Consider the following 72,089-nt stretch of genomic DNA (forward strand, 5'->3'; position numbering starts at 1 on the left):
TTTGTTGTAATTAAAATAGCTATTGACCGTATGGTGTTTGAAGTCCATTGTTTGCAATCTCTAACTTCATGTGAACCTAGTTATGTCCATCTGCCTACTGGTAACATTGTCCCAATCACCCATACTGGTAGTTTCCATTTTAACTCTGTTGATGTTATTCCAAATGTCATGTATGTTCCTAACTTTCATCATAACTTATTATCAATGTCAAAACTCACTAAAGACCTCAATTGTAGTATTACTTTTTACCCTCGTTTTTGCATTTTGCAAGATCTTTTAACTGGGAAGATGAGGGGGATTGGTAGGGAAGCTCGTGGTCTCTACTTGTTCAATTCTAAAGATCTTGTTTCTGGTTTGTCCTCTACAAATGTTACTTCTGATTTGCCTTCATATAAATGCAAAATTGGTTCTGGTTGTATGTTTGTTTCCTCTGATAATAATACAATGCTTTGGCATGCACGTTTAGGGCATGCCACTTCTGTTAAAATGCATAAAACTCCATTTTGTGTTCTATTCCATTAAATGAAAATTCTGTTAAACAATGTTCAGTCTGTCCACTTGCAAAACAATCTAGGTTACCCTTTCCAATTAGTTCATCTAGGTCACTTAAACCCTTTGACCTAATTCATATTGACTTGTGGGGTCTATATAGAATTTCAACACACAGTGGTCATAGATCCTTTTTTACTATTGTAGATGATCATACTAGGTTGTCTTGGGTTTACTTGTTAAGACTTAAGAGTGATGCAATTCTCTTTCTTAAACAATTTTTTACTCTTGTTCGAAATCATCATTCTGCTTTAGTTAAGTATGTTCGTAGTGATAATGGTGGTGAGTTTTTTAGTGACAACTGTGCTGAAATCTTCTCTTCTCTTCTCTTGGTATTATTCACCAAAGCTCTTGTATTCATACACCCTAACAAAATGGGGTTGTTGAATGAAAACACTAACATCTTTTAGAGGTAGCTCGTGCTCTTAGATTTCATTCTCATGTTCCTATCAAATTTTGGGGTGAGTGTATCTTAACAGCCTGCTATATCATTAACATGCTTCCTACTGCTGTTCTAAACTGGAAAAGTCCATTTGAAGTTTTCTATAAAAAAAAACCCTTAATATGTCTCATATGAGAGTATTTAGTTGCCTTTGTTATGCAACTAAAGTTAACTATAAGGACAAATTTTCTCCAAATGCCTTACCTTATGTTTTTATAGGTTATTCATCAACTCAAAACGGCTATCTACTTTTTGATCTTCAAAAAAAAAATCGTTCTTTATCAATCGTGATGTAGTTTTTCATGAGACTATATTCATTTTCTCATTTCTATTAAATGAGTCTTCCCCTTTTTTCCTACTCAGCCTTTCATTGATGATTCTGATTTTCTTACTCTTGAAATTTCTGCTAATTCTAATCCAGTAAATTATGTTTCACCTAGTTTATCTTCTTCTTCTTCTTCTTCTTCTTCTTCTTCTTCTTCTTCTTCTTCTTCTTCTTCTTCTTCTTCTGCATCACCTCAAGTTTCAACTGGTTTACCACTTCCATCTTCAATTCCATGTTCTAGTTCTCTTCCTCTATCTCAAAATCAGTGTCTACCTCAAAGAAGGTCTACTAGGATTATAAAACCCCCTAATTGGTTACATGACTATGTTCAATCCTACCAATCTTCATCTCTTCCAAGTAAGTATCATATTTCTAATTTCATTTCTTATTCTTATTTACCTTCTAAAACTCAGAGTTTTTTGTCTTCTACCTCTCACTTAAGTGAACCAAAAACCTATACTGAAGCCATCACCAACCCTCTGTGGATCCAAGTCATGAAAGAAGAGATTGATGCTTTGGAGTCAAACAACACATGGTCTATAGTTACTCTACCTTCAAGGAAAGTTCCAATAGGTTGTAAGTGGGTATACAGAATCAAGTACAAGGCTAATGGCAATGTTGAGCGTTTTAAAGCTCGCATTGTTCTAAAGGGTTCAATCAAAGAGAAGGAATTGACTTTATAGATACTTTCTCTTCAGTTGCTAAACTAGTCACTGTTCGAACTATTCTTGCTATTGCCTCCATTTTCTCTTGGCCTCTTTATCAAATGGATGTGTACAACGCATTTTTACAAGGTGACTTAGTTGAGGAAGTATATATGGTACTTCCTGATGGTTTTTGCAGCCAAGGGGAGTCTAAGGTCTGTAGGCTGCATAAATCACTTTATAGACTAAAATAAGCCTTCGGGCAGTGGAATTTGAAGCTATCATAAGCATTACTTACTGCTGGTTACATGCAAAGCAAGTATGATTATTCAATGTTCACAAAGCAAAAAAGGAGTGATATAGTTGTTTTATTGGTATATGTTGATGATCTTTTAATCACTGGGAGTAATAAGAAATTGATAGCAGAACTGAAGCACAATTTGAATAAGAACTTCAAAATGAAAGATCTTGGAGGGTTGAAATACTTTCTAGGATTAGAGGTTCTAAGATCAAAGGAGGGATGTAACACCCCAACCCGTACCCGACCTGAATACGAGTCCGAGATGTCACATTGACATTTTCAAAACCTTTGTTATTGTAAAATAACTGAACATTTGAAATTTATATTAAAAGAAAATACAATCATATATTATTCAATTGTGTTTGGTATAAAATTTTGAGATAAAAACGTGTTTATGAACGGTGAAATATGATATGAACAGTACTACAGTAACCTGCTACAGTGCTACAGTGATTTTCGTAAATTGTACATAACACTCGTAAAAATTTAACCGTTTATTTCTTTTCATTTATACTTATATAAATGTGTTTAAAATATTACAAAACTCGATCAGAGCATAAATACCTAATTTACCTATTTTATTTACATGCCAACCTATTTATCACATAATACTACATACTGTGTAATTTACTTCTGATCTGATCTTTGAGCAGAGATATGTTGTTACTTTGAACTTAGCTTTGATCCTTCTGCTTCTCAGTACCTACGTGTAAATCACTTACACGCTAAGTCATAGACTTAGTGAAGCAAAAACATAATAATAATAATGCATTTCTCATAAATATAAACAATCAATCTATGAATTCAATCGTGTCGCATATAATTCAGTATACATGATAACATAAGATAATACAAGTACTTTTAATACCTTTTATCGTATAAATATATATATATCGAACATTTCTCTATATACCATGGAACACATATACTACTTCACAACAAAACATACATAGTAGCAAATCAATTTATTTATTTACTCTCTGTAAAGACCATGTATTAGCCCATGTATACTTTTGAGAACTTAAGGTATGTGAGTACATTGAGGTTGTGCACACATATGCTGTCACCACAGCTCGATCAATGTCCCGAAGGACCAGTCCATAGATTCCGAAGAACCTAGGTAATCAGTCCATATGTCCCGAAGAACATAGGTAAACAGTCCATATGTCCCGAAGAACATAGGTAAACCCTCGACCCTTGGCATGCCAACTATACCCTAGCTCTCATATCACATAACATGGGCATTATCATTTAACAGTTCACATTACTTGTCATTTCTCTTCTTTCATATACCACATGTATGTGTAACCATATATTCCATATCATATCACATGTATCACGTATTGCCTATTCATATGTCATTTCATATAACATATATCATATGTGCATGTAATCACATAGATTGTATCATATAGCTTCATTCATATCACATATTCATATAAGCTCATAGTTCTTTCACATAGCTCACTATCTTATTTTCATATCATATATCTTATAATAGATTCTTATATCATCATTTGTTTCTTTTCTACCTATTCATAATCACATTAACATGTAATGCAAGCAATATGTATTAATACATACATGTAATCACATAACTTATACCACATGATTCATGTAGTCATTTAGATCATTGTCTTTTAACACATATCCCATAATCACACAAATCATCACATAAATTACCAATCAAATCGCATTTTAGGAGTTACTTCTTACCATAATAACTCCATCACTAGCTCATCGCAAGCCAATGTTTATTCAATAATATAAGTACAAATTAAATTGCACTCACCTTAGCCTTACTTTGATTCGATTATAATCCTTTGATTATTCCGAAACTTGTTTAGGCTCAATATCTACATAAATATATCATTTCAAAACAACTATCAGAAGCCTAAACTTTAAACTTGATGTTAATAACTTAAACCGGTTTAATGAATCAAATTCTATATTTTCATTTAGGGGGGAATCAATACCCCCCCAGGGGAATCGATACCCCTTGAACATACTGGAATTTTTCGTTCAAGAGGGGGAATCGATTCCCATTCATAGGGTATCGGTTCCCTCTACCCAGAAATTGTATTTTAAGCTCGAAAATCATCAATTTTTCCTTCAATTCTTCTATTTTAAACCCCTACCATGTCATTAAACTCAAATACCATTACTTAAACTAACTTATATCCATGAAAATCCTCTATGACTTCAAAATCCTATCCTTCATATGAAATTCAAGAATCATACTAAAATTTCAATATGTTCTAAATACAATTCTAACACTTCTATCTTCTTATTCTCATAGATGACAAGTCAAATTCAACTTAAAATTCAACTTATCAACTCTATTCCATGATTTCATATAAAAACTCATTTTCTTTAATCTATCATAACTCTTTTATCTTTTGCTTTTAAGATAACTTAAGCTTTCCTTAAGCTTAATTATCATCTAGTGATCATAACCCAACTTTTAAAACAACAAATAATTAACAAAATAGCAAACTCACATTTGATGTCTCTCTCTCTCGTGTGGAAGAACAAAGGAGATGAAGTGGAGAAAATATCTCCTCATCCTTATCCCACATGCCTATATATCATTTAATTATAATTTTCAAGTCAAATGACCATTTTGCCCTTTAATTCTTTGGATAATTACTATAAACTTTTAGGAAATATTTCCGAACAAATCATTAAACTATTAAACTATTCTACTTTAATCACCATATTCTAAAATTTTACAATTTTGGTCACTAACCCGTATTTTGGGATGTTACAAGGGAATTGTGCTGAATCAAAGAAAGTATGCTCTAGAGTTAATTGAATAAACTGGACTAGGGGAGCTAAACCAGCTTTGACCCCTCTTGAGCAAAACAAAAAGTTTACTACATCTGAGTATGATGAAGCAGTCTGTAGCAATGAACAACTATTGCAAGACAAGTCTATTTTTCAGATACTTATAGGTAGATTAATATACCTAACTCACACAAGACCAGATATTGTTTATGATGTTCACTTCCTCAGTCATTTCATGCATAAACCAAAAACAGTCGCATCTTGAAGCTGCATTGAGAGTGGTGAAATACATCAAGAAAAATCCAGGACAGGGGATTTTATTAAGTGTAGCAAGTGAGTGCAGGTTATTTGCCTATTGTGATTATGACTGGGTTGTCTGTCCTATGACCAGAAGGTCCATAACCGGTTTCTGTATTAGAAGTCTAAGAAGCAAAACACAATTGCGCTCTCTTCTGCAGAAGCAGAATATTAAAGCATGACAGGGACAGCTGCAGAAATTGAGTGGTTGAAAGGACTGTTGGCTGAATTGGGCTTGAAAAATATAGCACCAGCTAAACTAATGTGTGATAGCAAAGCAGCTTTGCAAATAACAGCTAACCCAGTTTTCCATGAGATAACTAAACACATTGAGATAGATTGTCACTTTGTCAGAGAGAAGATTCAAGAAGGCTTAATTCAGACTGAACATATCAAGACATGGGAGCAACAAGAAGATTTAATGACCAAAGCTTTGGGTGTACACCAACATGAATATCTAGTTTTCAAGTTGGGTTTTAAAGACATCTTTACAACCACCAACTTGAGGGGAAATGTAGAAAGTATTAACTAATTTTAAATACAGTTGCATAATATGTTAGTTTGTTAAGTTTGTTAGCTTTCAGTTATTGAGTTATTTATAGGAAGTTATTTGTATATAAATGACCTATTTGTTGTAATTGAAAGATCGAGGAATGAAATAATATTTTCCAGATACTCAGTTTCAACAGTTGTTTGAATGATGTGACGTGCAGTGCTGAAATTTAAAGAAATAACTAATGGAATTAGATATGAAAATCTAAAATTACGTAATGGTTGCCATCGATGAATTTATTGTGATTAAATAAATGACAATTAATATTGTGTTTGTGAATTCAACATCCCAATCCAATGTCATGTCACATTTTAATTCAACCGTACATTATACAACGTTTACGAGCATTTATTATGTTTAGAGAAGACAATAGGAGATTATTTCAACGTAATTATAAAAAAAAAAGATAAATTACATAAATGGTTGTTAATAATATTGATGTGACATATTAAACTAACTGACTTAACATTGTTTAACCATATAGGATACCTTTGATCAGGGCTGCGGTTGGCGCGAGAACCAGAAGCTCTGAACAAACATGGTCATGGCAACAAACCTCGATCAGAAACAAAGAACCTCGATGCTTGTTATATTGCCTCAATCAGAGAAATGTAGATTAATTCGTTGTTGTCATGACAACCCTTAATCTAAATAAACATAATTCGTTGGAAAATAATCTAAATGGCTATTTTCTTTATTACCAACTTTCACTTCCTAGTACTTCAGAATGTTATCTCTTTCTATATAATCGTATTTATCATGCAATTAACTCAAGACCCAGATTTTAACTTCAAGTTGTATCAAACGGAAGTGTCGAGCTTTCTCTTCTTCCTCTTTCTATCCCTTTCTCTTTTCCTTCCTGCTACCTCCCATGGCGGGAATGATTATGGAGCGGGTGATCGCCACGAGCGATATAACCTACGTTCCAAATCTACGTCTCACTTGCTGGAAGAATGAGAGAGGGAGAAGAAGATGAGTGTTTGTACCATGTGAACTTAACAGTGCGATCGCAATGTAAGTGGAAGCATTTTCATAGGTTGATTATATTCTGTGGTTTCTCTCTCTTCCTTCTACGTTAAACATCTATATTTTTTAACAAGGGCTACATTTTTTTATTTAAAAATACAAGGATAATATATTATTTGTTGCGGTGGCGGAGGGGTGTGACATTTGTGGTGATAGTGGTAGAAGAGAAAGGCAAGAATCATTGAAACTGAAGGTAAGACTAGATCTTGCTAAACTAGAACGAGTGCTAGAGCAAAGAAATGTTCTGTCAGTGGTGATGAAAGTGAAGCTGAAATCCAGATGGGTGTCTGCCGTTTGTTTAGCTTCTAGTTCTCGCGGCAACAATAGCCCCGGTCAAAGGACGTCCCGCAAGATCAAATATGTTAAATCAGCTAGTTTAATGTCCCACGTCAACATTTCATTACTATAATAACGACAATTAATGAAAAGTGATTGATTTGTTATAAATCGATAACGTTAGTGATCAATTTGTTATATTTGAAACTTTAGTAAAGAAAATAAAAACATATTCAAACATTAGTGATCATTTGTTTATTTTACCCCATAAAAATGGTTAAACCCCCCCCCCCCACCAAAAAAAAAAGGAAAAAGACTTAAAGCAACAAAATGTTGTATATACGTACATGCTAGTTTTAGCAAAACACATTTAAGTAGGTTGAAACGAGCAAAATAGTTTTATTGAAACAAAATTTAAATTATTAAGTACAATTTAGACCTAAAGAACGAGAGACCCATGTTTCTTTGGGAAAGCCAAATAAATTTAGTTGATAAAGATAAGATTCTTCATGAAACCTAAAATAAAAAAGAAAGAGGAAGACTAATCAGAAGATGAGATAAAGTATTCTCACGCTGGAATATACTTCATCACATGCATAGAGAAAGGAATCTTCAAAAACAAATAGCGAAACTCCAATGAGTGACCCAACCAAATAACTTCCACAAATATGTATTAAAAACCCTAGAATTTATATTCCATCAGTATTGATATTTTATACATTCACGACAATTTTTTATAAAAATCGTAGAAACTAAAAAAACGACATATACTTTTTTTTGTTATTTAAATATATTTTTCTTAAATTAATTAATATTTTATACAATTTTTTATGTTCTCTGTCTTTTGACACCTTACGTTTATTGAAGAGACTCTTGAAGAGACTAGAATGACCGTTTATTGAAGAGACTCTTAAAGCTTTTGGGTGCCAACGATGACCCGAAGACTTATTGTGAGCTGTGTCTCTACAGTTTCGACTTAAGTTTTATGGATTATGGAATGGAGCGCAATCTGAGGGATTTTAACCAACAAGGGGTATTCGGCAAGGGGACCCTATTTCACCTTATCTTTTTGTGTTATGCATGTAACGGATGGTGCTCGATATTAGGCAAGAAGTGGAGCAAGGAAGATGGAAACCAGTAAAGTTGAGTAGAAGAGGCCCTGCTATATCGCATTTGTTTTTTGTCGATGATTTTATTTTATTTGTGGAGGCTTCGATGGACCAGTTAGCGACAATTCAACTGGTGCTGAAGCAGTTCTGTAGTTGTTCGGGTCATAAGGTAAGTATTTCCAAAACAACTATTTTTTCTCCAAGAATGTTCTGAATGATGTAAGGAGAGATATTAGTCGGGGATTTCAGTTCATGGCCGTGGAAGATCTTGGGCGCTATTTGGGTGTTGCGTTACTTCATCAGCGGGTGTCGTATGGCACTTATAGTTATCTGGTACAAAAAGTGAGGGATAGGCTTGCAGGATGGCGTGCGAAGACCCTTTCGTTTGCCCGTCGGGTGGTAATGGCTAAGGCAGTTCTTTCTGTCCTCCCTTCGTATGCAATGCAATATTGTGTTTTACCCAAGAAGATTTGTGATGACATAGAACAATTGATCCATAATTTCGTATGGGACGTTCCGGACTCGATAAAAAAACAAAGCTGCTATCGTCTTTGGGCTGGAATCTCAACGTGTTGGGATAAAGTGAAAAGCAGTATTGTGTGGCTGCTAGGGAATGGTCGAAGGACGTACTTCTGGAAGGATATCTGGATTGATCAAATCGGACATTTTTAAGTGGTTAGAACAACTTCGGGTCAGGAAAATACGCAGACGGAGAGGGTCGCCAATATGGTAACTTCGTGGGGAGAGTGGAACTGGAGAGAGTTTCAATCAAAGTTGCCAATGGAGGTTTTGTTTTGTGCTGTGAAACCGCCTCTTCCTCATGGGGGTGAGGATCGACCAGGGTGGCTTTGGGAACATCATAGAAAATGCTCAGTTTCGAGTGCTTACAAACACATTGTTCAGAGCAGCTCCATCCGGGTGAGAAGGAAGTTTAGAAGATGATCTGGAGCTACAAAGTCTGCCGAGGGTTCATAATCTCCTTTGGTTAATTTGTTAAGGTCGCCTGATGACTAACGAGGAACGACTGAGACGTCATATGACAAATGACTCTAATTGTGGGAGTTGTGGGTTGGTTAATGAATCTCTCTCGCATGTGTTTCGAGGATGTGTGGAGGCTCGGATGGTGTGGGATGGGCTCATTAGACCGGAGAATAAGTAGGAGTTTTTTAATATGAATATGGTCAATTGGGTTGTCACGAATCTTAATCGGCCGGACTGGTTTCTGATTGCACCAGATGGTTGGGAGCTTTTGTTTGGTTCAATTATCTGGTGTTTATGGATAAGGAGGAATAATCGTATTTTCTCGCCAGAGATAAGTGGCTCGGAAAGCGTTTTTCATCAGGCTATGCGGTTAGTGACAGAGGAGGAGGAAGCTCGGAAGCTGTTCATAACTAGGACATCTCTTACAAGGCCCCTTCGACGTGATATTCGGTGGCAACCACCGAATCTGGGTTGGTATAAGGCTAATACTGATGGGGCGAGGGATTCGATGACTGGTATGACGGTTTGTGGAGGGATAATTTGAAATGCTGAGGGTGTTTGGATTGGTGGGTTTGCGAGGAATATTGGAGCTTGTTTAGTGCCCGAGGCTGAGTTGTGGGGTGTGTTGGATGGGTTGTTATCAGCATGGGACTGTGGTTTGAGGGAGGTTATCGTCGAGCTGAACAATAGAGACGCTTGGCATTTGCTTCAGTAAAGTGCAGCTATGAAGAGGGTATCCTCGTTGGTTGGCAGGTTTCAAATCACGGTTTGAAAACGTGATAGCGCTCGTGAAATAGCGGTTTCGTCGCTGTCCGAGTTACTCACTACACCCGTAATAGCGCCTAATAGCGCCCGCTGCGGCCACAATCACGGCTGTGATTGCGGTTTGAAACCCTACTCGTTGGTTCCGCATCTGGTGGAGTGCATGGCACGTAGCTCGCGACTGCAATTTGTTCATGTTGTTCGGGAAGGTAATCAAGCGGCCGATCACATGGCGAAGCTTGCTTGGGGTTGGCAGTATGGCTGTGGCTGGAAGGTTTCCACGACTTCGCCGACTGAGGTTCTGGCTATAGTGTAGGATAACTTCAAATAAATCTATATCCAAAACAAAATATCATTTTGAATACGCTAGCCGTTTTCTTCCTCTTCTCTCTCTCTCTCTCTCTCTTACAGCTTGTGTCAAATTTATTAATTAATTTAACTTTTTTTTTAATTTTATTTAACCAATGATGACATCGATTTTGATATTGATTGTCGTATATCGGTTATCTTTTTTCTTTGTTTTTTTAATTTTTAATAAGAATAATTATGTCTTTTTGACATGTTCTCTATCTTTGTAACACGTTTTTCTCTGTCTTTTGATAGCTTACGATTTTTGTTGTTGTTTTCACTAATCTTTTTTCTCAAGGTTAGATTTAACATCGCCATGACTGATCAAGATTCTGTTATCACGATGATTTTCCCTGCTTTGGACACTCGGATTGATTTGGATACGCGTTTTAAGCTCATTGATAGTTTTCTCACGTCGCTTGATTCTAATTTGCGCTTTGTCGGTGGTCTTTCGGTAGTTTCATCACTTTTTGTGATTCGTTTGCCGATGTAATAAGATTTATTTGTATCTTTATTTTGTTCAAGCATTGGTTAGTTTTTAACATTTTCCTTTTATGGTCTTTGTGTGATCTAGATAGTTAATTTTTGTGTCAATGGTTATATGAAAATGTCCTAATTATAATTTAGTTTACGTTTACGGTTATGCTTATAAATCTTCATTGTAATTCAGGATATTTTTCTATTTTTAATAAAACTAGCGGCTTTCTATCAAAAAAATGATATATTATTGGATTATCAATTGAAATATGCATTCGTAATAAGTATGAATAAAAATTGTCTATAATGAAATTTATGGTTTGTTTGTTTCTCTAAAAATAAATTCTGGAAAATGAATTATATTTTATTTTTTAAAACAATTTACGAAAATCATTTTCTGGTGTTTGGATGATGTTGTGTAAATTTTTTTTTGTTATTTGATAAATTTTTCTAAAAACATTTTCTGAAATCTATTTTTTTTAGCGAAACAAACACATTACAATTTATTTATTTTTATTTTATTTTTTATTAAGTTAATTTTATAACTATAAAATTATATTATTTTTATTTTTATTTTTATAAGTGTATAGTTTTATTAAGTAAGATTACAAATAGTATAACAAGTTAAGGAAGATAGTTACGAATTTATTTTTCTGGACAATACCAAGCACACTAGTGAATTTGTCTTCATCAACAAAATGTGGTTGAATAATGAGAACATACAAAGAATTTAAAATAAAATTTATGTCATACAAAGAATTTAAAATAAAATTTGTGTTATTTTATTGATATAACTTATAATGATCTTTAAAAATAAAGATCCAACTTAATTTTAATTCAAGAATTGTTAAAGACCATCAAATTGAGTTAGTACTAATAAAAGTCTTAACAACCTCTTTTCAACATAATGTAATGAATCATAAGTGAGTGTCTACTTCAAATTTGAAAGAAGTACAATAAATGTAAGGAAAATGACAGTTTGAAATTACATTGCTTCAATGAAACGCAAACACAAAAACAAGTATCGAAATACACCTGAAACAAGGACAAACAAAATACTTAGGTGTATTTGGTTCACGAAATGTAAGATTACCAATGGGAATGTAAGATTAACAGGGAATAAGATTACTAGAAATGTTGTATTTTGTGTTTGGTTAGCTTAGCAGGAATGTAAGATTATCGTGTTTGGTTAAATGAATAAAAGATTATTGAAATGTATATTTGACCAAATTGTACTTATTATATATTTATTTTTTTAACAAGTTGGAAAATATTTATATATTTTCTTTAAAAAAATTAAAATTCATAAAATTTATATAATTTTTTTTACAAAATTGAAAATATAAAAAGGTTTAATGAAAGGGTAAAATTTTATTTTAACTCCTGAACTTCATATAAAATTTTAATTATAGATTTTTTTTTAAAATCTAAAATAGTTTAAGAATAAATTTATAATTTAACCTTTGTAGAATTTTTATTATTTAATGACAAAAGAATGATATTTTTGAAAGAAAAAAATTAAGGGCATTTTAGTCCAAAACGCCGGTAATCCAACAATACCTAAGGAAATGAAGGTAACGATGTTCCCGGTAATATACCCCAAAAAATCTACTATTGGTAATCTTACATTACCAGGAATAGGATTTCCGGACTAACCAAACGGGGGAATGTGAATTCCATTCCCATGGAAATCCCACATTTCCCCATCCAAACACCCCATTAGCGTCATGAACACACTACCATAATAATCTATCTAAAAACTACATTGCTAACACCAAAACATAAAAAACAAAACAGTCTTGCTCTACCGCAATTAAGCAAAATCCTAACCTTTTCAGTCACTCTACGCACACTTGCATTATTATCATAACAAGATCACACATGAACAAATAACAAAACAACTGAATAGGTGGATTACAATACTCTTAATTATTCTTACTGCTAACTTACGAAAGGATAAGAGACTCAATAGATATTTAAAACATGCAGTTTGTAAACAATTGAAGCCATGTAAATTAACATATGAATATAAGTACTGGGCAGTGGAGTTTATCATCCACACCTAAGACAACCCTTCTTCTATGACATCCATCCAAGAATAGGTGGATCACCATACTCTTACGACACAATCTCTTCATATTTTTGAAAAAGTACGAAAGATTACAACACGGCTCTTTCTTGGTCATAATCACCATTGAAGCAAAAACAATTAAATTTTATCAACACTCCAACCTTGCAAATTCGACTACCACGTCCTGTTCATTGCCTTCAACACTAAAACTTCTTTGTAAATGTCAAGCTTGTTGTGTGTTATTCATAGTAAGTTTCTTCTGATTGTTGAAATCCGAGTCTAATAAAGAACCGATACACATACTCAATACTTTCATCTCTCGAGCCTTGCTTCATGAACATTTTTCAGAATTTACAGTCTCTAGATCGAGCACCAGCCAAGTTAAACATATTGTAAAAAAGAGAATACATTTACAAGCAATCGTCAATAGATTAACTGACTCTTGATCTTCAACAATCATTAATACATTTACCAGCCAATGCATAATCCTCATTCTAGCCAACAATTTATTTAGCAATTATCAATAGATTAACTAACTCTTGATCTTCAACAAAGTTATGAAAATTCATTCTATAGTTAAATACAACGCCTACTTTCAACATTTGATCTTATAAATTAAAAATTTAACCTAATAACACAAGGCCTAAAATTGACAAACAAGCATTAATCTCAGCTTATAAAATGATATGATCATCAAAAGTACAAGGATCATCCACTATCGTCAAATAATAATGCAAAATATGTTTAATGACTCATAACCCATACAACATTTACTGCTTTTTGTGTTAAAAAGTGTAAATTTCCACTACAATATCAACATGCAATACATGGTATATGTGTGTGTGGGTATCATATTCAATCATGTTAAAGAAACTGCAAACATAGAAAAAATAAATGAATTTAAGGGATAAAAAGACAAAAAAAGGAAAATAAGGGAGATTGCATACAAAAAAGGTGAAAAACGAACTTGAAGGAGAAATAATGAAATTCCTTAAAGTGGGAGTAGCAGAGCACGAAGAAGTTGGATTTGGCGAACAAAGGATTCAATACCCATTATTCATAGACGTCAATATTTTCTGATTGTGAACAGGGAGAATGTCGTCGTTATTTATTTTCTTTAAACAAAATATTAAGAAAAAATATACAGAAATAAAAGGAAAGAAGAACGGAGAAGAGACTTCAATATTATCCAACTGGACTCATACAAGCAAATATACCTACCAAATACCAACAAGAGGGTCGCTAGCCACGCAAAACTTACTACAAGAAATCCGTGCAAACCGTACCATCGAACACCCAACCGTAGCTGTTACTTTTGTTGGTGCCTCTGTAATAATTATTATTAAAAATTAGGGTTAACTACATAGATTATAATTTGTGTCTTGTTTACTTTTGATTATTGATTTAAAAAAGATAAGATATTATATTTTTGGTTTTATTTAATTAAGATGTGGTCACCCTAAGTTAACAGTCGTTAATAGCAGTTAAATATTTTTTATATAATTACACATTTGGTATTTGTTATTTATATATTCTCTCAATTTAGTTATACTTTTAATAAATTAAAGTAAATTTAATCATTCAATTGAATGATGTCACATGTCATACCAGTAAGGTTGTTCAAAAATATAACCCGATTGAGTTAACCTATTTAAAAAATATCGGTTATTTATAATAAAAATACCCGATTTTTTGAGTCAGGTACTGGTCGATTTCTAGGTCGAGCATGGGTCACAAAATATTAGTTAACTGGGTACCCTTCGACCCGGTAACCGATTTATTATATACTTTTTATTTTTCATTTTTATTTTTTATTAATTTTTTATTCATAATCCTTAGTCCTCAAATTATTTCACTCTAACATTCTAGAATCCTAATTTCTTAAATTTTACATCATAATGTTCTAAATTCTTTATTTCTTAAATTTTTTCATATTAACATTCTAAATTATTTTTTAAAATATTTATTTTAACTTCAAAACATTTGAAATTTAATTATATTTCTTTATTTGAAATTTTAATAAATTTTATTTCAATTGTGTAGTTTGAATTTTTAAAATTTATGTGTGGATTATATATATTATAGACTTTTAAATTTTAAATTTTAGAATTTTTCTATATAACTTTTCTAAAAAAATAATACAAGTTAAAGAAAAAATAAAAAAAATTAAGAACCGGGTACCCATGACCCGAATTATATAATATAATTTTATATATATTAACTTAAAATATTTTTATATCAATTTATAAAATATATTTTAATATTACCTTAATTTAAAAATATTTTATTTTTATTTTCATTTAAAAATATACAGTTTATTTTAATTTATTAAAAGTATGAATAAATTGAAAGAATATGTAAATATTAGTGACCAAATGTGTGAATATATCAAAATATTTAACTGCTGTTAAATAAACAAAAGATAAGTTATCATACATGTAATTAACCCTAAAAATTACTTAACGCTCATTCCTCATGAAACCGACATTTTTTGTCCGAAATTTCTCCACCTTGTCTTTTCTTTTTCGTCCTACAAATACGGGATGGGCATTAAATACAAGAAATTTAAACGTTTGTATTTTTAATAGTTTAGGGTAATCTACGTATTGGTCACTGAACTATGGATCAAATTTATTTATATCACTAAACAAAAAATTGTTCATTACGTCATTAAGCTTTAATTTTAGTTTCAACCAAGTCATGTCACCTTTAAATTAACAATGAGAAAACTGATATGACAGCTTTAAATTTGTATAATAATACATTTAATCCTCCATATTCATACATCTAATCAATTTAATTAAATTCTTTATGTTTAAAAAATCCATCAGTAAATATATTTTATTTTGAATTTCAATGCACACAAACTAATCACAATATAATAATATAAACCTAGTTTTCGATCTTCATTAGTCATTACCACAAATTATCAACCTAGGACGTGAAACTAAATCCAAGCTTCGAACTCCATTCATCATACTCAACTATCATCTCCATCACAACACCAAATGCCAACATTTTGGCCAAACCCTAAATTCATCATTAGCCAACCCAACACTGCCACCGTTGATCCTCACCATCATTGTTGCTCCACCATATCACAAACACAACCATCATCTCACATCCAACCATTCATAAACCCCAAATCATTTCCTATCAAACCCTACCCACTTTCAGTATCCTTAATTTGAAACGAAATAGTATGTAATTAGATATGAGTATGGATCGAATAAAATCCTACTCGAGAATTTCATACCTCCATATGGTATCCAACCTGACTCGACTTTAAAAAAGTCCCACCCATCCTAACCTGACCTAAAATTTAAGGGTCAAAAATTGTCTAGTCTCTATCGGGCCCAATATCACCATTCAAAACCCCAGGCATCCTGAACTTCACCTAAAAAGTAAAATTTTACAAAAATATATAAATAAATAAAACCTAAAAAATACCAAAAAGGGTTAGGAAAATGAAATAAACACCCCAAATAGAGAATAAATGAGAGAGAGAAAAGGATACGTATCTTCTTTACATTACATGGTGGTTTTTTATGATTTTTTTTTTGACGATTCTGATGGTAAATAGGCTCCTCTTGGTGTGAGAAGCAATATATTTCTATTTCTGTTTGATAGAATAACAAAGGAAGGAGATGAAAAATAAAGAAGTTAAACAATTTGATTTAGATTAATGGATACTGGGTACTTTTTGGTGAAATAGGCACCAAATTCAAAAATAAGAGGCTTGGAGGGGTTGTTAGAAAATTTGGGTGTTTAACGAAAATTGATAACGATATCCAATTAATGCGACATTCAGTGGTGATCGTTGCGGTTGTGGGTGATGATTTTAGGATTTTAATTTTTTTTAGAATAAAGAGAAATGAGAGAAATTGCAAGAGGGGAGAGTGAAGAAGGGGAAAAAGAGAATTTAAATTTAAAAAAATTATCTTATACTGTAAATTATTTTGGGTCAGGTGAAGTCAAATATTTTTTTATTTTAAATCTGATTATAGCACGAACCCGATTATTACTAGTCTAAATTACATGTCCCGACCCAAATCTATTTTTAAAAGAAGTAATTCGTCATATCCAAATCTCATACCATAAAAAAAGCCATAAAATAACAAACAACCACAAAACAAATGGAAAACAATAGTCAACAACAAAAATAAATATTAAAAAAATAGCAGAATGAAAGGTTGAGAAAAAAAGAAGAAGAGCAATAAAACTTTCCACTTTTTGTCCTTGATGTTTTGATGTCTTAAAGATCAACCCCAGCAATAAAAAGGTGGAGGAGACAATAAAGAAGCACATGTCTCAATTTCAAGCCGGTTTAATGGTGGATGGTGTATATTTGATATAAGAAAGATTTAAGTTTAAGGCTTGTTTTCATAGATCTCGAGTGGGTTCTGAATAAATCTAAACCAATAGAGGTGAAGATGATAGATAATATTTATTTTAATAAATACATCACTCATAGATAATATTATCGATAGAAGAGGTCAACGATAACAACAATGTATGTGGGTTTTGATTTACTTTAGATTAAATTAAACTTGATTAAGATTAAAAAGGGGATTTGGTGTGAGATTATACAAAAAAAAGTTTAATTTTGTTATAGGATCAAATTAACAGAGTTTGTAAATTTATTGATTCATATTCTCAAATTTTCTAGAATTAGCACTAAATTTATTAAATATGTAGTTATGGAGAATTGAATGTATTATTATATAAATTTTAAAACTATCATATCAGTTTCATCGTTATTGATTTTCCGAAAGGGAACTTGATTGAAAATGAAATAAAATTTAGTGACCTTTTTTATAATATTTATTGTTTAGTACTCAAAATAAAATTGACTCCATATTAGTTACCCAAAAAAATAAATTTACTTTCTTTAAGGGAACTCGAGCACCGCCTCGCTCAACTGGGGCTCCATCTTTTTTTCCCCAGTATTCAACCGAAAATATCGGGTCTACGGAATCTACGGTCTCAAAACCATCTCCTATACACTACGCATACCTTCACAAACTTGCTTTTGCAGGGGGAGGTAAATTCTCAAGAATTTTTATTTATTTATTTTTGGGTTTTACTTCCAATCATTTTTACCATCCCATCTACCCACAAAGAGATCCTGTCTTTGAAAAAAAAGGTTGGAACTTGAAAGAAATAGAGAGCGAGAGAATAAAAACATCAAAGAAGAGATTCCACCTTCTGTGTATTTGCCATTTACTTCTTAGCTTCATGGTAAAGGTATTGTCTCTGGATGCTTTTTTTGGTTTATGCTATCGTACGTACTAGTCTTAGTGCTTTGAGATCCTTTTAAATTTGCCTTGTTTGTGCATATCCGAACATATTTGAATCTGTTTTTTTTTTCAAAAAGAAGAAAATACAACGGGTTTTATGTTTGTTTTTGACACGAATGATTATTATTATTTCTTAGCGTAATGGGTATTATAATCATGTTTTTTTTCCCTTCATTTTCAATAACTAAATGGAGTATATGTATTTGTTTATTTGGGGTTTTGTTTTTTGTTTTACTTTTAGATTTCATTTTATTGGTCGGATGACTTGTTTATTTGGTTTGTGGGATTTCCAGGCATTCACGGAAGGTGGTGTTTTGACTTTTAAAGCCTAAAGAGAGAGAACATTTTTTCTATTAAAAAAATTCTTTTTTGATAGATTGAGAAAAGAAAAAAAAGGGGTATTTCAGCCTGAATAGATTAGATGGTTTTCAAGTGATTATCTTTTTCTTGTTTTTTTTTCAAAAAAAAAAAAAAAAAATGGAAAAGAGATCTAGGCTTGACAGAGTCTTATTCTTGATTGTTCTTCTTCTAGGATTTGATTGGTTTCTTGATTTTCAATGAAACCAAGTTTGATGTTTTAGCGGTCAATTGTTGATGAGCTTGAAGAATCTTTAGTTTCAGAGTAATTATTTCAGGAACAATCTCTTGATTGCGTCCCTTCTTCAAAGGAGGAAATCATACAAGGGAAGATAAAAAGGGGAAGCTTTTGGTTTAAGATTTTGCAGTGTTTAAAGTTTGTAAGTATTTGGAGTGAAATACAAAGATCATAAGAAATGTCAGGAGAGGCAAATTCATGGATTAGGAGAACCAAGTTTTCTCACACTGTTTGTCATAGGTTGGACTCATCTGGATTGGGTTCTTTTCCTTTGAATCTACAATCGGACAGGAAGCAAGAGCTGATCTTAGGATCCAAGCCGAGGTCAACTCTGTCTTCCCCTAATCCCAAACCAATTCGCAATGATCCCCAGATTCAGCCAAATCGGATCATGAACAAGCAAAGATCTTTATCCCCTGTCCCTCAGACTGTTCTGTCGGATACGTTCAAGGAAGCAAGGTCCGAGAGTAAGAGATTCTCAACCCCACACCCTCGAAGGAAAGAATCCGGCAAGCGACGGCTCGAAAAGTTCTTCCACAAAGAATCCCATGACAAGAAAGGGTCCAGTTCACCTGCACCATCAAATTCAAGCCCCCTTAGGCACTTGGGGTCCTTGAAGGTTTCAGATGGGACAAAGGGCAGGAAGGAATCTGCTTGGACCAAGTATTTTGACCATGCTGGTGTAAGGGTTAATGCTGTAGAAGCAGCTGATGAGCACACTGTTGATCTTTCCCAGCTATTTCTGGGGCTTAGATTCGCACACGGTGCGCATAGCCGTCTTTATCATGGCATATATAAGGAGGAAGCTGTTGCAGTTAAGATTATTAGGGTACCTGATGACGACAATGGAGACTTGGCCGATAGATTAGAGAAACAGTTCAATAGAGAGGTTAATCTTTTATCTAGACTGCACCATCAGAATGTTATAAAGGTAAAATTGCTTTTCCATATGTATCTTGTTGAGGTGATTTTTTTAATGGCATAATGTGTTACGATTCTCACTTTTACTCTTGATATGTTAACCAGTTTATAGCAGCATGTAGAAAGCCGCCTGTTTATTGTGTTATAACAGAATATTTATCAGAGGGTTCATTAAGGGCATACTTGCACAAGCTTGATGACAAGTCTCTTCCATTGAAGAAGTTACTTGTTATTGCTCTCGAAATCGCCTGTGGAATGGAATACATTCATTCTCAAGGAGTCATTCATCGCGATCTTAAACCAGAGAACATCCTAATTGATCAGGAATTCCACATGAAAATTGCTGATTTTGGTATAGCATGTGAGGAGGCGTATTGTGATCTACTGGCTGATGATCCTGGGACTTATCGTTGGATGGCACCAGAGATGATAAAAAAGAAATCATATGGAAGGAAGGTGGACGTGTATAGCTTCGGACTGATCTTGTGGGAAATGATTGCGGGAACGATCCCATATGAGGATATGAATCCCATGCAAGCTGCTTTTGCAGTTGTGAACAAGGTCTGTACCTAAATATCATCATTCTAGTCTAGTTAATATCTATGCATGATATGACTGTCCTCAGTTCGTTCAGGCCTTTGCTTATGAAAATTTTCCTTGAGAATGAACTTCCACACCCACTGTTGACATTTTTTAAATGGTATTTCATCTCCTTGATCATCTAATCAACTGAAGATTGGATTCTTGGTGCGCATAATATGGTATTAGACTGCATCTAAAATCATTACAGTTGAATTTTAGACTGCATTCGGAATATAGTATAAACTGAAGATTACAATCATATCAATATGCGGCTAATCTAAACACCATTGGGAGACAACAATAAATACTTAATATGAAGGCAGCGTCACAGTTTTCCAATCTTTGACTGTACATTGTTTGGATGACATTTGGGAAGTTGGGTACATGGCTATTAGCAGAGATAATTCTACTTGAATTTTTACTTGCATTACATGGGCGAACTGAAATATAATTGTGGCGTCTTTTTTAATGTGTTGACTTGGGAAGGTTTTATTTGATTATATCTGTAATTCTGATATCAGAAGTGTTTTTTCCTAGAATTTGAGACCTGTCATCCCCAAAGACTGTCCGCCCTCCATGCGAGCTTTAATCGAGCAATGTTGGTCATTAAACCCGGAGAAGAGGCCGGAGTTTTGGCAGATAGTGAAGGTGTTGGAGCAATTTGAGTCGTCGCTCAATCGTGATGGCACCCTGAATTTGGTAGCGAACCCAAGTTGCCAGGATCATAAGAAACGGCTGCTTCATTGGATTCAGAAGCTTGGTCCTGCACACAACCCTCACTTATATGTCTATGCTCCACCTATGCTTAAACCCAAGTTCTCATGAATATTTATTTGGACCTGGCTCTTCTAGTGCCATCAGGTCGTTTGTAATTAAAAGCTTCGTTTTCCAAGCCGGTGCTTCTTTATTTGTACCCCCCCCCCATATGTCACATTCTTGTGGGAGTGAATGAAATAGATTTGTAGGCGATGACATGCATCAAGTTGGGTTAGATTCATTGTCTTTCGTTATTTTATACGGTTTCTGAGATAGGCATAACCCTTTAGTCGGAGATAGTCGTTCAAGCACGATTGAATTCATGGTATTAATTAAATTAAGATATTATTTTAGGTAGATAGTATCTTATAAAATCATTAAAAGTTACTAGCTGTTTTATGATTGTCATAGTTAGTGTTAATCAAACTAAGATAACATTGTATAAAAAGTATATTGAAACACATTATTATAAAATATTTATCCATATAACATATATAAATGTTTATTGATATAATTATCAACTACCTTGTAGTAATATCTTCACCGAACAGTCAATTTTATTTACTGGAAAAGTGAACAGGGAAAAGTAAAAAAGCAAAACAAATTCTTTGAATTAGGCGGCCATGTCCCAATCTTGTGTAGGTACAATGTAACAGACGTGGTCTACATCAATTATTAAGCGGTTTGTAAGTAGACGGCTGGTTGTCCTATTCCCTGCCAAATATCAAATATCAGTGTCAATCAATGTCTTTTATTTTGACTCGTTCTTGTTGGCGGTTTTTATAACTAAAACTGTAAAAAAAAAAAATCAGTGAAGCCCATCTATCTGTGCTAGTTTGGGCCTATTTTAATACATTTTAATAAGTTACATTATTGATTACTTTTAAATTTTAAATTTTGTTTTTGATCATGAAATTAGATAAAAGAAATTGAATTAAACTTTTGAATTGTTTTTTTTATTATTAACTTTAAATCATAACGGTCAGCGTAGTTCTTATGCTTTTTTTATAAAATTATAAACGAATGTGGATGTGGTCATTAGTTGTATATCCTCGATCATCGATACTAACAAGGTTAACTAGACATAATTAAAATATGTTATTAGAATAGTTATTAGTTAAAGAAGATCATCAAAATTCTGCTTTTTTCCCTCACGTCAGGTCAGTTTTAGGCAGAAGCTAACACTATTCGAGTGCTTAAGGATAATCAGGGTAATAAAATTGACACCTTTGACTCTATTGCTGCTGAGTTAGTTCATTTCAGTTTTTTTTTTCAATTCTCTTGGTGTTGTTGATGAGGAAGTGGAGTTGTTCTCTGATGAAATATCGAAGGAAATCTTTGGAGTGCAATTGTCTGCTGCTATGCAGAATTCTCTGATTGCTCCTATCCCTTGGAATGAAATTAAGGCTGTAATGTTTGTTATGTATGGGAATAAAGCCCTAGGTCCGGACGGTTATTCTGCAAAGTTTTTTCAAGTCTCTTTGGAGATTGTGGGTGAGGATTTCCTTAAAGCTGTGCAATATTTTTTCCAGAATAGCTACCTTCTTGATTCTTTTAATTCGACCATTTTCACTTTGGTGCCTAAAGTTCATGCTACTGATTTTTTTGCCTATCTTGTGTTGTAGTACTGTGTAAAAGTGCATCACCAAGATTATGGCTAATAGATTGAAGCAGTTGTTCCCTTGTTTAATTCTCCCTAACCAGAGCGCTTTCTTAACTGGTAGGAATTTAGTGGAGAATGTTCTTTTAGCTCAAGAAATTGTGAATGGTTACGGAAAGAAATGTTTTACGTCCAGGCGTGCATTGAAGATTAGCTTAAGGAAAGCATTTGATTCGATCACTTGAAATTTTATTTTCCAGGTCCTTGGGGTGTTGGGTTTCCCAGAACAGTTTATGGGATGGATTTCTGCATGTATTACTAGATCTAAATTCTCGGTGAGTTTGAATGAGGGTTGGTGGGATATTTTTCTGGTGTAAAGGGCGTTAGACAAGGGGATCCAATTTCCCCTTATCCCTTATTTGTTCATTTTGGTTATGAATGTTCTTTCTGGTTTGTTGAACCTGACAGGGAAGTATAGAGTTTTTGGCTATCATCCTAAATATAGAAGGACTGGTTTAACTCATAAATGCCTTGCTGATGATCTATTGGTATTTATCAAAGGGAATATCTCGTCTGTCATGGCAGTTCAGAGAGTTTTAGGAGTATTTCATAAAATGTCATGGTTGCAAATAAATATTTCTAAGAGTGAATTATTTTGCTCTGGATGGGGGAAGCGGATGTGCAATGATTTGCTGAGATATATACCTAGGTTCAGAATCGGTTTCTTTCCAATGAGATATTTGGGGTTCCCCTTGTTACTAGGAATTTGTCTTACATTGATGGCGAGGGATTGGTGGGAAGAATTGTGAAGCAGGTTAGTTGTTGGTCTGCTAAATGCCTTTCTTTTACTGGTAGATTACAGCTCATTCAGGCAGTGTTTTTTTAGTATACAAAACTTTTGGAGTAAGATCATTTTGCTGCCTTCAAAGGTCATAAAACATACTAAAGTTTGTGTTGCGTTTCTCTGGAAGGGTATAGATGGTTCTGCTCGCGGAGCTAGAGTCAGTTGGGAGAAGATTTGCCATCCTAAGTGTGAAGGGGTGCTTAGGGTAAAGGCCATTATAGTTTGGAACAAAGCTTGTGTGATGAAGTGTTTGTGTTCAATCTTATCTCAGTATGGTTCTATTTGTGTTGCTTGGGTGAGAAATTATTTGTTGAAAGGATGTTCTATTTGGGGGTTCCAAGTCGAGGCTAATCATAGTTGGGCTTGGAGGAAATTACTTAAACTTGAGATTATTTGGCCCTTGTTGATAATCAGCAGGAGAGGTATAAGGCAAGGAGGGTCTAGGAGTTGTTTGGGCACAAGCAAGACAAGGTGCTTGGTTCGTGGTTGTTTGGGTAAGATTGGTCATTCCTCGAACCTCCTTTATCACATGGTTGGTGGTGCAAGATAGGCTGCCAACGAAGAATAGAATGGTAAGTTGGGGTTGTCAAGTCGACCCTCAATGCTTGTTATGTTGGGATGGTTTGGAGACACGTGATAATTTATTTGTGGAGTGTTGTTATTCTGGACAAGTGTGGGAATTGATTCTACAGGCTTGTGGCTCTTCCTTTACTCACAATTATTGGAGGGATTTGACTGAATGGCTGCATAAGTTTGGCAAGGGGAAGTCTTTGTTAACTACTATCATTCGTATGGCTTTAAATGTTTTTAATTACTACATTTAACAAGAAAGGAATAATAAGCAACATGACAAGAGTGTACGTCAGTGTCCTGCCATTTTTTCGCATATAAGGAATGATACTTGATTAAAGCTTGAAGGACATAGTGGATTGTTTTTTTTTGTTAGGGATGGCAAAAAAAAATTTGAATTCGACGGGGAAAATTGAAAATCGAATTTAATGGGTCAGGTTCGGGGATGATAAATGGGGACGGGAACGGGGACGGTGAAAACCCGTTTATGTTAAACGGGGATGGGGACGGGGACGGGTTTGGTAATCCCCGCCCCGATTACGCGGCTCGATACCCGACTCGATAAATATTAAAAATAATTATTTATATATATATAATATTAATAACATATTTTAAATTAACCTTTAAATATTTTTTATTATTTTTTTCATCCCATACTGCCCCACTTTAAAACATCGTCCCCGCTTAAATTTCTAAAATTTACCTCAATTTTTGCTGTCTCATAATATTTTTTTTCTTCTTTTAATCGTAAAAATAGTGTTTACACTTCTTGTTTGCAATTTTAATATTTTTTAATAGACAAACATTGTCTAGTTAAATGTGAAAAGTCTGGTTGGTTTGGTGGTATTGTGCCACTTCCAACGAACGTGTACTTACTGCAGGGTCCTCGTTCAGTACACTATTACACACCTGAAGCACACCACTAGCATTGGCAAGCTGGAAATTATGTCCAGCAGAATTTTAAATCAATGCAACTTGCATATTATCTTCGTCTCTTCGACAGCAACCCTCATTTTCACCTCGCATTCCAATAACCTCATACAAGCTGTCTCCATTACACAAGCTTTAACGTTCATCTGACAAAGCGAAGCATGTGAATTAGCCATATTAAAATCAGCCTCGGGACCTATATCAACATCACGTTCTTCCCTAGAAAATGAAACAACAACTGCTCTCTAGTATTAAATTCGAAAATTCTTAAAAAATTCGGTTAATTCAAAAAATTAACCGAATTAACCAAAATTTATTCGGTTAAATTAATATTTTTGAAAAAAAATTTGGTTCGATTAACGGTTAAAGAAAAAAAAATCGGTTAATTCGGTTAATGGTAGTTCGGTCGGTTCGGCCACCGAATTAACCGAATGAACAACCCTACTGATACCCATTTAAATAAACGTTTATGCTAAACGGGGATACCTGTTTCCCCGCGATTTTCTCCGATTACCCGATGGGGATTCCCGTTTAAATCCACGCGGTTTTTAAACGGGAACATATACTAATTTTTTAAACGAGAACGGGGATGAAGAGACCAATACCCGGCCCGAACCCGACCCGTTGCCATCCCTATTTTTTACTGACTGCATGTGGCTTATTGTTTGAGTTGATTGTGGGGTTTTTCTTGGGCGGTGGTTGTGGGGGTTATATATTATTTTTAGTGTCGGTTCTTTTGGATGAGCAAAACAAATTTATCAAAAAAGAAGTCGAAAAAGCGTAACAATATTCATGAAATGAAATCCAAAGGTGTGGTATGGAATGTTGTAGTTACAAGGAGACCACCATCACCTTGGATGGGACGGGCTTTCACAAATACGACGACTACTTGGTCTGTTGCGAAGGTGAAGAGCTGAGGTGACTATAAATAGTACATTTATGATCTTTTAAAATAAAGAATATTATTGTTGGTGGTTGAGTTTGTGGTATAATAATAAAAGACTATCTAAAATAATATAAATAAACACCATTAATTTATGGATTTCGAAAGAAAGGGAGAGGAATTTAAGGAGAAAATGCATCAGAAGTGTTTGGTGGTTTAAAGTGGTAAGAGCTTCAAAAAAAATTCAAAATAGGATGAAGTCTTGCTTTTTAAGATGATTGTAAATAATATGCTTAATTCTCAAATAATTGTCCAAACTATCTCTTTTGAGCCAAATAAGTGTCTACTATTTTTGCCCATCCAGGTGTCTAACTTTATCCTTTTAGATGTTTAGGTCGTCAACATCATTGGTTTTTTCCGTTAAGTGACACGTGTCAACACCTGGTAATTTTAAAAATTTATATAAAATTTTTAAAAATATATATATTTAAAAAAAAGAAAAACATAAATTTTGAAATAACCCCCTAAACTTTGAAAACTTTCATTTCAACCCCTAAACCCACGTCAGTCACCACCCTTTACCGTAAAGAAGCCACAAATCAACATTTTAAATCTCACGAACCTTAGGATGAAAATCGTAATCCCACGTGATTTCGACGGTGAATCGGCTACAACTACGATGGCATATAACTAGGATGATGTCAAGGACTACATCGGCGATGGCGGTGATGGCCGGAGAAGGCGTCGGCACGGATTAAGGTTAGGATTTAGTATTTTAGGATTGTTTTGTAATATAAGAAAAGTTAATATTTTTTTTATAAACATAATAATATTTTTAATATTTTCTATAAAAAATAAATTTCAAAATTACTACGTGACACTTAACGGAAAAAACTAACGATGTTAAGCCCTTAAAAATATAATATTTGTAACATTAAGTAACAGAATGAATAAAAAACCTGTAGACACTCATTTGAAAAGAAAAGGAAAAGCATAGTTTTGGCATTAAGCCTAAATAATAATTCCAAATTTGTGGAATAAGAATGTGTATGTTGGGATTGAGGACCACAAAACTAAAGGTAAGTGACGTGGTCCATTTTACTCCCTACACTACACGGACAGGTCGTCACCATTCTAGTGCTACACAAGGATAAACAATATTAGATTTATTGTCGGCTTGAGATGAGAATGATCAAGGCAAAATCCTCCAACAACAAAACCTCAGCTTTTGAATTCAATACCATTTACCCTTACTGTTTATGGCATTACTCATGCTTAACATTCTCATTTTATCCTCAACTAAAGCTCATTTATGGTTTAAAGTGAGAAATCATTTTATATAAATACTATAAAATTTAATTTATACAATCTTATATATTTTAATATTAAATTTAAAAATTCTTAACTCTAACATCTATTTTTTTCATCTTAAATCAAAATTATTAAGTCTTGAATAAGATAAATAATATTAAAATAGATAAAATTAAGTAAAAAATATATATATAAAAACCAACCAGTTAAAAATTATTTTGATTGGCATGTGCTGTAAAATCTTTAAAGCCCCAAAGTTTAAAGCCAAAATTGAAACAGCAGCTTTTGTAAATTAAAATGGTCAATGTGACAGTCCACTCAACCCCACCATTTTGTTCATATCAGAGAAGCTTTTTTTTTTTTTAATTATCATGATATATATTTTCCTTTTCATTGGCATTCAGTTTCTGCTAGAACACAACAAAGAGATCAGTAAACATCAACTATTTGTCTGTTAGCTGCTTTTTAAGTATTTGTTTCCCAAAGAGAGTATTGATTCAATAATATCCATGGAGAACAACCCTAATGATTCCTCAAGACAAGATAGAAAACTCATCGAGAGAAACAGGAGAACTCACATGAAAGCTCTCTGTTCCGAGCTCCATTCTCTCTTACCCCATCACAAACCTAGGGTTTTTCTCTGTTCATGCAATTTATTTATTTCTTTCTTTAATATCTGTTAAATATTCTCTGATTAATTTCTTTATTTATTTTTTTTGCATTGCACGATGTATGAAATGTTCAATTTTTCACAGGAGCCAACAACACTGCCAGACCAGCTTCAAGAAGCTGCAAAGTATATAAAAAAGTTGCAGACAAAATTGGAGAGAATGAAGGAAAAGAGATACAGCTTAATGGGAGTTAAAAGGTGGAAGAATACAGCAAGCGGCAGGAGTAATGAACCGAAATCTCCTGAAATCCAAATTCATGAAATGGGTTCATCGTTGGTGATCGGGTTAACAACCGACACCGACAGTAGTCGATTCATTTTCAATCACACAATTCGTATTCTTCATGAAGAGGGAGCCGAGATTGCTAATGCCAGTTTCTCTGTCGTTGACGATGCTGCTTTCCATACCATACATCTTACGGTAGCCATTTTAATTGCTCTCACTTTCATCGGTAACATTAAATTTGAGGGAATGTTCTAATATATTTGGGAAACTGTGTAGATTGGGCATGAATCGGCACCAGATTATGAGGCTGCGGCCAGGATATCAGAGAGACTGAACAAGTTTGTCGATGATGCTGATGCATGAGAGCTGGTGTGTAAACAATCTGAATTACCCTATTCTGATAGATCATGTAGGTGCCATTGCCACGTAATTAATGCTGCTTCATGCTAGTGTTATTGCCTATAATGTTCCAAGTTTCTATTTGAAACAAGTATACTGCACATTATAACCTAGTTAAACTAAGGATTAAAACATTAGTAAGTACTTTATATGTTTTTGCTTTTGCTTGGACATATATTGTTGATCTTTCACTCGTTCTATATTTTTTTATGTATTTTCATTAGACATTAAATGTTCTTTCTCTCGAGTCTTTTAGGAAGTTATATAATACTTAAAGGTTTAATTAGTGAAATATTGTTCTTAATTTTTTTTAGGGAAATGATGATTATGATAAATTATTTAGAAAGATAGGTTGAATGTATAATAATTAGTAAAGTTGTATGGAGTTGTGGACGACTTTGCTCTCATATTTTTTTTCACAATTTCGATATATATATATATATATATATATATAAGAAAATAGAGATACATGAATTAAAATTAGAAATTTTAGATATTGTGAGTTTAAAAAATTAATAATATTGTAAAATTTTAAAAAGATAGTTTAAATTAGTGCACAAAGTTATGAAATTTCAAAGTTCTATATTATACTTATAGTTAAAACACTGAATTTTAATTCCCTTAAACTTCTTGTTAACTTAACGAAGCAATTTCTTGAAGAAAAAAATATTTTAGTTCATGCATTTTTATGTTCGTATAATTTGATCCTTAAATAGTAAAAAACAAATATTACAATCGTTGACAATTGACGATAACTTTTCAGATTATTATACATCTACCTCAAACTCATAAATAAATTACAAACAATATTATTTCTAAAAATCAACAAAAATATTTCACAAATTTAGTCTACAATAAATTATTGATCCTATATAGGCTATCATTTCATGTCCCATGCTTTAGTGTGATGTTGAAAATGGTCCATCATATGGAACTATGGAAGTATGTACCATCTGCACCCAGCCAGTTTCTGAGATTTTAATGGTTTGGGTCGAATATAAAATTAAGTCCCTAATAACAAGTATTACCAAAGATGAATCAAAGAATATTAAGTGAAAAATAATTTTAAAATGTCACAGCATCGCTGTTAATTTTTAACGATGATAACAAAAAAAAACAAAATACAACATTAAATATGAATTTAAAAAAATAATTGGATAGTCAAAACAAAATAAAATAAAGAGTACCTAAATAAATAATTATTCTTTTTAATTATATATAATTTTATAATTTTAGTCCTGAAAAGTGAGAGCCCTAGACGAGTGTCCCTTTTTCCGATGCTCAGAGACGGATCCACCTGCATATCCATCATTTGGGCTACCATGCAGTCTATTGCCCTATTTTTCGCCCGTGAAACCCAAGATTAATATTCATGTTTCTTTGTTTTAAAGACCTTATTTGATGTTGATGTATTGGGGCTGAGACATATGGTTCAAATAAAGGGGTCCATATGCATAAGAAAGAAAGAAAGAAAGAACAAATTTACGTATGGCTCCTTGATTGATTACAAATTCATTTTTTATAATGGTAAATTTTGATATATGTATCGTTTATATTTAGGATTATTAACAAAATAATAATAAAATTTTGTATTCAATGCGTCAGTAGTATGAGTAAAATATAAAAGAAAAAGAATCTATCAAAAAAATATAGTGATAATTTTAATATAAAATGAAATTATTTTTATGTTAAGATAAAAAGTATGAGATTACTAAAAAAAAGAAGAAAATGGATATTTTTTGGAACCACGTACTTTATTACATACGAAAAGTTGTCATGAATGACATAATTTTATTTTCCTATGGTTCCCTCCTCGTCGAAAAGTAATGTCAGTTTAGACATTAAGCTCTCCCCATATGTCCACTCCAAATAACCTGATTTTTCTCTTAATTTCAATTTTGAACATGCTCTGAGGCTCTTCATCGTCTTGCCGATGCCTTTCTATAAATGACTCATCATTTGCTTTAAGACCTTTCTCCATTGAAAATGTGGCCAACTAAAAAACACATGATTCCCGAGTTGTTCATACGCATGAAATGTGCCTAGAAATGTCCACTTTTTTCTCAGACTATCTATAACGTCAATGGAGAACAATTGACCTTCTTCGAAATCGAAAAAGGCCGAAACAGCAACAAATGGGAACAAAATCATGTGTCGGTCCACTTCCATTTGAGTTAATCGCCTAGCGAACCTAGCCCTTTGTTGTCCATTTTCCATGTTTGGGAACTGATGTAAATCTTAATGTGTAACTTCAAGTTGATATGTGAGGATATTGTGAAAATAACACTTATCAAAGTTGTTTATATATTTAACCAAAAAATATGTCTTTTTAATGAATAAATAGATACTACTTGAATGAAAAGGCATACAATTTGAATAGTCGAAGGCTTCCCTAACCGATGAACAAACATTACTTTTCGTCATTATTCTTTAATATTGTTCCTTCATAGAACCATGTAACACAGGCTCCACAAAACAGCCTTTCACAAAAGGATCCTACGTATAATATTATACGATTTTTTTGTCCATACGTTTTGAATAATATAAATAATCAATTTAAACAATAAAACCAATATGAAAAGAATACGACAATTTTATGCATTTATATGTATTGATAATGGTCCAAATTTCTTCAGTGGCAGTTCGATGAGATCAAGCCACTGTTCGCGTCCCAGAAAAAAGTCGAAGTTTTGTTTTGTTTGGTAAAATTAAGTTGCGCATGTACCCCTTGCAGTTTTCGTTTTTTCACGTCAAGTCCCTACGATTTTCTTTTGCTTGGAATTTAATACCTTATGCATTTAGATCAAGTTATAGGTTTTATTATATACTCATTTTTCTTCCGCTAATATCCATTCCATAAAGAGCCTTCCACTAAACCCGTGGAGGCTATTCCAACACATACTTCTCCAAATAAAACCCGCGCAAATAGCGTATTAAAAGCCCAAATCCCAAGCTAATGGCCTCAAGATAAATGATGGTTTCAGATGAAGATTATTAATAAAGATTCAGATAAGTTTTCAACTTATCTTAATCAATCGATACGTGTTAATATCAACGGTATATAAAGAATATGGGAAACTTAAGCGGAGAACAATCATTTCATGTTCCCATCTCTGTGTGTGTTTCTACGCTCTACTTCGAAAACATCCGCATTGATTGAATAAGGATTGTAATAATTTGGGGTCTAAATATGTCTTGTCCCTCTCAAATCGTGCATTATTGGGGGTCAAAACAATATGGCTTATGGGTAATAAAATCCCCAGTCCCACCAAGACAATCATGAATCCAAAAATGACCTCCTTTTCCTCCATTGGGTTTTCTTTTTTCTTGTGGTACCCTCCGTTGATCATTCATCCATGTCGGGACTAGAAAGATTCAAACCAGCATGAAGTCTTTGATAAATTGATTTTAGATCGTCTTTAACATGGGTTATGATGATTTTAAACTACATGAAAGTGGTAAATACTTTTTTTCGGTTCTTCAATTAATCAATCCCTGTCGAACTTCATATAGAGCCTTCAAGACTTCCATTATAAAGGAGGAAAAAGCCGAATTCTATCATTCCGGAAGCCCAACACAGCAACAGCTAGGCCTCCTATCAGACATGAAATGGACTTCATGAATCATTCTGCATACATTATAATTTATAAGTCGTAATGCTGGCCGAAATATTTCCAGCAACTCAACCTGAAGAAGCCCATATTTAGAAAAACTATCAACAACACCCATTTGGGATTAAGCAAGTCAAGTGAGTATTCGATCAAATTAAGCTAAGTTAAATTTAAGGATTAACTACACGGATGATCACTTATGTTTATATTTTATTCATTTTTTGTCACTGATTTCAAAATACATAAGATATGGTCACTTTCGTTTTTATTTAATTAAGATATGATCACTTTGTTTTTGTTTTTTAAGATGTGATCACCATAGGTTAACTAGCATTAATATTTGGTATAATCACGCTTTTGGTTCTATATTTACATATTCTCTCAATGTAGTCGTACTTTTAATAAATTAAAATAAATTTTCCTCCAATCAAATTATGTCCGTGTTCATTGGTATCACGTGTCGTGTCATATGTAACCATTGAAGACTAACTTTTTTTAATTTAACAAAGCAAAGCATTAAATATATTGAATTAAAATAACTAAAATAAATTTTAGTCCCCAACCGAATGGTGACAATGGCATTTCTCCAGTGACACATGACATCATTCGATTCGAGAATTAAATTATTTTTAATTTATTAAAAGTATGAATAAATTAAGAGAATATGTAAATAAGAACTAAATATGTAATTACACCAAAATATCACGTCACTTAATCTTTAACTGGTAACTACAATTAACATGTGGTGATCATATTTTTTAATAAAATAAAAATAACTAAATCTTATATATTTTGAAATAGTGATAAAAAAATAGAGAAACACAATATAATTATCATACGCGTAGTTAACCTTTGAAAATGGTATTTTTTCAAAATCGAATTTTGTTCGAAACGTATAGGGGTACTTATTCTTACCTGGTCCCCGGAAGGAGTTTAAATTAAATTAAGGGTAAACTACTCCAATGGCCACTAATGTTTGGATAATCTTTCGTTTTCATCATTGATGTTTCAAAAATTACAAATAGATCACTAACGTTATCGTTTCTTACAAATTGCTCACTCGTCGTTAACAAGCATGATGAAAAACACATGTGGACTGTTAACAGCTATTAACAGCTTACATGGATGGTAATACATAATAGTCAATGTTATTTATATATTCTTTCAATTTGATCCTAGTTTTTAATAAATTAAATATATTTTTTTTAATTCTTATAAATAATATATTTTTATAAAAATAATTAAATGTTTAAGTCCAACTGCTTTAAAAAGAAATCAAATTTTAAAATTAGTTATAAAACAAATTATAACAAATAGGGTATTTTAAATACCATACTCTTTGTTATATCTTACCATTTTGCTTTCAATAGTAAAATAAAAACAGATGTCATGTAGCCAATCCTTTCCGAAGAACCAGCTTCAATTCACCAACTCAGATACCCATCCAATATCAGGAACTGTTGGTTGAAGACGACCAAGAGAATTTTCCTTGCTCAGCTTCGCATACATTCTTGCCCTTAGTCTCTCCCAGACTCCACTCTCTTCATCGCAGGTTCCTCTTCGAAAGCGTTGCATTCCCGGAAGTCATTTTCCGAGGTTAGACCGAGTAGGTGTACGGGTTGCAGTTGAAGGAGAGTTGCAAAAGTCGGGTGGAAGGTGGAACCACGAGGAGAACCGAATCCCGATCCCATTTGCAGTCCCTGGGAACACACAACTCAGATACCCATCCAATCAGGAACTGTTGGTTGAAGACGACCAAGAGAATTTTCCTTGCTCAGCTTCGCATACATTCTTGCCCTTAAGTCTCTCCCAGACTCCACTCTCTTCATCGCAGGTTCCTCTTCGAAAGCGTTGCATTCCCGGAAGTCATATTTGCCGAGGTTACGAGGAGAACCGAATCCCGATCCCGATCCCATTTGCAGTCCCTGGGAACAAGCACAACTCATTTTGGCCTTACCAAGCTGCAGACTTTATAGAAGCACCAAGTTCATTCACCGAATTAAATGAGCCACTGGGTACGTAGCAGGTGATTCAGAAGATGGGGATAAAGGAGGCGAATCCAAAATGGAAGTTGGTGAAGAACCAAACTCTGACGGTGGTGCATGGGAGAACCAAACATGATCCAAATCACCTAAACCGGATCCATTTCCTATCGGGTTTTGCTGTGGCAACACCAGAAGCTGTTCCGGCGTGTGAGCAAACAACAAACCATTCTTTTACAACTGGTTCCGTCATTGCAAGGCTGAGTACGATAACGAGCAGGGTGGAGCCAACACTCGAAAACGCCGTGAGCGAACTCACAGGAATCGCCTCTTTTACAGTTTCCTTTGCGAAAGTCGGGGCAAGCAGTTCTAGAGTAATGAAATTCCTCAAGTCCCTTCTTTGGGCCTTCTCACCAGGGTAGGCGTACGGACACTCGGTCCAGTCATGTGACCTTCCACGTGCGCACCTCCTCACCTTGAATTCGTACATCCGAAAATGTTGGCATAAAAATACATCGACAGGTAAGTTTGAATCCTCACTCGTCGACTCCGACTCGTTGTCATTTGACAGTAGATAACGGTGGATAGACGTGAGGTAATCGACGGGACAAGGACTATTAAGTGCATTGTTGTAGTTAAAGTTGACTGATGGAAAGCTAGACGAAGGTATTTCGATCGTGCAATTTTAATATTAAAATTAGGATTAAATTGAAAGAATATATACAAACATGGACTATTTGTGTAATTATACCATCCATGTAAGCCTGTTAACGGCTGTTAACAGTCCACGTGTGTTTTCCGTCATGCCTGTTAACGGCGAGTAACCAATTTGTAACAAACGATAACGTTAGTGTCTGATTTGTGACTTTTGAAACAGAAGTGGTGAAAATGAAAACATTCTAAACATTAGTGACTATTGGAGAGTTTACCCTTAAATTAATCCCCTTACGCTCATCAGGAAAATCCAATACAGTGATCAGTTGCAATGGGGGGAGTTTTCGAAGTAGGGGCAGTTGCGTTCAATCCCGACGGATGGGGACCGCCTGAATCAACCACCGGCACCCCACTAAGTACCACCACCACACTCCCTCCCCACGTCCCCTTCGCTACTTTCTCCCGCTCCGAATGGCTTGGCCGGATCGCCACTTTACCTGAAATTTACCCTCTTCAAATGCTAACGCATCAAACCGCCCTTCCTCTGGGAAGCCCGGATCAGCCGACTCTCCCTTCGACTTCTCTCTCGACCTCGATGCCTTCCCTCTCGCTAATGACGACGGTTCCGCCTTTCGCTTAGTCGACGCCAAGCCTCCACCTCGTCCTAAGTTTGGCCCTAAGTGGCGTTTCAACCGACACCGACCTCAATTCCCACAACGACGAGATGAAGAAGTGGAGGTCCGCAAAAGAGAGGCTGAGAAGGAGCGAGCGCGCCGCGACCGTCTTTATAATCTCAACCGGTCCAATCAGAACCAGCAACGTCGTGAAGCTGCGATCTTCAAATCCTCCGTTGATATCCAACCGGAATGGAACATGCTCAAACAAATTCCCTTCTCTACATTCTCCAAATTATCCTTTTCCGTCGCCGACCCCGAAGACTTACTTTTCTGCTGTGCTTTAGAGTATTACAATAGGTCCTTTGATCGAATCACCCGTAAGAACGAACGTAGACTGAGAGATTCAAAAACAGAAACTTCTTTAAAGTTACAACTACTGACGATCCGGTCATCCGGAGGTTGGCACCGTTTTTGCGACTGATACGGTGATACGATTTCTGGCAACGTTGATGTGTGCACCCAGGTCAGTTTATTCCTGGGATATTGTTGTTCAAAGCGTTGGGAATAAACTATTTTTCGATAAAAGAGATGGGTCGCAATTAGATTTATTGTCGGTCCACGAAACTTCTCAGGAGCCATTACCCGAAGCTAAAGATGATATTAACTCTGCTTATTCGTTGAGTGTTGAAGCGGCCTTATAAACCAGAATTTTTCACAGCAGGTTTTGGTTGGGATGGAAATAAGGTGACTTTTGATGAGCCGAACCCATTTGCCAGTGAAGGTGATGAGGTGGCTTCCGTAGCTTATAGGTATAGAAGGTGGAAGCTCGACAATGATATGTATTTAGTTGCAAGGTGTGAGGTTTAGAGTGTTGTTGAGATTAACAACAAAACTCTTTCGTTACTTTGAACGCATTGAAGAGTTTGATTCCAAGTATTCTGGTGTTGATTGGAGGCAGAAGCTGGAGACGCAAAGGGGTGCAGTTTTGGCTACTGAGTTGAAGAATAATGCAAATCAGTTGGCAAAATGGACTGCGCTCAAGCGATTTTAGCCAGTGCGGATCTGATGAAATTGGGATATGTTACAAGAGTGCATCCTAGGGATCATTTTAACCATGTCATATTGAGTGTTGTTGGGTATAAACCAAGAGATTTTGCTTCACAATTTAACTTGAATACTTCGAATATGTGGGCTACCATCAAATCTATTGTCGACTTGTGTATGAAGTTAAATGAGGGGAAATATGTAGTTGTTAAGGATCCAGCCAAGCCTCAAGTGAGGATTTATGAGGTTTCGGCAGATGCTTTTGAGAATGATTACGTTGAGGAACCATTGCCCGAAGATGAACAGGTTCAGCCACCAACCGAGGATGCTGAAGGTGTGGAGGCAAATGACACCACAAATAACAATAAAGAGATTGAGGCACAAACTTAATAGCATATGATTCTTTGGGCTGTAATTCCTACTATTTTCAATTGCACTATGTGGTGTGACATGTGAGTATCTTAAAAGTCCATTCACTATGATATCTATACCTATTAATCGCCCATGTTCTTATCTTTCTACTTGCTGTTTTTTTATCCAGTTCTTTGCTAATGTTCTGGCATGCTATTATCTACCCAAGTTTACCATCATATCTATCAAATATTGTTATTTGAATTCTATACAAGCATTTATAGTTTCTTGTTTGTTCTGTTCGTGATAATTATCTGAAGATTATTCTGCGAATCATAAATTGACTCATTTTTCTAAATGATGGAGAGAAGAATGTGATAGCTGTTTAATTTATAGGTCTTTTTTCTTTTCAACTTGGGCCATTTAGTTTATTTCATCTGGGATTGTATGTTTAGACTACTATAATATTGAATCAAAAACACCTCCTGGATCTTGGATACACTACAAGATTAGTTTTGTAGAAAATAAACAGATTTATAGTATTAATGCTTAGTATATTCACTGTCCAATTAACACCGGCTTTTGCTAGATTATATGACTCATAATTAATTGCTATAGATTAACTGACTCGTACCACGTACGGGATCAAACTACCAAAGATAACAAGGCTTGTGATACACTCACTCATTAAAAAAATATATTATCCTTTTTTCAATACTTATATTATACTATGTTGGATTATTATTAGTAAATTAATTATGATTGTAATTATAGTTGATAATACATATATTTTCATTGATATTATAAGGGTAAATTATGTGTTTAGTACATAAATTGTCAGTTTTGGTCTGTTTTAATATATAAACTTTCAATTTCTTCAAAATCATACCTAAAGTTTAGTTTTTTGTTTCATTTTAGTACACCACCATAAAAAACTTTAGTTTTTGTTTCATTTTAGTATCCCGTTCAAAATTTAACGTTAATTTTTTTTTTAAAAAAAATGAAAGTTTAGATACTAAAACGGACCAAAACTGATAGTTTAGGTACTAAACGTGTTAAGTTTTTAATGATGAGGTACTAAAATGAAATGAAAACTAAACGTTAGGTAAGATTTTGAAAAAAATCAAAAGTTTAAGTACTAAAACATATCAAAATTAATAATTTAAGTACTAAATGTGTAGTTTACCCTTATTGTAATTATGAATTTCAAATATATTGACATCATATATTTACAAACTAGTACTCCCTCCTCCGTCCCATAAAAACTCTCTTGTTGACTTTTAAAAAGTCAACATTTTTAAAATTTGACCTTCATTATTTTAATATTTTAAATAATTAAAATTTATAAAATATATATTTGAAAACTAGTTGATTGAATGTTTTTAAAATATATTTGTACATATTTTTATCAATTATAAATTTTAAATAATAATTAGTCAAAATTAAAAAAAAAAGATAAAAAAGTCAATAATGGATAGTTTTTATGGGATAGAGGGGAATATAAATTTAAATGAAAAGAACTATAATAATTTATCATAATTTTATATAAATTAAAAGTAAAAAAGTAAAAACAAAAACAAAAAACAAATGTAAGAACAAGCATAATTTTATACTCATAATTTGTAACTTTATATTGCATAAACCAACTTATCATCAATTAATCTAGTTGTGTAAATGAAGAAAGGAGAAGGTAATATTTATTCGGAAGACTCTCAACCATTTGATAATAAATATTCAAATATTTTATAGTCATCATATCTGAACTCGAAATGTTTAGGAATTTATTTCAATAAGTGAAATATTTAGATTCTATAGACATCATATTTGAATTCGAAAATTTTAAGAATTTATTTTAACAAAAGAAATATTTATTTCATGCCTTTAGTACACATTCCTTACCATGAGTGGGGAGCTTTCCCTATTTGTTTCATGTTTAAAAATCAACTGAAGCTCCACTGAATATGTCCTTGTTTGTCACCTCCTCAGCAGTGGCATTTACTCTATCTAATCAACAGATTTTGGCATGTGGTTTATTGCTTCCTCCATTATTTCTAATCAATCAAAAATTTAGTTATATTGAAAATTTAAGAGTAAAATTATAAAATTTTATAGTGTTTAAAATTGGACTATTAATAATGAAAATAACAACTTTTAAAATTATAAAAATTTAAAAATTTTAAGATGTGTAATTTTCTTGAGTGTTATCTGAGATTATGTTTATTTATATACCTAGATCAATTAGCATAGGATTTTAATGTTTTAAATGAAAATTATTGTTTAACTATTTTTCTTTTAATTAATTAAATAAATTATATTTTGGTACAAATTAATTTTTTAATTATTAAACTTCATTAACAATTGTATGTAATTATACATACATATGTAATTGATGAATATTATGCTGAAATTAGACTAATGTTTACTTGAGATTAAGCATCTTAATTAGAAGCAATATTTGTGGATTTATTTTTAATATATGCAAAATTTTATATATTAAACTAAATTGATTTGTAAAATAGTACATCCATCGTTTCGGTTCTGATTATCTCGATGAAAACTTAAGTTCAATCGAGAAGGGATGAATCTTTTAATTATGTGTCTGGTAATGTTGTCCAAAAGTACTTTTAGTTAAAAAGTTTGTTTTGACCGTAAATGATCCGTTTGGTAATGCTTTCTAAAAGTACTAGTAGCTTAAAAGTCCTTTTGACCGCAAAATCAATGGTAAACAGGTAAAAAATGAAAAATAATATGATGGAAACGGTGGTTTCAAACCAACCGCAAAATGATTTTTAGCTTTTTTATTTTCAACTTTGCAATTGGAAGCAAATTACAATTTTTTCCCTTACTAATACACGGGCTCTATAATACCCCAAATTTGGTTAGTGGTCAAAATGTAAGTTTTAAAAGTCTAGTGGCAAAGTATAAACTTTGTAAAAGTTTAGGAACCAAAAATATAATTTTTAAAATTTTTATATTTTGGACTGTAAATGAATAGTTTATTTCAAAATTTACCTTTTGTGGGAATCAAAATTTTGATTCGGAATTTGTAGTAAAAGTTATAAAGTAGTAAGGTTCGATATGAATTCGAATAATCAGATCGAACCATAATTTCACGAAAATTTGAAAGATGATGGAAAAATGTTAGAAATATTATTTTCATAATTTAGAACAGTGACATTTAATATGGATAAGTGGAATTAAGGTCGATTTTCCATGTTAAGCTAAAATTGTGAAATTAGGAGATTAAATTGCAAGGGCAAAGGTGGAAAGTGGATTTTTATTTGTTCATTTTTTACTTTGGAATATTAAAATGGAAGATATTCCAATGGCAAGTTAAAATTATCATGTTTCATTAAGGGTAGAATGATAATTTCAAATTAATTGAATTTTAAATTCATGTATATTAGATTAAGCCAAGTGTATTATGTTTTAATTAAAGAAAAATAAAAAAAATTCAGATTCTTCCAGCCCCAAAATGTGAACCACCATATCTAGATTTTGATAAATCTTGTGATTGAACCGAGTCAAAAGCGAAGGATCAAACACGTGATTAAAAAAAGATATCGTCATTAAAGGTTCGATAGTGAGGCAAGTAAGATGAATGCATTTTATTTATTTAAATCTACTGATTGAGGATGCTTTGCTATAAGTCAACCTCGTATGATTTTTAAAGAATGTTTTGAATCAAATTATGAAATATTTCCTTAAAATTTAATGAAACAATTTATGTTTTATTTAGGGTATGAACTGCTTAATTTACCAATTTTCGATAAATGATATTTAGATGTGTTATTGACCGGATATATTGGATATATATATTATGATATGATTTTATCGTAAATCTCATTGTATGTTACATGGAGAGTCGTAAGTACAATTGACATGCCATAAGGTGTAGCGATCAGTGTTTAGTGTTATTGACATAGTACATTTATGTACTTCACGTGTGGTACCTATGGTGCAATTGATATGGGAACTTACGAGTGCGGATTACTTGTAATGCCTAAAAAATTGATTAGTGACTAAAATGTAACTTTTAAAAATTTAGTGGTCAAAGTAGAAACTTGAAAAGTTTAAGGATCAAAGATGTAATTTTCCCAAAAGTTTATCTTTAAGAATGAATTCTCTATGGAATTCAAATTTTGATCCGAAATTTGTGTAAAGAGCTATTAAGCGATAAAGCTAGATAAAATATTTGAATAATTGAATCGAATGTAACACCTTCGACCCGTATCCGACCCAAATATGAATCTGAGATGTCACATTGACTTTTCAAAGCTTTGACCATTTGAAAATCTGATTAAAATTTGACTTTTATTTTTATTTGAGTGGTGAAGCCCTCAATAACACTAATAAAAATCAAAAGTTACTATTAAACGAGGAAAACAAATATCTAATATATTTACATAAAGTTTAATTTGTAAAGTTACAAAACATATCAGAGCATTTGTGATTTTAACAATTTTAGTATATGCCAACCAAATTGCAAAATAACAAAACACATACTGTTCAAATCGATATGATCTGATCTTCTCCAACGTGTATTTTGTCTTGTATTAACTTTACTCTTCGGGCCTCTTTGAACCTACGTGTGAATTTAAATACTTAAATTGACCGAAATGAATAATTTAAGCACTAAATGATTAATTTAACCTAAGTTCTAAGATGTAATAATAGATAGTGCCACTAGAATTAACACAGATTAAATAAACTATAAATGTTTTGTTTCTTCTGTTTTCTAAATAATCTAGACTACATTAGACTACAAGCCCTTCCCAGTCCCCAGACCTCAATAAACAGCCTATTTCATGATTAAAAACGGCAGAGAAACAGGCTTAAACCCCTGTAAATACCTCATTACAACTTTCATCATCTCCTTACTCGTCTATAAAGTATTGCACAATATGGGGGTAGATCTAGTAGTCAAAGCTCTTCTGCTTGTGCAGCTTACGAACCTGTTACTGAGCAGCTTCGCTGTCTCAGGTCCCATTTTGCCTCAGGCTTCGCCTCTTCACCTTGCAGTTTCACCTGTAAAGCAACCTATTCCCCCGCCAAGCCGCCACCACCACCCTCACCCACCCACCCCCAACCTATCCTCCTAAAGCCCCCACTCCTGCACCACCCAAGCCACCAGTTCATCCTCCAAAAAAGCCACCGACCACTAAACCACCCACTTACCTGCCAGCCAAGCAACCAGTTCATCCTCCAACTAAGCCACCAACCATTAAACCACCGACATATCCGCCACCCAAGCCACCAGTTCATCCTACAACTAAGCCACCAACTACCAAACCGCCGACCTACCCGCCACCTAAGTCACCAGTTCATCCTCCAACTAAGCCACCAAAAACCAAACCGCCGACTTACCCGCCACCCAAGTCACCAGTTCATCCTCCAACAACTAAGCCACCAAGCAAGCCTCCAACTAAGCCACCATCTCCACCGGCCAAGCAACCGCCTAACCCAAAACGTCAAATCAATGATGTGGCAGTGCAGGGCGTTGTTTATTGCAAGTCATGCAAGTACGCTGGAGTCGACACACTTTTGGGAGCTAAACCAGTTCTTGGTTTGTTCAAAACCTATTCTTATTCGTTAAAACTAAAACTTTCAGTAGAATGCTTAATGTTGTACCCGATTACTTCACTTCATTCTTTTGCATTGAGAGAGTCATTAGGAATAGTCTTATTTCAATAGGCGTGCAAGTACAACTTTTGTCTACCTGTAAAGATATTATAATCAATGCTAACCATGCATATTCAGAATTATTTCAGCAGGTATCAGATGTATAATGATTTTCTGACGTGATTTGGCATTTTGTATCAATGGAAACATGCATTTTGTGTTGCCTCCAACTTCCAGATATCAGGAGCTTGGCGTTTTATGAATTAAAGCGGCAGCAAATTAACTTTCCTTTTTTCTCTCTTTCGATATGGCTCGCATTTCTATGTGTGTGTAACATAAATAGCTGGCATGCATTGTTATGGTACCCTTGGCAGTTTACTTTTTATCCATTGCATGTGTAAAACTAATTAACCTATGCTCGAGTACTGACGCAACTGAACGCTTTGGGATTGTGTTTGGCAGGTGCCACTGTAAGGCTATCATGCAAGGACTCTAAGAACGATCTAACCGTCCAATTCACGACCGACAAGAATGGCTATTTCTTCCTTATAGCACCAAATACCATCTACAATTTTAGCCTTCGGAACTGCTCGGTCTCTCTCGCTTTTCATCGCCGTTGAAATCATGCAGCAAACCGTTTAATCTGAACGGTGGACTGAAAGGTGCCCCCTTGAAGCCCCAGAATTCATCTACTTCAAAGAAGCTCCCATATGTTCTCTACAGCGTTGGATCATTCGCTTTCGAGCCCAAATGTCACTAGAACTAGAAATCGACAAAGCCACTTTTGAGCTCTCATTCTTTTTCCATTGTTAGTTTGTGTTCCAAGTCTGTCGACTTTTAATGTAATGGCATCGTGTTATGTGTGTGTTGTTTTGGCTGACAATAAGTTATCGTAATTATACAGAAATAGATTAGTACTGTGGATGAATAAAGTAAATCGTTGTTTGTTTTTAACTGTTTCTTCTCATTTCTAATTTGGGATATGAAGAACGTTCCACGACAATTCATCCCAAAGTACCTTCCCCTCTTCTATTATTTCATACCAGATTTTTGATGCATACATATAAGCATCATATGGCACCCCTTAACACTGTTGCAGCTATATTCCTCATTCTTATATTTTTCTTCAAAATCCATTTGTGCGAACTTATTTTTCATGAGAAAAATTATAATAGTGAATATATTACGGAGTCACTATTATTATTCATAATTATGATAAAAATATTTTATCACTAATCTTAGTTGATGATTTATGGCGACAATATTTTTTATCACTATTGAAGTGAATAGTTGTGTCATGCTTATATTGGGTCACTAATCAAATGCTTGAATTGACATTTCCTTTTTAAATAATAAACAATATAATAATTATAATATATTAAGTGGTTACTATTATTTTAATATTTATCTTCCATGAACGTTTTTTATATGAGAAATCATATAAAATTTAATTAAATTATTCTTATAATAATAATTAATATTACATACATTACAATAAATAAAATTAATTCTAACAATAGTTTAACATAAATATTATTTTTTGTCAACAACATATATTTCTTTCTTAACACATTTATTAGGCATTGCACTCTTTCCCTCAAGGTCTCAGGTTCGATCATCTTAAATACTATTTATTGTATTGATTTATCAAAAAATAACATGTTAAACAACAACTAGATGATCTAGCAAGGTGAGACTCAAACACTAAACCAACAACCGATGACTGCAACGCAAGTTCCTAAAGAAGATGGATAAAACTAAAAATGTAAATTCTACTATAATTGGTTGCATAATAAATTTTAATTAATTTAGTTATATAGTTGTGATAAAATATTTGACACTAATAAGGATGATATTAGTGTCTAAAGTTTTGTGTAACATCATAATCCAATACGACCCGAAGATCAACGAATTATAACGTCACACGGACCTCTGGAATGGGTCACCCGAAATTTTTCTTTTCTTTTTTAAAAATATAACATATGCATATAAATCCATAATTTGACATTTATAATAAAATAAGTACATAATACTTGTTTACATATACGGGAGCCCCCAAAATAACATAAAGATTTAAATTTACAAAACATTTAGACATATCGTTTTGACTCGACATACATGAGTTCATTTACAATACATGGCCACAAAAATACAAGCCGAGACGTACTCGAAAGCTGGCAGCTGGTTTCTATAAGGTCTAGGTGATATCTCCTCCAAAAGCTCTCGTTACTAACCTGCACATAGAAACAAATTATAAACGATGTTCTCACAAGCTCAGTGCCACACTAATAACCAACTACACTACATGCATCCTATATTAAACATATTTAAAACATTCTTAAAATATACTTGTTAGCATACGAGTATGCTAAGCTAAGTCATACATACAAAGGTAGGCATCATGGTACAACTGAGGGGCTACATATCGGAGCTTACGCACCTTTCTATCCTACCTATGGTGGAAATCTGAAATTTTACATCAGATTGCGTCACCTGGCTAACTTGCTCCATCGAGCATTGGGGCATCTACACCCAATTAGCAAAGAAGTGCCTAGTATACTATCTTAGGGTTAGTCATATCTTAACATACAATTGTCCCCCTGTTTTATAGGGATTCGAGTGTCCATTTTGTTTCTCGAACATCACATAAGGCCAATCTCATGATTCCTTAAGTTATCGGGTTTCTAAATAAAATTAAACTTATTAATATTGTTTTCACTTGATGTCTTATTGAAGGATTAAAGAGTGGTTTGGGTCCCTCGATCGTGTTTCTAAAACTTCCATAACTACTTATCTTTGAAACTAAGATAATATCGATACTGCCTTATCAGCATCGATACCCCCATTAAAGTATCGATACCAAAAGCTTAACAATGACCTTGAGAAAATGATTAGTATCGATACTCAACCTTTGGTATCAATACTCCCATGAGTATCAGTACCAAAATGGTGTTTTGAAAAATCGATATCGAGACCCCTCCTTCAGGTACCGTGTCTGTCGCATCGATACACTAGGTATGAGTATCGATACTTTTACCTAAAAACTAATATATTTTTACCTTGTATAAGAACAATATCGATACTGGACCTTACAGTATCGATATAACACCTGAAAATGCCATGTTTGAGCATCTTCAACCTTTCTAAACCATCTTAAAGGCCCTAAGGAGGTACTCAAACGTTATTAGTGTATTATTTGAACTTAATAAGGTCATAAAGAATAATCATATAACATAAAAACACATAAATGTGAGATTTACCATGAACATGCTCTTAATCATTCAAAAGCTAATGCAAGATATATAAATGCATTGTAAAGCTTACAAATGGTATAGGAAGGTTAGAAGGGTGTTACCTTAAGGTCTTGGTAGCTGGAAATCATCCCAAATTACCCAAAAGTTAACTTTTCCTTTCCCCCTGCTTTGGACCCTTCTCCAACTTCTTTCACTAATACATAAGGAAATGGTGTTACTAACTTATTTTTGAGACTTTTGGAAATATATAAACATTTCTTAAAGTTCATCCTACCCCAAACCAACTAAAATCCTTAAATTTCATAAACCCCGCTAAAACTCATTTTTGGTTCAAATCTTAAAACTTGACATATGGGACTTGAAATGAAGCTCTTGGAAATGAGAATAACCTTCTTACCTTAAATAAACCCAACTAAGAGTTGAAATTCTTAAAGCTTAAATCTTTGCTTCCTTTAAAAGAGATGAAAATGAAGAGAAGAGAGGAAGAGTGTTTGCTGAGGAAATGGGGAGTGGTTTACATTGATAACATAGAAAAATAAGGGGTTTTAGATCTTGATTTGAAAAGTAGGAAATTTGTACTTTAGGTCCTCTTCTTTTGAATTCTTAATGGACTTATCCCAAGACCTAATACTTGGGCTCACATCCAAGCCCAATTCTCACTTAATTAGATCCTCACTTTCTAATAAGTCCTTTGGGTTCTATTTACAAGTCTCGGGTCAGCCCGAACTACTAACCCGGAATTTGAGATATTACATTTTGTCAATGTTATTAATATTTCTGTGTCAAAAAACGTAGTCACAAAAAATACAAGTAATTGTGACAATTCTTTAAATCCGTCACTAATATAATATTGATTATCGAACATTTGATCACTAAAAATCACTTAGTGTGACAACATTGGTGGTCACAGAATATACTTTTAGTGTCAAATAAATTTATCATAATTTCTATTGATAATAGTATCAAACATTTGGTTACTGAAAAATACTTAGTGTGATAATATTGGTGGTCACAAAATATTTTTTTAGTGTCAAAAAAATTCATCACAATTTATATTGATAATTGTGTCGAATAGATGGTCACAAAAAAAATGATAAATTGTGATAATTTTTAGAATAATTGTCACTAATATAATAGTGATGGGTTTATTAGCGACGACAAGTGACAACTTGAAAATTTTGTCAGTGTACATTTTAGTGTCTAAATAATGCTTTTAGTGACCATTTTCATTTTCACTAAAGGTGCATTTTCTTGTAGTGTGTCGCCTAAAGAGAGCCATGCTCTATCATAATAGGAAGCTTGATTTAGATCCTTCAAACCAAGACAAGCTTTTCAGAAGAAGAAAAAAACTGGAGCTTAATCGACTAATATGCTGTAGCATAGCCTTTGGCAAGAAGAGCTGCCTATTCCAGTAGTTTTGAATGCTGAAAACTATAGATTACATAAGCGGTGCTTTACCAGCGTATAGATAAATGTTTGGCAGCTCAACTATTAAGTCTAGCAGTAACTTTGTCTATGAGCGGAATACAATCTTCCACCCGAACTGAGCTGCAATCCAGAGAACTCGTACAACTTTTGCAAGACACTGAAGACAGTCCAATCCCTCTCACATAATTAAGATTAACAAATTGTCAGCAAAACAAGGATTTGTCGATCTCATCCTATGGCACTTTGGGCGATACTTTAGACAGCCCTTTGCTAGTTGTAACATCAACCAATTTAGAAAGAGTGTTTATAGAAAGTAGAAAAAGATAGAGGACAACGGATCCCCCACCGAACCGCTGCAGCACCTTTGAAATACCCCAAAAGACCCCAATTCAAGAATATAGAGAACCTAGGAGTAGTAATGCACTCATTTGTCCAGTTTAAAGTTTTCTCAGACATCTCCAAAGCAATTAGCACATCCAAAATAAGTTCCAATTCAGGGAATAAAAAACCTTCTACGAGTCAAATTTGAATGCCATAAGAGTATTGCCTGTTATGCTTCTCCCGTCGCAGAGGCAATTTTGCTAGAGATGAAAGTGTGCTGCTATCCCCTTTGATTTTCATTTGATCAATATGGGCCAGCAACAAATTATGCCATACAGAACAGGAGGATTCAAAATGAAACGCACAAAAAAAATAGTTGCCATAATTTCTAGCATGCAAATATAAGGATGGAAGTGCGTCAATGCCTTTGCGAGAAAGGCATCAGCACATGTTATATGATATAGACTTTTTCATTTCCTTTTTTCATGCAGAGACGCGAATAAGCTTAAACGGATATATTGGGCTGTTTATCCTTTTTTGTAAAGACAGGAGAAACGATAACCAAGGACTTTAGAAAGATTAAATCTGAGCTATTGGGCCGTTATCTGGCTAGCTCACAGTCTGTTAAATTTGTTAGGATTGGATGTTAGTTTTGAGTTTGCTATACTTGGGCTTTATGAGCCACGTCTGTGTATCGGGCTGAAGAACTCTCTTTAAAACCAGTAGTTGTAATTTTTCATATTTACTGATTCATATCGGTAAAATCAATACTTGTATCGGGGGGTTGACTATCGGTGAAATTATGGAGGGTGGTAAGGGTTTGCATTTAGCCAGTAATCTACATTTCCAAAGAATGATTGTCGAGGTTAGCGTTCTACTGATGATGCAGCTGTTACGCCGTCCACTGAACAATGACCGCTTCATTGAATTACTATTGAAAGATATAAGGATGATATTGCAGAAGGATGGACACTGTAAATTGGATATATTCTCTGAAAAGGCAATATAATTCGGCCTTGTTAGACTGAGGCTATGATTTTAAAGGTCATTCTTAATTTAGTGCATTTGCTGGTAGCAGATGCTCTGCACAGAGACGAGAGACGGTAGTTTTTCAATTTTGTAGCTCTCGCCTTTCGTAGGAAAAAAAATACACGGTCAGACAATACAAAGAGACACTTTAAGTCGAGGTCTCACACGGTCAGACAATACAAAGAGACACTTTAAGTCGAGGTCTCATAAGACTTCGATTGAAACTCTGTTATGGTCCCACCCCTTTCGTCTCAAATTCCACACACCACCAATCGCATGTCACCACTCGCCTTTTACTCTCTTTTCGATCCGCACTCTCGCCTTTAGTGCGTGTTTTCAGCCCCCTTTAATTATTATATATTGATGGACGAGTCAATTCAATGTTGGGGCAAATACAAATAATGGTCAAAGCTGTTTCGATTTTAATCTTAAACGATATTACTTGCTGTGCTCGCAAATAAATGAATCAAACCCATTTTCATTTATGATGACATTATTGGTAATATGGTGGATAATATATTTTAAAAAATGATACTTAAAGATATGCTTGGCAATACAAGTATCCAAAGGAAAAGGGAAAGACTCGTATGGCATGCGAGAGGTGGGCAATAAATTTCTTATGATGAGCGCGCGTGGGCACCACAACCATAAATTAGGGTGAACGGGTAATGGATGGACCCGAAAGTCCCCACCAAAACATTTATTACCAAAAACTCTTGCTCTTCAAATCTAATCCCCTCGGTTAGTTCTTAACCTCTCCACTTCTTTCCCTCTTCATTTCCATTTTTTTCTAAAATCTCCGTTCCTTCAAAAGATTAAACGCCCAAAATTTATAATAAATGGAAACCTCTCCGAGGCCGAGCTCCAATCCGAGTTTCCTTCCATCTCCGAAAAGCGTCAGCAGCAACGACCACACCGGCCCACCACCGCCTCAACAGCCCAGACCCATCACCAGATCTGAACCCGCTAACCCCTACCCGACTACCTTCGTCCAAGCCGACACTTCATCTTTCAAGCAAGTGGTACAGATGCTCACCGGATCTTCCGAGACGGTCAAGCTAGCTTCTTCCACCAAACCAACTCCTTCCCCTCTGTCCGAGCCGAACTCCAACCCGAAAACTCATATCCCTCCCATCAAATCCATTCCCAAAAACAAGCAGAATTCTGGGTTTAGGCTTTACGAACGGAGGAGCTCTCTCAAGAACCTCAAAATCAATCCCTTGAACCCGGCTTTCAACTCCAGCAATTCCGGGTTTTCCCCTACGAAACCCGAAATACTCTCTCCTAGCATTCTTGACTTCCCTTCTTTGGCTCTTAGCCCGGTTACTCCTTTGATATTCGACCCGTTTGACCGAATTGGAGCTGGTATTTACCCGAATTGTCCCAATAATAATGCGAAACTAGATAAGGAAGCTGAAGACAAGGCAATTAAAGAGAAGTGTTTTTATTTGCATCCATCACCGGCATCTACACCGCGGGATTCGGAGCTTAGGCTTCTCCCACTTTTTCCAGTTACTTCACCCCGAGTTTCAGGTTCTTCTACTTCTTAAACTAAAATAAATCGACCTTTTTTAGTTTTCGCTTCTTTTTTTGACGTTATTATTGTAAGAGTTTTACATATTGTTGGGGCAGTGAAGATTGGGAATTGGAAAGAAACGAGACAGGATTTGTAATGTTGGTTGTCGGATACTTTCAAAGGAATGAAGATAAAAATCTTTGCTTCAATTGTAAAAGTTCATACTTTGTTTGACTTCATCTTTCTTTTCTTTTCTTTTGTTTGGATGCTTGGAAATTTAAGACTAAATTTGAGTGAAGAAAACAAGAACATAAATGAAAATTCAAGACTTAGTGGTTAATGTATGTGCTGGATGGCTGTGAACTCAACTGAAAAGGGCGAATAAGTGATTTTTTTAATTTTTTTTACGCAGCGCTAGTCGATTTCTTTACCTATCATCAATAAATGTAAAAGGTCAAAAAGTGATCGAGTCTTGGATCCAAAATCAGATCCTTTTGCTTGTAAGACATTAATAAACATCATAAAAAGTGCAGATGATATGAGTGGGAGTTGAAATTGAAAAAAGAGGGGGAAAAAAAGAGATTTGTTCGTATCAAATCAAATGGCAAAAGCAGCTTTAGGCTAGCTGGCATTGAAAGATGGCAAGGAATCTTGACTCTTTGTTTTTCTTTCTTTTTGAGAAGGCAAAACATATAGATGCTATTGGTGTGAGAGGCAGGCATTTCTATGTGCTTTTTTTTTTACTTTAATTATAACTTTCTAAATACTCTGAATTTTTTTTTAATATATATTTACTTCTTACTGATCCCGTGCCACTATGGGTAGATCCACCATAACCAGTCATTATGGGGAAAATATGTAATTGTTGGGATATGAAACCTGTTGCATTCAATCTTTGCCACTTGATGAGAACTTTTAATGAATTTTAAAAGTTACAACTTATAGTGGACTTGTGATATTTGGTCATAAAGGGGTGTCAGTTGATGTATATTGGTGGTGGGGTCTAATATTTTCAAAAAAAATAAAAAATAAATCTAGTGGCCTTGTTGACCAATTTGGTACCAATTTCAGCCGCACAGGGGCATTTTATTAGGACGATGAACTCAAAAGGACCCACATGGATAAGGGGTGGAAGGAAAGAGAAGGCACAATGACCCCATTTTTTAATCTTTAAAATTTTCCTTTTAAGTTGCTTGAGTTGGAGGGTACTTTTAATGTTTACAAGAGAACTCTGAATTGTTTTAAAAGCAATCGTGCAAAGGTAGTTCCTCTTTCTTTGAATATTGGACTCTAACATTGTTTAAAGTCCCTATCTTTGTTGACTAAAAAGAAAAATAAAATTAAAGTGTCCGGAACTGTCGTAAATGGTGACATGAGGAAGTGCAGGTGGGAAGGGAAAGTGGGAGTGGTGATGATGAAAGGCAAGGAAAACAGAGAACATGGTGGGGGGAGTTACCTGTTTTTGCCTTAGGGTTGGTTGTTTTTATGCGACTCTGCTATCGGTTTCAACTTTGAACAATTATTATGCATACAGTGCGGCGGTTGGTGGTCATTTAATCTTAATTGTCAAATTTGAATCTTCCATGTGCACTGTTCCTATACATTTTCGGATCAAGCGGGCCCTCTGCTCAGCCCTTTTTCTCCCAGGATTATCAGTTAATTCAACTTACAAATTCATGCATTCCACAGTGAATCAATTTACTTTTTGATTGTTAAAGATAGATTCTAACGGAGACGTCATCAAATTTGTTTGTGGCAATGCAGATGTCCAGAATTAGAATGTTGACGAAGTTCAACATGTTGAACATTTGTTACAGAAATGACGTTTGAAATCAGATAGATAATAATACTAGGAAATGACGAAATCTTGGCTGCACCCGTTTCTCTCCAAATTGTCACACACTAAAGATGATAAGGTTACGGACGACTTCACGGAACCTGCAACAAAAATATCTTACGCTCAATTTCTGTTAAATTCGGATGTGGGGATGAACACGGTGCTCATATCCGTTTCAACACCCGATGTCTCGGTCTAAGGACTAAATCTCAGGGGTTAGACGATTCATTTTAATAAAAAATAAAATAAATTTGTTTTTCAAAACTCGAACATTAGCAGGTTAACTTAGATGAATCCAAACATTCATGAATTGAGATGTTTTCTTACAAAGCGCCTTATTATTGTTAATTACCTTTCCAATCCACCTTAAAACTTAACAACCGAATTTCATAGACTCGAATTAGGTTATTTTAACAAAACATCACTTTTAAAAAATTATATTCTTAATTTGAAGTGTAAGTATTCAATTGCATTACAATGACTATTTTATGTTCTTCTCTACTGTCTAGGATGCTAAGGACATGATCCTTAAAGGATTAATTATTTAAATCGTGTGTGCATTTATCTAAGACATAATATTATAGAAGAATTATCTTTATATAAAAATGGTTGTCCCTTGTTCCCATATGTAATGGGGTAAGGGGAGGTAAGATAGTAGGCTGCCCCCAACACCAGGTTGAGAGCAGCTTCCATAGAAGACCTCCGAATTATGAAATGCCCTCCGTGAGACTCGATCCCACGACCTCAAGGTTAAGAACCTTGTGCTCGATCCCGTAGAAGAATTATCTTTATATGTTATTTTCTTTTCAATTTTTTATTATTCTTAATTCATCATTTTTCAAATGTGAATGGACGAAAAAATTATTATTCTTTTCTTCTTCCTTTTAATTATTATTATTTGAAATAAGATTCAAGGTGAAGCTGAATATGAATTGGCTTCTGTATATGAACTTTTATTGTGATAGAATGGATCCAATAATAGAGATTTTATGATTGAATCTGATATTTGGCCAATATTTTCCGATGAACATGATTATTGGCTTCTTTCACATTTCTTTTTTCGTTTTATTTGTTTACGCAACAGTTTTAAGGACGAGGATATTGGAAAATACTTCCCTAATCCCACAAATTGATTTGAAAATTAATTAGACAAAAGATGAACATTAATTAGTCATTTACCATCATTGATTTGAAAACATGAACTAGATAGATATTCAATATTAAGTTTTACTGTAAATTGCAGAATCTTTGTTTGCAATAAAATATACTTAAATCTTAAATAAAAGGAATGAAGAGGCCGAGAAGAAGAGAAGGAAGATGTTAATGATAGGATTTAGATCGATAAGTGACGGTGTCGGATCTCCGATCAGAGTGGATGTTGATTTGTAAGAAAATAAAGGAAGATAAGCCCTATTTAGTTAAAAAAAAAAGAATAATAAACTAAAAGATTTGTTGAAGGACCTAATTGATGTTTCACTAATAATTTAAAGATTAAATTAGATATTACTTTTATTAACTTGCAACATCATTAATTAACAAAATAATTTTATTATAAATCGCATAATTTTCAAGAATTTAGTGATGAAAAAGACACATGCACAAATATTAACAACTATTGGTATAATTTACCCATATAATGACGTCGCCTTACCAAGAATGATTTTTCTTCGTAAACTATTGAAATGATTACTTTTGCTTTATTTATATTAACTCATCAAATTATAAAAAGTGACGTTATGATTATTTATGCTATTTGCTTATAATTTTTTAATCTCGATTTATAATATTTTAAATTTTAAGATGTTAAAAATCATTAGTTTGATTATATGACACATTGATAAAATGGATTATAAATTTTAGATAAAATATTAATTTAACTCATAAACTGCAGATAAAATGTCATTTTGACTGTTGAAATTTATATAAAACATCAATTTAACTCATGAATTTTGTCAAAATCCCCCACTATCGATTGCTACTCACAACCGTCACCGATCAATGCCAGTTGTTATTGTCTACGACAATTAAATTCTAAAATTTATATTTTTTTCCCTTTTTACCTCTTAAACATGAATTATATATATATATTATCTAAAATGTCCTAAACTCTACAAATCTAACATAATACTCTTGATTTATTTGCTCATCTATTTTCTTTTTCATCTTAGTTGATTAGCGTTGACACCAATTTTAATGTTGGTTGCCGACCGTCGGTATTTTTTATTTTATTTTTCTTTTCTATATTATATCTTTATTTTATGTTTGTTTTTTTTATTTTTAATAAGTCTGCTTGTATTGCACGTTTTCATTTGTCTTTGTGACACATTTTCTTATATTTTTTGTATTTTTTCGATTCTTTGACCGTTTTTATGTATTTTTTCTAAGGATTGTTTTGACGTCTCCACGACTGATCAAGATGTCGCTTATATGATATATTGTGATCTACCATGATTTGAACTCTCGGATTGGATTTAGATGCCCAATTTGTGTTCGTGTGTAGTTTTTCACGTCGCTCGAGTCTGATTTGTTGTTTGTTGGTGGTCTTTCAATATCTTGAACCGCTTTTATGGTTCGTTTATCGATTCGGTCATATATGTTTATATTTATTTTTGTTCGAGTTTATTGGTTAGATTTAATATTTCTTTGTATGGTTCTTATGTGATCTTAAGTTACTAGTTTTGTTTAAATGATTATAGGAAATTTTCCTAATTATGTGTTTAATTTACGATTATGGTTGTAAATATTTATTGTAATTTGATATATTTTCTATTTTGAATAAAATTAGTTGCTTCTAAAAATACTCTTGATTTATTTTAAAATTAAATTATAATAAAAATTTAATCGTTAATATATTTTAAAAGTAGAAACACTAAAAAAATTATAATCAAATACTATTGGTATAATTTACCCATATAATGACGTCGTCTTACCAAAAAATGGCGAATTTCCAAAAAAATCACCCTATCAATCTTTATTTTCCTGTCAGACACCCATGCAATTTTATTTCTCGATCTAACACCCTTTGTAGAAAGGCACGGCCCATGCACCGCGCCTTACGCTGATGTGGTGCTACGTGTAAAAACTGAGTGCTAATTTTATAAATATTTTTAAAATGGTGCCTAATATGTAATTTATTTATGTTAGGGTGATTTTTCTGTAAAAACATCAACTTTGTTTATTTATTTTTTGAGTTTGAAAAAAAAATTCTACCTTAAAATCTTTAAATATTCTTTTGCAAATTATTTTATAAATTAACAAATTTTGATTTTTGCATGAAATTACACAATAAGTATAATATAGTATAGGAAAACTTTGAGGGTAAGTAATTTAAAACATGAATAATTTTATAAAAGTTTTATAACTAGTATTTATTTTACAAAATAATGATGATTATGATAAAAAATATTTTATAATTTAAAAATTATAAATTTCATATATTTTTGAAAAATTTAGTGACTTTTAAAATTAATTGTTTAAAAATATAAAAAATATTAAAATAATTGATTCTTTAGCTTTACATTCTTTTTTAATTAAATTTTATTCACTTTTAATTCTTTTTTATTGTATTCTTATTGATTTTTAAATATATGAGTTATAATTCAAATTAATCATTTATTCTACTATTATTTAAATTAATTAAGAAAAATTATGGTAAAATGTTTCTAAAAGAAAAGTATAAATACATATATGAAAATCTAAAGATTTTCATTTCTTTTGTGTTACTCTCTAGACTTGTAACAAAATTCAATATAAAAAATGTAAAACTAAAAAATATCACATATATATTTAAAATATTGTTTCTAATATTAATTTTTAAAAATATAAATAAATATTAAATTTTAATTTTATGAAAAATGAATAAACATTATTAACTGTTGTTAAAAATAATAATTAATGAATAATAATTCATTTGATCCCTCAATTATAATTAAAAATTTATTTTAATAATTTTATATTTTTAAACAATTAATTTTAAAAGTCAATAATTTTTTCAAAAATATATGAAATTTATAATTTTTTAAATTATAAAATATTTGTTATCATCATCATCATCATTTTGTAAAAGAAACACTAGTTATAAAACTTTTATAAAATTATTCATATTTTAAATTACTTACACTCAAAGTTTTCCTACAGTAGATTATACGTATTGTGTAATTTCATATAAAAATCAAAATTTGTCGAGTTATAAAATAATTTGTAAAAGAATATTTAAAGATTTTAATACAGAAAGTTTTTTGCACACATAAAAAATAAATAAATAAATTGAAGTTTTTACACAAAAATTACTCTAACAAAAATTAATTACATATTTGGCATTATTTTTAAAAAAATTACGAAACTAATACCCAATTTTTACACGTGGCATTAGGCTCGGTGTATGAGTCGCGCCTTTCTACAAAGTGTGTTAGATCGAAAAATAAAGTTGCATGGGTGTCTAAAAGGGAAATAAGGATTGATAAGGTGATTTTTTGGAAACTCGTCCAAGAAAGTTTTTTCTTCGTAAAATTATGGGTAAACTATTGAAATGATTACTTTTGTTTTATTTATATTTAAAATAACGTTATGATTATTTATGTTATTTGTTTATAATTTTTTATCACTTATGTAATCAATTTATAATATTTTAGTTTTTAAGATATTAAAAATCTTTAGTTTGATGACATTACACATTGATAAAAGGAATTATAAACTTTAGATAAAATACTAATTTAACCCATAAATTTGAGATAAAATGTCATTTTGACTGTTGAAATTTATATAAAATATCAATTTAACTCATGAATTTTGTCAACTGTCCCACCACCTATCGTTACTCACCACTGTTACCGATCATTGCCGGTTATTGACTACGACCATTAAATCCTAAAATTTCTAATTTTTCCCTTTGAACTCTTAAACATGAATTATATATCTATTTTATCTAAAATGTCCTAAACTCTACAAATCTAACACAATACTCTTGATTTATTTTAAAATTAAATCATAATAACAATTTATATTTTTTAAAAGTAATAACACTGAAAAAATATAACCAAATCTATAATTTTTTAATAATATAATATGTTTGTTTGACAAAAAGAAGTACCCTGAAGACAGACATGAAAAAAATTATAATTAAAATATAAAAAAAATCATTCATATAAAAATAAATAAATATAGAATTTAAACAATGGATATGAGCTTCCTATAAAAAAAATAAACTTTTTTGAGAAAGCAAAATAGGAAAGGCAATAAAACTTATTATTAGTAATCTCCAATAGCTTGTTTTGAATTATTACCTAATTAAAACAATTCATAGTCTTTAGACAATAACTCCCTCCCCTATTCCCCTCACTAGAGATGGTAAACGGGCGGGTCGGGTGCGGATACTCTCTCCCCTATCTTTATATCCATATAATATTTTTCAATCCACCACCCGTCCACCACCCATGATGGGTAAAAATTTTCAAATCCACACCCGTCCATGCGGATACATTTTTAAATCCATCCCCACACCCACTACCTAACTGGAGACGTACTCGGCTAGACCCGTCTGACAACAAACTTAAGTTATACATAAGCAACAAATATAAAACAAACCATGGTTCTAAACAGTTGATCTGTACTATAATACAATGAGGGTAAATTCTAACATAATGCCATCATGTTATAGTTTAAATTCTAAAATACATCCCCAAATTTTAAACTATTCTAATTGATTTTTTTTAAGTATTAGTATTGTATCCCATCAATCATGGTATTTTTTCAACTTAGGTGGCGTTTGGTTCGCTGGAATGTTTATGAGGGAATTGGAATCTGTCAGGAATTGAAATCCAATTCCATATTCTGTTTGGTTGGTACGAAATTGAATTGGAATCAAATTCCATATTCTGTTTGGTTCACAGATATGTCAGATGAATTTAATTACAGTAATGTAAAACGACATGATTGCCCTTCTTGTTTTTTTTGCTTAATTTTAGTTTGTTTTTATAAATTATATGTAGCAATATATTATAAAAATTTTAAAAAAATTAAATTTAAATTTTATTGATTGATTATTCATTTCAATAAATTATAAAAATCATGCTAATAAACATCATAAGTTAAAATTATCCCAATTAAGGATGACAATGGGTCTGGTTGGGTCGGGTTTTTGGTCCACCCGACCCGAGAATAATGGAACCTCCATCCGAGACCCGACCCGACCAAAATAAAGTTTCACCCGACCCGACCCGAATATATGAATTAGAAACCGACTCAACCCGAAATAATAAAAAATTATTTTTATTCAATAAAAATAGTGACTTAATTGAAAAAAAATATATATAGAGGGGTATTATTGTAATTATTTCTAAATATATAAGATCAAATTATATATTTTTTGGGTCAGGTCGGGTCGGGTATTTTTCACCATAAACCCGAACCCGACTCGACCCGAATATCACACTTAAAAAAACCGATCGACCCGACCAAAATAAAGTTTCACCCGACCCGACCCGACCCGAATACATGAATTAGAAATCCGACCCGACCCGAAATAATAAAAAAAATTATTTTTATTCAATAAAAACAGTGACTTAATTGAAAAAAATTATATATAGAGAGGTATTATTGTAATTATTCCCAAATATATAAGGTAAAATTATATATATTTTTGGGTCGGGTATTTTTCACCATAAACCCGAACTCGACCCGACCCGAATATCACACTTAAAAAAATCGACCCGACCTGAAATAATAAAAAAAAAATTATTCAATATATGAATAAGTTACCAAAAGATTGATGAGGGCAGTATGGTCAAATTTCAATTCCCTCCAACAAGAGAATTGAATTCTATTATAGAATGGATGTAATTCACTTTCCCTCATTTGATGGAAAGTTGAAGCCACGAGGGATTCCGATTCCTTTGGAAAACTTGAACCAAACATGGGAAAGTGGTTGAATTGGATTCCAATTCCCCCTAATTCTAAGGGATTCATGCCAACAAAAAACTACCTTAGTTGTTTGTTAGGACATTAAAAAAAATAGTTTGGATATGAAATAAACCATTTTAATATAGATAAGTGTACAAATATAATATGTTAAAAAATGAAACATTCTTAAATTTTAATTAATAACTTTCTTCCCACCCGACATATGCCATCCAAATAGAAAGATGTTGGGTTCATACATGAATTACCGGCTGTAAAGAGCACCGATTTGCTCAGACAACTTGTAAATCGGTGGAGCGGATCTCAACAGCTGGTTTAGAATTGTTGTTAGGTATCCAAAATGTAAGAACAGTTGATGCAGCAACGAACATGGCCCTACGGGGTGCCCACTTCAAGCAAGCTGCAACGCCTATGTGGTTGTTCCAAGCGACTAGCTGGAAGACAATACAGTATAGAACCAGTTAAAGCTGTAATTGTATGGAGTAATAAATGCTACCGCATTCTCAGATTGTAAATCACCATTTATTTTTCATAATAATAACATTTTCATGATGATAATAACAATGATGAACAATGAGTCCCAGTAACATAACCCCATTGAAGAAACAATCATGAGAGCACAAAGCAAAAAAAATGGTCTCTAGAGCAAACAAAGGGCAAGTTGTTAAAAAGTACTTTTGCATAAGTGTTCATGGTATATACTAATTTCTTCGTCTTTTTACCCACATAGATTGTCCTAGAATTATAATTTCTTCATCTTTGTTGTTGAAGTCTTTTTGCACTCCGCTCTTGAACCGAGGGACACTGTCTTTTGATTTAATTTCTTTCCCCACACCAGCAACCAAAAAAGCTTATACAAATCTAAGAAAATGATCCAGGATGCGTAAAATATAGCCCGGTGTTTGGATCTTTACCTTTGCATTATCCCAATCCAGAAAAAGAAGATCAAAACAGAACTAAGAGGATTAAATCTGAAAACTGGAGTATTCACCTTACGACAAATTAAAGCGGCCACAAACAAATTCGATGCAACAAACAAGATTGGGGAAGGTGGTTTTGGATCTATGTATAAGGTGACATACAACTCTACTACACACAGAGGAGACCAGAGTAAAGACTAAAGAAGAGGAAGAAGGCGTACTTGAATTAGCTGGAGACCAGTGTTTGAAACTTAGAGAAAGAGAACTATCATAATATCGGCGCAATAACAAGCAAAGCACGAGAGGTTTGAAAGAAAAAAATTATTCATAAACTTATCCCTAATATTTGGTTAAATTATAAGTTATATCTTATCAGGGTCGTGGCAGGGTTTTCGGGGGCCTTGTACAAATTCGTATAAAGGGGCCCCTATTTTCTAGATATATTCAATTTCGGGCAATAATAGTGGCGTTTTTCTTGACAAACGCCGTAATAAATCCATCTATAATGGCATTTTATCAATAAAGCCGCAATAATAGTGGCGTTTTTTTAAAAAAACGTCGCAATAGGTCCATCTATAGTGGCGTTTATTGATAAAATGCCACTATATATATATATTTTTTTGGGCCTACTTTTTGGGAGGCCCTGCGCGGTCGCGCAGTTTGCGGCCCCCCCAGCCACGGCCCTGTATCTTATACAATATTAAGATTTATAAATTAGTCTCTAAAATTATACCTAAATTCATAATGGTCCAAAATTTAATGGATATTTAGTGGGCGGGAGGATGCGGGGCGGGTAAGGTCTCAAACCCATCACTCGCCCACTACCTGCAACGGGTACCACTTTCTAAATTCACACCCACCCACTACTCACTAAAGTTATACCCATCCCCGCCCCAATTGAAGATGGTACGGTGCAGAATCCACAAAATTGTACCCGTTTTCCATCCCTACCCCTTACCTTGAGCTAGTATGTGGAGTTACCATGGTGTAAGCAACCTTCTTTTAGGTTCATGTGAAACCTAGGTATGCGGGCATTGGGACCAAGCGGATGGTACGATGTCTCTCCGGGATAACACCTAGGGATGGTTTGGGGCCAGTGGACCCATATCGTGCTCTTGGTTCAGAAGTGGGGTTGCAACCTAGCATCCTCTATGTCTCACGAGATCTCTCTTCCTAGAGTAATTGTGGCTTTGGGATTATGTTATGACTTGGGGACTAATACACGGCTTGTCTATTTGGACATGTTAATGTGGATTGACTAATGAATTGAAGGATCATTCTTAGCCAATGTGGCTTGGCTTTATGACGAGTTAATAGGATGCTCAGATCTATGTTAGGAAAGGCTTGTCTGGGAGTTGTCCCATTCAAGTGCCACACAGGGTAACAATAGGGCCGAGATGTTATGTCCGTGACATTTAATCTCCACGTTTCCCATATATTCATTTTTTAGTAAAAAAACCCTAAAAAGATAAGTGAATAAAAAATCAAACTTCCATTTAATCATCTTTATTACATAGGAAAAAAGATACACTTATTTTTTTTAAAAAAAAAGTTCAATACTTTTTTATTTTATTTTTATCAAATGAATGCAATAAAAAGAAGAGAAAATCGCCTCAGTGACCAAAAATGTCTTATAATATACGATTTTAATCAACTTTGTTTGGATTTGCCAAAATGACCAACAAAATCGCAACGCGATATCAAAATCGCAACGCGATTTAGAAAATCGCAACGTTGAAAAGAAAATCGCAACGGTCAAAAGAAAATCGCAACGCGATCTTCCAAGAATCGCAATGCGAGCCAAAGAATCGCAATGCGATTCCAAGAATCGCAATGCGATCTTCGAAGAATCGCAATGCGATTCTAAGAATCGCAACGCGATTGAGAAAATCGCAACGCGATTCCAATAATCGCAACGCGATTGAGAAAATCGCAACGCGATTCCAAGAATCGCAATTGAGAAAATCGCAATGCGATTCCAAGAATCGCAAAACGGCAAAAGAAAATCTCAAAAGCAGTAGAGTTGTTCGTATTGCATTTGTTTCTTAAAAATTTTCTCTAAAAAGATAGTATCCGCGCGGACGTGTCGAAGACACGTATGACCACGACCACGACCACGACCACGACCACGACCACGACCACGACCCGAGACGAGACGGCGGCGGCGGCGGCGCGCGAGAGTCCCCCTTGTTCTCTTTCACTCAACAAGGAAATGAGAAATCCAAGCCTTAAATACACTTCCCAATAGTGTTTCCAATACTATGTGGGATTGAACATTACCAACAACCTTCACATGTCAACCTATTTTGTGTGCTTAATTTGACTGTGCCATTCACTAAAATTGTTGGAGATTAGTTCATTTGAAGAAGTGTAACTAATAAACCATAAGCCAAGTAAATTGCTTTTATTTGTCGTGAAATGATGTCCCTGCAACCTTTGGTGGAACTTTGGACCTTGTAATAAACTTGAACTATGCTTCCAGTTCCATCCAGTAGAGAATTTAAAATCATAACTTGTAACTTTATCTCCAATATCACAAAGCAACAAAAAATCTACAAGAAATTGATCAGCTATGAGGAGAGTCTTGAATGTAGAATTGTTGTGTATAAATCCACATGTATGCATAACCGGGTAGAAATTATATTTGTATACGGCAACCCACCCTTTTTCACTAAACAAAACAATTTTGGCATACCAAATGAACTAATCTCTCTTATAGTCACACTCAAGCTCTTAGCAAAATAGGTTGACATGTGAAGATTGTTGGTAATGTTCAATCCCACATAGTATTGGAAACACTATTGGGAAGTGTATTTAAGGTTTGAATTTCTCATTTCCTTGTTGAGTGAAAGAGAACAAGGGGGACTCTCGCGCTCCGCCGCCGCCGCCGTCTCGTCTCGGGTCGTGGTCGTGGTCGTGGTCGTGGTCGTGGTCGTGGTCGTGGTAATACGTGTCTTCGACACGTCCGCGCGGATACTATCTTTTTAGAGAAAATTCTTAAGAAACAAATGCAATACGAACAGCTCTACTGCTTTTGAGATTTTCTTTTGCCGTTTTGCGATTCTTGGAATCGCGTTGCGATTTTCTCAATCGCATTGCGATTCCTGGAATCGCGTTGCGATTTTCTCAATCGCGTTGCGATTCTTTGAATCGCATTGCGATTCTTGGAAGATCGCGTTGCGATTTTCTTTTGACCGTTGCGATTTTCTTTTCAACATTGCGATTTTCTAAATCACGTTGCGATTTTTGTTTCGCATTGCGATTTTGTTGGTCATTTTGGCAAATCCAAAAAAAGTTGATTAAAATCGTATATTATAAGGCATTTTTGGTCACTGAGGCGATTTTCTCTAAAAAGAATAGTTGGTAGAAATAAAAATAGAGTTAAAAACTATTTTTCAATACTTGATGAGAATTAAATACTATAAAAATATTTTTTTTAATTTAATTTATTCCAGAATATCGATTTTACTTAGTGTCTGTTTGTTTGGGGGAAAATCAATTTCGTAATTGGTTTTCCCCAAAATCTCGTGTTTGTTTCATGTAATTCTGTAATATCCCAAAATCAGGGTTAGAGACTAAAATGGAATTTTTGAAACTTTAAAGTATGATTTCAAAAGATTGTAAAATGTAGAGACTTATTTGTAAATATTTTTGAGGGATTATTGGTAATTATTAAATTAAGTAAAGGGTAAAATGGTCATTTGACAATGAAGATTTTTTATTTTCCCTTATAAGATAAGGAAACCACGTGGGAAAAGGGAAAAGGAAGTTCTAGAGTTCTCTTCATCTTTCTTCTTTCTCTCCATCGTGAACCAATGTTGCAAAGGTAAGTCCCCTTGTTAGATAATTTCTTGTTGAATTCAAGGTTTGTTTATGATCATTAGATGATAATTAAGCTTAAAGAAAGCTTAAATCATCTTAAAAACAAATGATGATAGAGTTAGGAGAAATTAAAGATTAAGAGTTTTCAAATGAAATCTTGGAATAGAGTTCATTACTCAAATTGGAAGATAAATTTGACTTGTCATCAACTTAATTAAGAGATATGAAGTGATAGAATTGAATTAAGAACATATTGAAAAATTGGTATGATTATTGATTTCCATATGGATAAAGGAATTTTGAGATTTAAAGGGTGATAAAGGAGTAGAAATGAGTTTAAGTATGTATATGATAGTTAAGAATATGGTAGAGGATGTAATATGAAGTGTTTAAGTATAATTGGAGTGATTTTCGGGATTAAAAATGAATTATGGGCTATGTGCATCGATGTACATTCAATGTATACCGATACATCAAGGGTATTTCCAGAAATTGTTTAGTGTGTATCGATGCACCCATTAAAAATGGAAACATCGAATGCAATTAGTGCATCGATGCATAAGGAGTGCATCGATGCACCCCCTTAAAATTAAAACATCGAAGGTGATTTGTGTATCGATGCACATGTTAAAGAATGCATCGATACACTGTAGAATGTATCGATGCACTTTAAGGGAAAATAGAATTAGGTCTTTCTTTTGGTCTAAGAAATGATAGATTAGAATACATCAATTAGATACTGATATGTATCAATGTATAAACATGTAGATATCGAGCACGAACAAGTTCCGGGATGACCATCAAGTTAAGATTCGATCGGAAGAAAGGAAATCATAAAAGGGGATTGGAATTTAGTGAGGCCAAGGTGAGTGCATACAAGTTAGTTTATGATGTTTAATGGAAATAAGACTTGCGATGAGTCTATTTCCTATATTAGAATGCATGAATTTATGATCATATGCATATGTTTGATTTGGGTATATGTGATATATATACAGTATGTATTAAATGATTTGTGTGAATACATGTATTGTGATAAGTTATAGGAATTAATATGAATGATCTATATGATTACATGGGAATATGAAATAGGTTATATGATAGGTGACCATACATGTTACATAGTATACGTGATCAATTATAAGAATCAATATAATATATTTATATGACTACATGAGAAAGGTGATGAGTTAAATAAGATTAGACTATAGAGTAATATAAGAATAATATATTAGTGAAGGGAATTGAGTATAAATGATGATACCAAACCATAAGATAAGTATTTACTTATAGGATAATATGATATTATATGAATATATAGTATAACTTTATGAGGAAGATTTGGAGGAAGAATTGGGTGTTATATGATTTAGGTATGGAAATGATCTATGTGTAAGTAAATTACGTGATTATGTGACTATGTGTGAAATGGAGTAAACTAGGTAATTATAAGGTATGTGAATATATGGTTATGAAACAAAGTATGTAATAATACAATGTTATTTGAGTTACTTAACAATAAGTCATAAGATTACAGGCATATGTAACGTAAGTTATAAGGTAAGAAAATATGGGCTTACATGTATTTGCGGATATATATATATATATATGATATATGTTTATGTAAAACCATGCAAAGTGATATGAGAATGGAACTACATGATTATGTGATCATATGATAATGAAATAAAGAGCCATATGATATATGCCATGAGATATATGAAAGAGAAAGTATATGTGATAAGTGAAAGTGAATCATATGATTATATGAAGATGTTCTACGTGAAAGTGATCTACGTGTATGTGTGATTTATATGGAAATGAACTACTTGACTACGTGTGATCTTATAAAAATGTAATAATAAGACTATGTGTATATGCGAATGTGTGATAACATAAATATTAATGCCCATGTTATGTGTCATGAGAGCTAGAGGTATAGTTGGCATGCCAAGAGTCGAGGGTCTACGCGGTCATTCGGGACATATATGTATTCTTTGGAACATGTGTGATGTCTTTTGAGACACATACTTGATCATTTGCATATGTATATGATTCTTAAGGAATTTTCTACGTGGTCCTTAGGGACATTTTATATGGCACTTCGGTGCAATTCTACGCGGCACTTCGGTGCAATTCTACGTGGCACTTCGGTGCATTTATACGAGCTGTGGTGACAACATTAGTGCACAACCTCTAGAGACTCACATATCAATAGTTCTCACATATGTATATGGGCTAATCAAGAGATAATAACAGATATATGTTGTGATATGATAAATTTTATAGCAAGGACATGATGAGGTATAGGTATAGTATACGATTAAGAAGGTTAAGTATATGTGCTATGTGATTAAATGATAAGTGACTAATGATGATTTATATGTATGCATGTATTTCTTAATAGATAATCTGATATGATTTATATGATAATGTTTGTATTGCTTGGTTAATTGAATAATATGTTGAGTAAAAGAATAGATATAAGAGGATATAATTATAAGATATAAATGATTGATAGTAGAATAAGGTTAGAGATTTAAAATAATGTGTGATATGTATATGTTATATATAATGTTATATTTGTTTTGATGTGGCATTATAAGATGATATGTTCATGCATGTGTAAATAGTTGGATTTAATGCCTCACTAAGTCAAAAACTTAGCGTGTGATTGTTTCACACGTAGGTTACAGAAACGAGAAGAGAAGTTAAGATTAGCACATTCCTTACGAATATCAGATCAAAAACCTATGGAATCTATGTATTTTGTGTTACAAAATTTAGTTGGCATGTAGCTACAAGATTTTGATTGAATATGCTCTGATTGGTTTGTAAAACGATTTAATTATAATAATTTCTATAAAGTACCCACTTTTTTCAAATGATGAATTTAAGATTTTGGTGGATTTGTAAAGAAAAGAGTTTTGAAATGTCAATGTGACACCTCGAACTCGGATACGGGTTGGGGGTGTTACAAATTCGTTTTCCGAAAAATGTTTTCCAGTGTTTGGTTGGAGGAAAACTGGTTGGTCAACGTAAAACATTTTCCTGATCAACAGAATTTCCTTTGTGTTTTCTGGAAAATGACTTACGATCAGATTTTTCGTAAGTAATTTTCCGAACTTTTCACTTCAAAGAATAAATACTGAAAATAATTTTATTTTATGAATTTAATATTAATAAAATGATTTAATATCATTTTTAATCAAAATATTAATTATTAAAATATTTAAAATATATTTATTAATATTTATAATAATATAATATTATATTTTTAATATTATACTAAAATAATCAATTATATTATAATAATATAATATAAGATATTATATTTTTATTTTAATAATATATAATAAATTATTAATAAAATTTATATTATTTATTAATTTCATAGAAATATTATTATTAAATTATTAATAATGAATAATATTAATTATATATTTAATATTAATCTAATAATCTAATAATATTTTAATAAAGATATTTAAAATATACTAATTACTATTTTTAAAATATAATACAATATTAACACTAGTGGAAAAAAGATTTAAACAACATCTTCCAAACATCGTAAAACGTTTTCTATATGTTTTTCAGAAAAATGTAATTCATTTTACGGAAAACATTTTCTGGAAAACGTTTTCCAGAAATGTAATTCATTTTTCAGAATTCAAAATCCAGTAATTCATTTTTCAGAATTCAATTTTCAAAAAAATCAATTACAGTCAAACAAACAAATTGTTAATAGATTAGTGTCACAGATATGGTTTAGTGGTCCAGCACACGATTTCATTGAGAACCTTTGTGTGGCCTCCTAGGCCTACACATAGAGGGAAAAACTACAAATGGAGGGACTTTCTCAGAATCTACAGAAAAATCCCAATTTATTTGTTAGCGGCCTATTTAATTCAATCAATTTTAATTCTCCTTTGCCTTTTGCGTGGCACTGTCACTTGCTGCTTACTTAGGGGTTGTTTGTTTGGCTCTTAATTAAACTGTTCAGATCTAAACGCTGAATCGGGCATTCGCATAAAATTATGGATCTGAATAATTTAGAGCTACTGACCGATTCAGAGTCTAAAATCACGCTTAATCATTCAGACGAACGCTAATACCCTTTTTCTCCCTCTCTCTCTCTTTATCGTTTACTTTCACTCATGAGCAACAACTAATCCTCCCACTCCTTCTCGAGGTAATCTGAACCATGCTTTCTTTTTGGACTTTGTTTTTAATCGTCTCAGTTATTGGTTTCTCTCTCTTCTTTCTTTCTGAAATTTGCTGGAGCTGAATTTTCCATTGTTTGATATGTTTCTTTGGCTACCCTGTTTGACCCTTTTCCCCTTTTTTTTAGGGATTTGGTTTAGTTCATGTTTTGACAATCCCTTTGCTTGCCGTTGGTTCTCAACAATCTGTTTCTAAGGTAATGTTCTCTTTAGTCTCTTGAATTCTTCTTGAAAGGAAAAAATGAACTTTAACTAAAGACTGATCATTATCTCTTAGTTGAGACATTGCCGTTGGTACATGTCCAACAAACCTTGTGATTAGTCTCTGTTCCTGACATTGATATTTGCGTGATATAAGTATGTAATTGAATATTTCTTATACCTTAATAGACCATATAAAGAGCAGAACGTTGAAGTTTACATATCTTCGACATGAATAAGGGAATTCACCTTCAGCTTCGATCATCCCTCTACATTTTGCACTCGAAATACCCTCCAAACAAAAGCCTTTCCTCTGTTATAAACTTCAAAAGTTTCCTATCAATTCTTAATTTCCTGCTGCTATGCTTCCCTACATTTGGACCAATGGTGAATTAGTACAGCTCCCTCTATTCTCACCTTTTGGATAACTTACCTTCACTATTTTGCATCTCTCTCATTCTCAGCTGATTGGGTGATATTTAAACTCATTTTGTACCTCAGCAAATGATATTTTTGTATAACTTCTCGTTTTCAAATACTTCATTAACTTTTGATTAGCATCATTCTTTTCCCCTTCGAATGTTATTCTATTCATGCAACAAGTTGCTCTGATAAATAACATCTTGAACCATGCTTGTTGTAGAGAGAAAAATCCTAAAAGATATTGGAGAATGCCCCTATCCTAGTCACTAGAAGTCTAGAACCAACATTATCCTCAACACCTTTGTTTTGGTAGAAGTTCAAACATGCTAGATATGAAAAAATGGGTTTGATGAATTTGGGATCTCTCTATTTGTATCAATGCTTAGTTTTGATGAATTGTCGGGTTTTTTTTATCATGCATATTGGAATAAATTCCGGCAGTAGCAAGAAAATCCATTTTTGAAAAAAAACTTCGGTAACTTAAATAACCCGCCCAAGTTATATCGCTTCGGTTTGATTGCTTTAGACAAATGATTTTGATCTGGTCAGTTATCTATTAGTAATATCAGTTAAGTCAATTTACATGAAAAAAAATTGACTGAACTAACTGATTAAACCGATTGCTCCTCCCTGCTAATTAGTTTATCAAAGTTCAATCCAGTACTATGTTGAATGTTATCTTTTATATTTCAATTTTGGGTTTATTAATTTTGTTGTCAATCTGTGTCCTTTTGTGAAGTAGCAAATATGCAGTTAAACATTCTAGTTTATGAATAAATCATTGACATAGATCATGTTGTTTGAGAACCATGTCGATAAGACAGTGTTAATGTCCTCCGGCTTCTATTCAATATATAAATCTGAACTTGGGTCATTTAGAATACATTTGTAACAGAAAGCTAGGGAACTATGTTTTGCTTTCATTAAGCACAGTCACTATGTCAATCTGCTTGCAAAATTTGTTACGAAATTTAATGCTTGCAAAAGTTGTGAATATTGTTATGTAAGTGAAAGAGTTGAGCTGTTTTGCTTGAGAGTTAAAGAATCAATATTGTTGCACTCTGCGTGACATGGCCATGTTTTATTTTTACGTCCTCAACGGACTCTTTTTTGAATAATCAAAGTGTTCTATCGTTACTTTGGTACTCTGATGTTGCATATACCTTGTTTTAATATTAATCACAAATTAATGTTTCATATATGTTAGTCTCTTGATTTATATATATATTTGTTTGTGGGTTCAAAGAGTGAAGAGAAAACACTAGTATTTAAGTGAATGCCTTTCACATAATTAATTAATTCTCAATATTTGTCAATCCGTTTAGACATGTCCGGTGTTGAAGAATCATCGAAACAAAAAAGGCCTAGAATCAGTTGGAAAAATGAAGCACTAAAGAAATTATTTCTCGAAGCATGCATACATGAGGTCAACACTCATGGACGAGAAGTAAACAGTTTGAAGTTTACATCTTGGAAAAATGTTGGAGAGAAACTGAAAAATGAATGTGGTATTTTTGTTGAACGACGCCAAATGAAAAATCGGTATGATTATATTAGAGGAAAATATAATGTGTGGTCAAAGTTATTTAACAAGACGGAGAATTTGTACAATCCGGTCACAAAGTCATTCAACTTAACTGAAGAAGAATTGCAAATCGAAATGAAGGTTGCATTCTTATAATGTATTTATTTATTTTACTTGCCTAGATTATACATATATACTGACACATGTATTTTTATGAACCAGTGCAACAAACATGCAGAACCGTTGAGGAATTCACCCTTGTTGTATCCTGAGTTATGTATGCAACTATTTGACGGGTCAACTTGCACTAGTATTGATGGTTGGGGGCCTACTTCTAAATCTTCTCATCCAGAAGAAGAACTAGATAATCCTGAATTGAATGAAGATGATGATAGCCAACAACTAAATAATTCCTCTCGTGCGTCACAAGAAACAATGGTTCCAACAAGAGTATTCCCTAGGCTCTCAACATAAAAGTAAAAAAAGAAAAGATCGAACAAACACTCACAACATTATGGCTGTTGCGGATGATATATCCAAAATTGCTAAAATAATGATTGAAAAAAATCAAAGGAGATGATATGAGTGCTTGCATTAAGGAGTTGGAGAAACTTGTGTGCGATACACAAGACCCGATGTATCATACTGCACTTTTGCTATTTGGTGAAAGTTCTGATTTAAGGAAACTTTGGTTGGTACTAAAAGTAGAGGCGTGTGAGAATTGGATTAAAAATGATGGGCGTAAGTTTGGACTTTTGGGATGATTCAATGAGATGTCTTTTATAATGTGTTTTTTGGATTAGAAATACTCCTTGGATTAGAAATAATTTTTGATGATTAGAAATACTTTTTGGATTAGAAATACTCTTTGGATTAGAAATACATTTTGGATTGGAAATACTTTTTGTATTAGAAATATTCTTTGGATTAGAAATACTTTTTGGATTAGAAATACTTTTTGGATCATAAATCAATATGGAACCTCGTGTTTCGTTTCTGCTGGGGATTATTCTGGGCTTCATATGTTGGTTGTGTTTTATTTGGGTTATTGTTTACTTCACTTGCTACTAGTGGGATTCTGATGAAGTATTTGGTGGAGGAACCATTGGAGATCAAGGAAATGTTGAACTTTGATTATATTAGTGGGTTACTGTTTGTTTGGCATTGCCGGAGTCAGAGTACAACAAAAATCTTGGGATGTTCGAGGTATTTGTTTGATTTATGGAATGCAGAGGTTATTATTTCCATGTTATTTTACTTATTCATTTATGGTTTACATTTTAGATCTAGAAACATAATTCATGGTTTTGTTTGTAGGTAAAGTTTGGTAAGTTTTATATGCTTACATTCTGTCCCTTTTAATCTATTCATTGTATAACATGTTAAATGAACATGAGATGTGAAGTTAGTAAATTGTCTTGTTGTGGCTTTCGGAGTGTCTTTTGACCTTAACCATCGAGCAAATTTATTTCCACAGGTTTCTTACCTCTTGAGCAGGGCAAAAAATTATAGCCAGTATGTTTGAAGGAAATGATGGTATTGATAACCTCATGATTCAGTGAATAGGTTAATGTTAGCCGGATATCATAAGGAAACGAACAAGACGAGATAAATGAAGTTGAATGGGATCCTCAAGGCAATGAGTATATGGCTAATCTACGTGATCACATTGCTAATCAGTTGTTTTTAAATGCTTCAAATTAATATTTTTTTGGGTTGATTTGTCTAGAACAAAAGAATGCTTGTTATGTATTTTGTTTCATCAAAAACATAAACCACTCTTTTATGTCATTTCATGTCAGTAGATTTGTTTATTATGAATGTTGATAATTTGTCTAAAAAATGTGTTTTTAAGTTACTTGATTTTATATTTTGTTATGATTGTTGATAATTTGTCTAAAAAATATTTTCTTAGCATTTATTCACAAGGTAGAAACAAATATATTTTATTTTGGCACAAAATCATACAGAAGGGTAATATGGTCATTTTTTGTCATTCAGACCGACCATTCAGATGTATTATCAAACAAATTTTCTATTCAGAACTATATCATACAAAGCCTCTTAATCATTCAGACTGTTAAATCATTCAGTGCTAAACCATTCAGTTTTAACAAACAACCCCTTAGTTTACCTCTGGGTATCCAACATCCATCGTCCTCTCTTCTTCCCATACGTTTCTTTTTTGAGTTAACTACAAGGATGGTTATTTATATTTGTCTTTTGTCCACTTTTGGGCACTGATTTAAAAAAAAA

General features: G+C 33.1%; 4 protein-coding genes, 1 long non-coding RNA gene and 3 pseudogenes across 5 annotated transcripts; 7 read left to right on the forward strand and 1 right to left on the reverse strand.

The window, feature by feature from the left end:
• The first annotated feature begins 18,081 nt into the window (after positions 1 to 18,081).
• LOC120194807 lies at positions 18,082 to 18,586 on the forward strand. The gene is made up of 2 exons (XR_005523005.1): positions 18,082 to 18,189; positions 18,542 to 18,586. It is a non-coding gene; the product is annotated as an uncharacterized LOC120194807 (long non-coding RNA).
• Positions 18,587 to 18,671: 85 nt separating this feature from the next.
• On the forward strand, positions 18,672 to 21,320 carry LOC120194804 (serine/threonine/tyrosine-protein kinase HT1-like). The gene is made up of 3 exons (XM_039196998.1): positions 18,672 to 19,774; positions 19,870 to 20,325; positions 20,884 to 21,320. Exons 1-3 carry the CDS (start codon positions 19,022 to 19,024, stop codon positions 21,169 to 21,171), a joined length of 1,497 nt encoding a protein of 498 aa, XP_039052929.1. The 5' UTR covers positions 18,672 to 19,021; the 3' UTR covers positions 21,172 to 21,320.
• Positions 21,321 to 27,749: 6,429 nt separating this feature from the next.
• On the forward strand, positions 27,750 to 28,537 carry LOC120194806 (transcription factor bHLH162-like). Its single transcript, XM_039196999.1, has 3 exons — positions 27,750 to 27,872; positions 27,996 to 28,331; positions 28,413 to 28,537. Exons 1-3 carry the CDS (start codon positions 27,750 to 27,752, stop codon positions 28,497 to 28,499), a joined length of 546 nt encoding a protein of 181 aa, XP_039052930.1. The 3' UTR covers positions 28,500 to 28,537.
• Positions 28,538 to 33,565: 5,028 nt separating this feature from the next.
• Positions 33,566 to 34,933, reverse strand: LOC120194799 (annotated as a pseudogene).
• Positions 34,934 to 35,089: 156 nt separating this feature from the next.
• On the forward strand, positions 35,090 to 37,029 carry LOC120194803 (annotated as a pseudogene).
• Positions 37,030 to 41,698: 4,669 nt separating this feature from the next.
• LOC120194805 lies at positions 41,699 to 43,190 on the forward strand (annotated as a pseudogene).
• A 6,022-nt stretch (positions 43,191 to 49,212) lies between these two features.
• On the forward strand, positions 49,213 to 50,201 carry LOC120194790 (VQ motif-containing protein 4-like). The gene has a single exon (XM_039196991.1). The coding sequence runs from the start codon at positions 49,288 to 49,290 to the stop codon at positions 49,996 to 49,998; it is 711 nt and encodes a 236-aa protein (XP_039052922.1). The 5' UTR covers positions 49,213 to 49,287; the 3' UTR covers positions 49,999 to 50,201.
• Positions 50,202 to 69,635: 19,434 nt separating this feature from the next.
• Positions 69,636 to 70,967, forward strand: LOC120194800 (L10-interacting MYB domain-containing protein-like). The gene is made up of 3 exons (XM_039196996.1): positions 69,636 to 69,974; positions 70,056 to 70,283; positions 70,905 to 70,967. The coding sequence occupies exons 1-3, from the start codon at positions 69,636 to 69,638 to the stop codon at positions 70,965 to 70,967; spliced, it is 630 nt and encodes a 209-aa protein (XP_039052927.1).
• Positions 70,968 to 72,089: the final 1,122 nt, after the last annotated feature.

The sequence above is a fragment of the Hibiscus syriacus genome, unplaced genomic scaffold (assembly GCF_006381635.1).
Source record: "Hibiscus syriacus cultivar Baekdansim isolate YM2019G1 unplaced genomic scaffold, ASM638163v2 tig00117001_pilon, whole genome shotgun sequence".
NCBI classification, from domain to species: domain Eukaryota; kingdom Viridiplantae; phylum Streptophyta; class Magnoliopsida; order Malvales; family Malvaceae; genus Hibiscus; species Hibiscus syriacus.

Excerpts from the sequence above, each read along its gene's own strand:
- LOC120194800 (XM_039196996.1), top strand. The coding sequence starts at position 69,636 with ATGTCCGGTGTTGAAGAATCATCGAAACAAAAAAGGCCTAGAATCAGT. Across the intron at positions 69,975-70,055 it reads AATTGCAAATCGAAATGAAG|TGCAACAAACATGCAGAACC; the intron begins GTTGCATTCTTA and ends TTTATGAACCAG. Across the intron at positions 70,284-70,904 it reads AAACAATGGTTCCAACAAGA|TGGGATTCTGATGAAGTATT; the intron begins GTATTCCCTAGG and ends ACTTGCTACTAG.
- LOC120194804 (XM_039196998.1), top strand. The coding sequence starts at position 19,022 with ATGTCAGGAGAGGCAAATTCATGGATTAGGAGAACCAAGTTTTCTCAC. Across the intron at positions 19,775-19,869 it reads ACCATCAGAATGTTATAAAG|TTTATAGCAGCATGTAGAAA; the intron begins GTAAAATTGCTT and ends TATGTTAACCAG. Across the intron at positions 20,326-20,883 it reads CTTTTGCAGTTGTGAACAAG|AATTTGAGACCTGTCATCCC; the intron begins GTCTGTACCTAA and ends GTTTTTTCCTAG.
- LOC120194806 (XM_039196999.1), top strand. The coding sequence starts at position 27,750 with ATGGAGAACAACCCTAATGATTCCTCAAGACAAGATAGAAAACTCATC. Across the intron at positions 27,873-27,995 it reads TACCCCATCACAAACCTAGG|GAGCCAACAACACTGCCAGA; the intron begins GTTTTTCTCTGT and ends AATTTTTCACAG. Across the intron at positions 28,332-28,412 it reads TCCATACCATACATCTTACG|ATTGGGCATGAATCGGCACC; the intron begins GTAGCCATTTTA and ends GAAACTGTGTAG.
- LOC120194790 (XM_039196991.1), top strand. The coding sequence starts at position 49,288 with ATGGAAACCTCTCCGAGGCCGAGCTCCAATCCGAGTTTCCTTCCATCT.